Here is a 71,032-nt window from a genome sequence, read left to right on the forward strand (position 1 = left end):
AGACATTTTATTATTTCACGTAACAGAAAACTCAGAGGTAGTTAGTTCCAATATGCGGGCAGCAGCTGAGCATCAGCCAAGACCCAGAGTCTCTCACCTTTCTGCTCTTTCTCAGGTCAGTTATGTCTCCCCTTGGGGTAGTAAGATGGCTGCCACAGTTCCAAGAATCATGTCCTTACAGAACATCATCCCAAGCACAAGGGGTGAGCATGGGGAAGAGGACCCTTTCTTCTCCTCCTGCTATCTTTCATCAGACATGAAAACTTTCCCACAAGTAGCCAGTAGACTTCACCTCAGATCTCACTCTCAGTGGGCCAGTTAGGTCACATTCCCACTCATTGGCTATTTCTTGGCAAAGAGGAATGGCATTCCATAATTGGCCTAGACTAACCAGAGTTGTGCCTCTGGGGGTGAGCACATTGCCACTCCAAGTAGAACTGGGGGTGTCCTAAAACAGAAGAAGGAGAATAGCTATTGGGTTGACAACCAATGGTGTGTGTCTCAAAAACATTAGCTGCTATTTATTTTTCAGCGTGCTAACACATAAGTAGGTGGCTCTCCATTCAGAACAAAACAAGTTTTTTGTTTAGATCTGAGATACATATCAAGCTAATCTTCTCATCAATTTGGACCAGAATGATTATGGTAATATACACAGTTAGTCTAACTTTACCTAATTTTGTGTCAAAAATAAGCAAAGACATTAAAATTTGTATCCAGGGACAGATTCCTATGTGGTAATCATCCATTGTAAGCTATTTATTAAATACCTGTAATATCCCTGGCACAGGAGCTAAGCACTAGGTTTAAGATATAGTTAAGATATAGTTCCTCTCCTTGAATAATTACAATAGAGATGGTTAAGTATTATTACAGGTGCAAGTACATGGAACAAGGAGAGCCCTATGTTGGGGTTATGGAGAATGTTTGGAGGATGTGACACTTTAGAGATAACTGAAGGACAAATGGGGTTAGCCAAATGAGGCATGAGATGGGGACTAAGTTATGGGGTGAGGAGAGGATGAGGAAGTATTCCAGATGAAGGAACTAGCTGTGAAAAGACCTAGAGGTAAGACTTCTTTTTTGAAAGACTTTATTTTTGAAAATAAATATAATTCAATATGGCAGGACCAGAGTGATTGGTGGTGTGAGGAGATAGACTGGAGTCACATCATGAATTCAGACTCTCTCTCAAGGACAGTGGTGAGTTACATAATCAGATTTGCATGTTAGAAATCTAGCTGTTGGTGGGGCACCTGGGTGGCTCACCCAGTTGTGTATCCAACCTTGGCTCAGGTCATGGTCTCACAGTCCGTGAGTTTGAGCCCCATGTTGGGCTCTATGCTGACAGCTCAAAGCCTGCTTTGGATTCTGTCTCCCTCTCTCTCTGTCCACTGCCCCCTCCCAACGGCTCTCACTCTGTCTCTCTCTCAAAAAAAAAAAAAACAACAAAAAAAACCACACACATAAAAATTAAATCTAGCTTTGGTGGAAAATGGATTAGAGAGGTCCAGTGGTAGACTGTATTATTGGCCCTATTGCTTACTGCTCCCTGCATCCACACTGTTGCCATGGCCTCATAGCGAGCCAAATATATTTCTCCACCTTTTGACTTTAGGCCAGGACATGTGACTTGTTTTGGCCAATGGCATGTGGGTAGAAGCAATCATGTGCCATTTCTAAGCTGAGTCCTTAAGAAACCTTGGGTATTTCCTCTTGCCCTTTTGTACCTCTGTCTTTGCCATGAGGAGAACGTGCTGTGGCTGGTTCACTGGGTCCAGGAGGAAGAGAGGAGACAACTGGAGCAGAACCACTCCAGCTGCTACAGTCTAAAGCATAGCCGACGCAGTTGCCCCACAAACTCATAAATGTTTTTGTCTTTATGGGATGTTGAGATTCTTCACTATGCAGCATCATTGTGACAACTACTAACTAAGAGAAGGCCACACAAAAAACAGAGTGGTGTATTAGGAGACTATTGTAGCTGAAGGAGAAAGCTTATAGTCACCTGAACCAAGATAATGAGGATGGGGATGGACAAAAACAGATTCAAAAGATATGAGAAAACAGAATTGCTATGACATAGTAGGTATAGAAAGGAGTTGCTTATGAAAGTCCCCTGAGGTTGTTTCTTGGATAATTATCCACTAAGATGGGGAGCACAAAGGGAGGATGATGTGTTTTGTTATGTTGAATTTGAGGCATCTGTGAGATATCCAAGAGGAGAGGTCCAGTAGACATGGATCTAGAGCTTGGGAAAGGTCTAAGCTGAGCCATAAATGAACATGCAGGTGTTCACCACAGCCATGGGCCTAGATAAAGACCCTTGAGAAAAAGTACAGAGCAAAAATGTGGAGGATAGAATTCTAAGGAAGCTGCACTCAAGGACAAAACTACAAGAGTCTTCAAAGAAGACCAAGGAAAAGTAGCCAAAAAAGAAAAAGAAATACCCAGGGAGTGTAGTGTCTGGGAGCAAAGAATAAGAGGACTCTAAGATAAAGGAGGGTGTGGTCAATTGTGCAGAAAACTGGTGAGGAAAGTAAAGAATTTATGAGGAACCACAAAGAATCTATTTAATTTACAAAGAAAGGAAAGATATTTTTGCCCCAGAAAGTCAACATAGTCCTCACCCCAAGGTCAGACGCTGAGACTCGTTGAGATGTTCAGAAAGTGAGCAAAAGCGAGATTCAGGGCATTTTGAGACATTATCCTCTCCTGGTCCCTCTGGATGAGCGGTGCATTGGAGAAGAACTTTGCTTTCCCTGCAGCAGGTTACCATGTCATCCATGCTACTCTACCAAGAGGTCTTGGCAAGCCTGACAAGTCCAGTAGAAGCAGTGTCTGATAGGTGCCAGGGCTGTCCACAGTCCCTCTGACTCATTTCCCATTGATTCGGGTGAATTTTCTGAATGCCTTGGAAGCCTCTAATCGATCCAGCCTGGCTTCTGCTGTCGGGACCCATGGTAACGCCTGCTTTCAACGGCATAGTTGGCTCTTTCCCCTTGTGTTCTGGAGTCCGAGTTCTATAGACCAGCTGGGGGCTAAAATATCAATACCCCTCTGAGGGAGGACAGGAGGACACGCTGGAGAGGAGGTGAGAATGTGAGCATGTTGAGGAGTGAAAGCCTTGCATGGCTCACATGCAAACACACGTGGCCACAGTGCCCAACACAGGATCTGCTGGAGCTCTCAAACAATTACCACATTTATGACCTCAGTGATTGCTCAGGTTGGGGAACACCAGAAGTTTGTTTTCTTTTTCAATTGGAACTGACATTTCCCCACGATTGGATTCCTTTGAAATCAAGGAATTGCAGCCCAGATAGTTCATAAATTTATTCTGTTCCACCTTGTAGCATTTATTACAAAGACTGATCAGCCAAAGAATATGGCCTTTCTGCTTTTTATTTCCTGCTTTACTGCAGTCACTTTTAAGATATGGTGGTGTGGTTGGCAGGATGGGGGTGACTCACGGGCAGTGGTAAGGGTGTGACTGAGTAGAGAGAGGCATCCTGTTGCTCTCTGGGACTCCATCTGTTGCCTACTCCAGCCAGTCTCCTGGAGGACGGGTCTGGAAAAAGATATCAAGCGTCCTGGGGGAAGCAGGTGCAGAGGGGAAACTGCACACCACGGTGGAGGCCACCCCAGAAGAATTAGAGTAGAGCAGCCATTCTCTCCCACCTCCACCCCCTTCAGCCATCTTTGAGTCTAAAGGAAAGAATCATTGGTTAGAGTGTTCTGGAGAGGAATTCTGGGACTTTGGGCAGCTGAAGTTTGTGAGTCCTCATGTGCATATGTTGGGGGGGATGGTGTGAGACAGAAAGACTTATTTGTTATACAAACATTTACCTACTAGTGGCAGACTTTGGGTGAGAGCATGAGGACTCAACATTGAATTGTCTCTGTCCTCCAGATGCTCCCAGTCACACGGGGTCACTGAGCTGAGAGTCAGGACAGGGTGGGCCCAGGGTGCCACAAGAGCACTAGGAAGAGCTTCCCGGAGGAAGTAGAGGCTGCTGCTCGGAAGGCCCCTTTGATGTGCGATAAGTGCCCTCTAAGTTGTTAGGCCCCAGGTGCTGAATAGGAAAGAAGGTAGAGGGGCAGGACCAAAGCCCATTCCAAGAACGACAGTTGTGTATTTGGTAGGCTAGCAGGGTGGAGAAGAATTCTCCTGTGTTGATATCGTGGCTCTCTCATTAGCTGGCTCTGTGGCCATAACCTTTTTGTATCTCTATTTCTTTAGCGTATAAAGTGTGCGAAGATAACTTGCCTCATCGGGTTGCTGAGGGGACTGAGTGAGAAAATCCACGTAAAGTCCGAGGAGTGCTTTCCCACCAGGTGCTCTCGGTAAGTACCAGCTCTTACCAGGGCAGGACCTGACGCTGTATGAGTTTCAGAAAGGACAGGGAGAACAAGGAACACCAGGGTCTGCACCTCTGTTCCTTGGGCCCTATTCACACAGAATGGGTGGCCGACCCCGTCAGAATCGGCCCGAGAGTTGATGTACAATTACTTTAAATGGAAAAAGGAGAGCAAAGTTTTTCTTCATCTCTTGTATGCCTTATTTGGGGTTTAAATACCAGTCGTAATTCTCATTCATTTCCTTGTGAAATAAATGGCAAGGAGCATGGTCTACTTCTCCTAATGGGGAGAATGAAACCTCCCATTGGTTAACTAACTCATCCCCAATCCCACACTGAGATTATTGAAGAGTGGGGACCTGAACTCTGATCCTCTAAACCACAGGCTCAGGCCTCCTAATAAATCACCAGGCTTCCTGTCTGTCATTTACTACCCAGCTAGACCTGCCCTCCACCGTTGCTGAACTGCTCACACAAGGTGGAATGATTTCATCCCGCAAGTCACGGCTCAGAAACAGAAAATGTTGCCTCAGGCATTTTCTTGGATGTTTGATTTTAATATCAAAGCTGGTTCTGACCATAAGGAGCAAATACCAAGTGACTGACTCTCTTAGATTTCTCAGACAGCTGAGAATGGAGGCTAGAAGCAAACTAGCCTTAAAGGGTCAGCAGAAGGGGACAGGGGCACCAGGTGACTTTTATTGGTGTGAGTGGGAACTTGACTCTGCCGTCTAACTCTGCTCTGCTGTTCACCCAAAGGGAGACTGTGGCTTTTAATTACAGAAAATCAGTAGCTAGAATTATTAATAATAACAAAAGAAGCTGTTTGCACAGCAAGTAATTTGTGGTAATGTTTTGCAATTGATAGTCATTTCTATTATTTAAACACTAATTAATTCATGGACTCAGGAATGTATTGACTTTACTTACAGTGTTATGGCAGCCCTCCTAGCTTAAAACCATTCCTTACTGGTTCCTTTAGATAATTAAAATGCACTGTTTATTTGTTCTAGTTGTGGGTGTTTATAGGGCTTGCACCTTCTGAGAGAGCCTTATGGGCAGTTTACATAAAAATGACCACTCATAAGCTCTGGTCCTTCTAAAGAGTTAGTCTGATGCTTTTCTTACCAGTAGAATTCCCAGAACATCCCTCGGTTATTTGTTGAAAAGTCTCCTGTTGTTGTTGGTTTTCTATGGCCCATCTGCAAACTGAGAAGAGTGGATTCTGTGAATGCAGCTGTCATTTTGCAGCAATGTCCTGGCAGGTCTGGCTTTTCTGCAGACAAGTTTCACAGAAATCCTTCCACCTCCCCAGGCCCACAGGTCTGCTCTCTGGGCTGCAAAATGAGGGAGATGAAGTGGTCAGCCTTGCAAGTTTTCGAAGCTATAAATTTGAATAAGTTAAGAGAATAAGTGAATATGCTTTCTTGCAGGTACATTGAAGGTTCTCACTGATGGCAAGGGAAAAAACAGAGGAAGATTCATGGGCCAGGGTCACTAGAGGATTCACTGCTGACAGACATGAGCTGCCTGTTCCAGTTTAGTATCTCTGCATCTTCCTGAAGGCTGAGTTTTACTATTTGACTCCTATCCCTTTAAACAACAGGCTGCGCATAAAATAAAATCTACTGAATCTCAACTGAGGCTCTAGGCTGCTATTTTATAGAAGATATTCCAGAATATTTTTCCAAGTTTATTTACACGATGGGAGTCTTTACATTCCATTTATTGGACATATTAATTTTGTTTTTGTTTTTGTCTCAGGAAGACAAAGGAAGGCATTTATAAACTGTCAGGCTTCACCTCACAAGGTCAGAGCTGAAATCCCCATTTAGAAAAAGTCAACTCTAGAATGCAAATATGTTGTACTGTTACTGCTGGCTTGTGGCTGTGAAAATCAGCTGGTTTCAGTCACCTTGAGAGATCACAATCATGGATTAATGTTCTTATAATTCCATTAGCTTTGTTTTGTTTTATGGTTTCATACCATAGTCCTAACTTCACTCAGCTCTTACAAATGTGTGTTACTGGTTGTAAGAAACATTTATTCTAAACTGAAGTTTGGTACTGTGTTCTTGTTACCTGTGGATGGAATTTCTTCTCATCTTGGACCTACCAACGTTGAGCACTTTCCTGAATCACAACTGGAAAGGTCAAGTCTCTTGGTATAGGAAGGCTTGTCTGCCTGGTTGAATCCTGACTTTCATATGGCATCCCCCAGCTCAATGGCTCTCCTATCATTTTCCTAAGCAAGTCTAATGTCAGGTCAAAACCTTACCCCACACTTCTCTGCCGAGCCTTGAGTAAGCTGTTGTGAGCCTTGCCAACCCATCATGAGATGCAGCCAGGGACAGAACCTCTTAGGATATTGTACAACATTTGGAAGAGATCAAACAAGCAGGCATGGTCACATTTTAAATAAGGAAATTGTCAGAGAACCAAAGGGCTACCCAAAAAAATTGACTTTGGACTTTCCTTTTGCTGGAATTCATCAAGAAATAATGTGGATGAAAGCAACTAAGCTTTGGGGCTGCTGGGTGGCTCAGTTGGTTGAGCGTCTGACTTTGACTTAGGTTATGATCTCGCTGTTTGTGGGTTTGAGCCCTGCATCGGGCTCTGTGCTGACAGCTCAGAGCCTGGAGCCTGCTTCAGATTCTGTGTCTCCATCTCTCTCTGCTCCTCCCCCACCTGCACTCTCTCTCTCAAGAATAAATAAATATTAAAAAAATTCTTTAAAAAAAAAAGAAAGCAACTAAGCTTTTCTTTTTTAATAAAATAAAAATAATGAGGAGGGACATGCCCTAGACTTCAAAATATACTATTAAGCTGAAAAATAAAATAAGTAAACATTTTGGTATAACTAGAAAAATACACATATTAAGAAGACATAACCTAGATATAGACCTTGAGATTTATAATTGATCTATAATAAAGGAAGAATTACAAATTCAACAAATGGATTTGGGGTAATTAGATGTTTCAGGAGGAAAAGAATTAACTTCAATATTACTCCCACAGCATTTTATAAAATAATTTCAAATGAGTGAGATATATGAGAGAAGTGTATACACACACACACACACACACACATATACACATATGTACACACACACATACACACACACACACACAATGAAACTTAAAATATCATAAGAAATTGTAAAAAGATTTTTATGTGGCATCTATATGGCAAAGGATTTTTTAAACATAAAAATAATAGAAGTTCAAATAGATTTGACTAAATAAAAATTTAAAACACTGTATATATTTAAAAAAATCATTGTCAATATTCAAAGACAAACTATGAAAAAATTCTTATCAAACGAGGAAAGCAAATGACAGTGGATCAGTTTTTAAGTCTCCCAGAATTCCCACACAAAGATGAAGCGGCTAGAGAGCAAAAAATTAAAAAGCCATGGACAACGCTTCCAACAAGTCCAAGCGACAAGGTATCCCCAGAAACCCCAAAACACAAGTAGGCAGGGCACGTCACCAGTAGCTTCAAGATTTGCAAGGTACTAGCAGGTGTATCAGAGGAAGCTGAAGGAGGGAGGGGAAGCTGACAGAAGTACAGACAATTTGAGAACAGCAGCTGAATCTAGAAAGGAGTTTGCCCAATCCAATAGCGGTGAGTGAAAGGGGGTCTGGGATGAGGCCTTGAGGGGCCCCGGAGCAGTCTTTACACTGCCTACTCTCGAGAGTGACCACTCGGAGCTCTCCCCTGGGAGAATTGTCAATAATTATATATGTTGTGGCAATTTTTGTATTGTTATTCTGATAATGTTGTGTGTGTGAGATGGGCTAAAGCAAATGAGTACTTATGGAATGTTCTACCATCTCCTACATCCTTGAGAACCAGGATTTTGGCATGGAGCAAAGGAGATACACATGTACTACAGAGGAGGTTAAGTAAGTGAAAATCTTACAGCCCTGAAATTGAATTGGAAGGATGAATACGAACTCATGAGGTGTGTGCATGCAGAATATGATATACGTGGTCCTAAGAATGATCGCCGTGTGCAAAACCATTCCATAAAAGCCACAAGGCTTATGGCAGAAATGAGAATAAAGGCACAACACTCAAACACTTCATCGGTGACATTTTTTTAAGGGTAGACATTTAGCAAAGATGGTGGCGCAATTCTATACATGTTAAATGGGTAAGAAATACATAAAGAGGACAATAAATATGGCACTTTGCCTTGAACAAGACCTGAGGGTTGCTTGTGGAAGGGGGCATCAGAAGGGTGTGGCTTGTTGGTTATTGTGAAGCAGTGGGAAGGAGGCTTAGTTGAAACTGGGTAGAAAGTTGGAATACCTGCTGTGTGTGGGCGGCTGGCTCTTTATCCTCTGTTGGGCATTGGTGCTGAGATCTTTTGTAGCCTTAAATCCTGGGTCATGTTTTTCTGCCTTTGAGATGGAGGCTGTTTGAGCATTGCATTTATAATAGATACCTGTTTCATCACCATCGAGAATGTGACCCGATGCTCAGCTTCTTCAGGTAGCTTCTGTGTCGCTGCTGGAAATTCTTTTGCTGCTTTCTAGTCTGTACTTGTGGCTTCACCTGACAGCTGAAAATTCTGGAGACTGGAGATATTCCAAACCACCAAACCAGCCACTCATCGCAGCAAAAGATGCCACTTCTGCAGGATTTGGCAATTTGGGTTTAAGGCCTTTGTGTATAGCTGTGCTTTCTGTCTGTCTGTTGGAAAGATTAGTCCTGATTGTTTTTTCACTGTTTCATGTATTCTTAAGCAGCTTGGATCAGCTGGGTGCAGTTTTCTGCCTTCACCCAATATTTCTCCTGTATGAAACCACCCATAGCCAAACACAAAATTTGTGTTAGGCTCAAATTGTTCCTTAATATACCAATCATATTTGAACAAGTTTACATTTTCAAAACAAGCATTATAGCAGAACTGACTGTACATAGATATGCCCCCCCACCCATTAATTCCTTAGGTCTGTCCACTGAAAGGACTAAAAACAGTGATTAATATTGTAGCAAATTAGCAATGAGCATCACTGGCACCATATCCCAGTCTAAGAAATCAGGGCTTCTTGGAGGAAGGGCTGGTTTTGGGTCTGGGGCAAGTCTATAACCTGAACCTCATCATCCTGAATAGCAGGAAAGCTATCAAAGACTACTGGCACCATACCCAAAGGTTTCAGGAGCCAACTGAAGAAACTCCCACTTGCCAAAGATGGCAAGTTTGTATTTCAATAGGATAATAATTGCAAAAATATATTTGAATCCATCAAATATGTTTAAAGCCATAGTTTCTAGTGATTTTTTCTAGTGAAAAAAATTTAATTGATCGCTATTGAAGGATGAGAAGAATTTACTCATTATCTGGAAAACTGATACATAAAGACAAAGAATCAAGCATTTGGCTTGCCTTTGTGAATGATACCACTGGGTAACCAAATTGTAGATGAGAGGAAACATCTCTTTGTGGAAGTATCCAACAATAAATGAAAAAAAGAAATGATAGAACATCACCATTTTGCCACCCCAGTGAATGAGTGGATCCAGGCATTAGCCATCAACAGCTGCTAATATCACAAAAAGGGGACATGCAGACACGATGTGCCTCCTGATGAAAACCACACCACCATCTATAATCTTGCCAAAGGGATCAAACTTAAGCCTAATCAAGCCTTTGGATCCTGTTACTAATTTGCAGGAAATACAGTCTCATTGGAACATATTAAACTGTTCCTTGAATATGCAATCAGCTAAATCCAGACTGTGGGAAACTTGACAGGTTAAAAGGCTCAGGATCTCAAACAGAAAATTTATAAAAAATAAGAGGGAGTTTGTGGAATTTGTAGGTTAAAAATGATTTTAAAGACCTACCACAGTTTTAGAAATTGGCAGGGCTAAATTATAGTGTTTTAAGGGATGCACTTTTTAGTGAGAAAGCTATCAGGAAACACAAGGAAGTGGTTGCTGGAAGAATCAGGAGAGTCAGTAATTAAGCTAAGCTAGAGAAAATAACAGAAACTGTTCCCTGTGCAGCTGGGGGTATGGATTGAGCCTCATGTTCAGTATATGTCTCTATGGCTGTGTTTTCCCTAATCAGCCTTGTCTCAGATGGTGCATAGGTTTGCCTCTCTAGCTGGATTGGTGTCCCCTGTGGTAGCAGCCATGGGGCTTCCCACCCAACAGGGCCTGAGTGGTCCTCTCCAGGATGAGCCTTTGCCATCCTCCTGTGGTCTGAGACAGTTTCCTGGGAGGAGCAGAGCCACCACTTGATCCTCAGATCTCCTCTCTAAGGTTGCAAATTCAGCCTTTGCTTTTTTCCTCCCTCCATCCAGGAAAACAGAAAGCAAACACAAATGCTGGGCCTGTCTGAACCATTCTCCTCACCATCCTTGCAAGAGCCCATGAGTCCTATTTGGCTGTTTCAGGATAAGCCAATTATATCATGACTGTTAATCAGAGTAATGAAGGGAGAAGGAAACTGAGAAAAAGGAAGGAGGGAAGGAACACAGCAGAGGCAGTCATGGAAGACTATGAGTGCTGCCCCCCTCCCTGCTCTGATGTTTTATTCAAGCTATTTGCAAACGAGCCAGTGGAAACAGCATTAACAATAAATGAGGTGCAGGAGGCTGTGGAGAGGAGGGAGGGAGGTTTGAGTGCAGCTCCTCACCAGCCAGGCTCAGGGACACCCTGTATTACCCACCAATATGGGCCCTTCTTCCTTCTCAGGTGGCTTTACCTGTTCACCCACCTGTACGCAGGCCTTCTGAAGAGAGTTATGTCCCATTTAGCAAATAATATGAAGAAGTTCAGAGATTTTTCTAGCACACAAGAGCCAACCTAAAAGGCAAAGCCAATATGTCATTGCCTTGAGGGCGGGAAACCTTTACTCTCGGTCTCAGCATAGCATTGAAGTTGTCACAGCCCAAAGGATCTGTTCAGTAATTGCTCCACTTGATTAAAGCAGCTAATACTTGATTTGTGCTTTACAATTAACCCAGCACTTTGGCATGCATTGTCAAGTGTTTCTGTAATAACCCTGTAAAGTAGTGGTACGACCACTTGTATAAATAAAGAAACTGAGCAAGGTTCCTCAGGGCCCCAAAACCCCCACTTTAAAGGATTCAGGTGTTTTCATCATCCTTTCCCTCGGGAAGATTTCCATGAGCTCAAATCCTCCCATCTCCTAACTTACCTAGACTTGTGTAATCCCTTCCTTCTTTCCAACAAATGTGTACCGAGCATCTCTGTGGGCCAGGCGTTGAGCAGGCAGGGAAAAGGAGGTCCCAATGGCTGAACAGTCCTGCTGTTTTATTCTATAGGCTCTTAGGCTACCCATCTTCCTCTTGATATGGATTCTGATTCTACTATGATTAGTACGTCCTGTTAAAAAAAATAACAATAGCCATCATTCATTATGTACTAAGAGCCAAGCACTGTGGTAAACAGTTTACAAATTCTATTTCATTTAAACATGTAAGCCCAGAGCTCCTGCTTTTAAATGAAATGCTATAACACATAATCTTCTCTTCCAAAGGAGAAAATTTTACTTTTCCATATTAACTCCCTAACCTTGTATAGTCTCAGTGAGACCCACCTCCCAGTAGAGAGACACTATCCATCTGTCTGACCTGGAAGCATGATTCTTCCACTGCAGACATACCCCATTTCATTGTGCTTTGCTTTATTGTGCTTCATAGATATTGTGGGGGTTTTTGTTTTGTTTTGTTTTGTTTTGTTTTTATCAATTGAAGGCTTGCAGCAATCCTGCATCAAGCAAGTTTATCGGCACCATTTTCTTTTTCTTTTTTTTTTTTTTTACTAATTATGTATTTATTTCTCATCTCTATTAGAGAAACTTTACACTCATGATGTTTTTACCAGCATATTACCAATATTACTATTTCTGGCTTATGATGGCCACATGTCTTTTTTGTTGTTGTTGTTTTTTTAAATGTTTATTTATTTATTTATTTATTTATTTTAATTAATTTATTTTTTTAATATATGAAATTTACTGTCAAATTGGTTTCCATACAACACCCAGTGTTCATCCCAAAAGGTTATCGGCACCATTTTCTAACAGCATTTGTCACTCTGTGTCTCTGTGTCACATTTTGGTAATTCTCACATTTCAAACTTTTCATTATTATTATATTTGTTATATATATGTATATCTATATCTGTCTATATCTATATATATATTTGTTCAGTAAGAATCACTTATTGAAAGCTCAGATGATGGTTAGCATTTTTTAGCAAAATATTTTTAATTGAGGTATATACATTATTTTTCTAGACAATGTTGTTGCACAGCTTTAATGGACTACAGTATAGTGTAAATATAACTTTTATATGCACTGGGAAACCAAAAAGTCCATTTAATTCACTTTATTGAAATATTTGCTTTATAGTGGTGGCCTGGAACCAAACCTGTGATATATCCCAGGTGTGTCTGTATATCTTTTACACCATATTTCCTCTTCACACCCATCAGCACTCTGAGTAAGGGGCTTTTCAGAAAAGGAGGATAAAGGAAGGCCAAGTTTCCTTCTGGGATAAAAGCCTCCCTTGGCATGCAGACATTGGATTCCTGTTGGCTAGACCAATGAGACCTTGGAAACTTCAGTTAGAATGAGGTAGCCCCTCTTTCTAAGGTCATCCAAAACATCCCCTATATTCCAAGAAGGCATAAAGGGAGGAAGAGATCTCTATCAAAGAGGACCAAGGCTCAAGAAAGTGATGGCTTACCTGAGCCTTGCTTCTGAGGATGTGGTCCTCACTGTGGCAGCCTGGGCACCAAGCTCCAGTCCAACCTACTCAATCTGAGTCTAGGCTTCAACAACCACATCATTGGAATACACATGAAAATTTGCATATGAGGGGAGACAGTGTAGTGTGGCACAGTGGTTCCCAAGGTGTGGTCCCCACAGACCAACAGCATTGGCCTCACCTGGAAACTTGTTAGAAATGCAGATTCTTGGGCACCACCCTAGACTAACTGAATCAGAAATTTTGACAGTGGGGTCCAGCTATCTGTGTTTACTATGCCTTCCAAGTAATCCTGATGCATGCTCAAGTTTGAGAACCATTGGTTTAGACAATTCCCTCATCCAGCCCTGGCTCCTTTCCTTCTTATACATCACTTAGGCTGCAATCTTGGCTGACACTTGGGGAATGGAAGGAAAGGCTTGTGTGCTTGGTTTTCCCTTTGCCATTTTATTACCCTAGGGATGGTTCTGAAAACTCAAACTTCTGAACAAAACCTTTTTTGCTTGTACTTTAATCCATCATTTGCATTGCCAATAATGTGGGAGGAAAGAAGATCCTGGATACCAACTGGCTTTTAAGTGCTTTATTGTATCTGCTCAGAAGCAGGCTTGGAAGTGGAAGGCTCAGGTTTCCCAGGCCAAGAATAAGTGAGGCCTTGAGGTCACAAGGAAGAGGGGCTCTTATGGTCACAGGCTGGGGGTGTGTATGGGCATGGACACAACAACACTGGCACAAGACAGAGCCAGATTGGGGGAGTGTCTACAGACTGAAGAGGCAAGAGGATATGAATATCCCCCAAGTCAGAGAATTGCTGGCTGTCAGAGAACAATCTAGTTTACCCCCTAACTCTGATTGGTACCTTGTCTACATCTCTCCAGACCCTGGACCTACATTTCTTTGGTCTGGGGAGGTGCTGACACCACTAGCTGATATTAAAGGAAAGAGCATGATAACATCCATTAATTTTTTTCAGCAAGTCTTGTTTCAGATTGCCCCATGTGCCAGGCACAATGCCAAGTAAACAAAGACAGACACCATTCCCAGTTTCACAAGATGTACATTCTAGTGGAGGAAACGGGCACCTATCTCTCAGTTAAGTTTATAATTACAGCCTGTGAGCATGGCAGGGGAGTGTGTAACAGGGACCTGCCAAGTCTCAGGTAAGGGAAGGCTTCCCTGGGGATGGGACTGTTTGAGGCAGGGTCTAAAGGTGTTTACTAGGCAAAGGTCAGTGTTGTGGTGGTGAGGTCAGTACAGGCAAAGGCACAGGACATAAGCCGAAATGGAACATGGCAAGTTTGAGGCTCAGAAAGAAGACCCAAGGAAGGGACCCAGACCATGGCAGAGGGAGGCATGGTATCAGATGACACAGGAGGGACCCTGCAGGCTCTGTAGCTTGGCAGGTTTATAAAGCTTTTCGTCTTTATCCTCAAAGCAATGGGGAGTCTTTGAAGGATTTCAAGCAGAAAGGTATCAGGGACAGAATCACAAGTCATAACCCTCACTCTGGCTGTGCCATGGAGAGGGGAGAGCAGATGGCAGGAGGGTACACCAGTTATGAAGCCAGTAGAGTGGTCCAGGGGGTTCTGCTGAGTGCTGGTGGTGGGAGTGAGGAGAACACAGAGTACAGAGACGTAGATGAAATACACAGTCCTTGGGCATGGATAGCGCATGTGGTCAGAGCCCGAAAAAGCATCAAGGGTGTCTCTTAGGTCACTAGATAAGGGCTGCATGTGGTGTGGGAACTGGATTGGGAATGAGGTAGAGTGGATCAGCTACAACTGTAGAAGTGATGTGCCCAGAAAGGACAAGTGATATAACTGGAACAGTCTTCAGTGAATAAAACTCACCTAGTGTTTAATTAAAGCAGGTGTCCAAACTTCTCTCAGGTATTCTTGGTGATCTCATGTATTGATCAGGGTCCCTTCCTCCTAATGGGATCTCTGGGCTTTGTTCACTCATGCCTCTGCTGCAGGTGGAAGGAGAAGAGAAGGGATGGGGTGGGGCACCAGGTCACTTTGTCATGTGTATCTGGTGGAGAGATGGGCACCTATCTACTTGCAGTGCCTGTTTATTGTGACTATTTAGCTTACAGAACAGCAATCCGCTCCCTGAAGGGGAGAGTTGCCTAGAAATGCAATAATTTACATCTGTGGCAACTTTCTACAGCCATCTCTCAATGAATTAGTCAAACCATCAAGGCATCAAAATTGGTTCTTGTGATCCTTTCATCTTCCAGGTTGTTTGCCTTTAAAGTTTAAAATGGAATTGAAGAGCATTTATAGCAATGAGACATTTCTGTGACCCTAGGGGAAGGGGTCTTTGATAACTAAACACTAGAGAATTACAGAAAATGAACCCAGCTATTGAGGGGTTTTTTAGACAGGTTTGAAATAACTTGTACTGGCTCTTGGAAAAGCGTGTGGGCAGCAGGCACCACTGGGCTTGGAGATTGTGTGTGCATATGATAAAATTTTAATTGTACATTTGATCTGTTTCAGAATGAAGACTCCAGATAGATTTAGGTTTCTGCATTAGTCTGGATTGGGTTGGGGCAGGGATCAAACAGTACACTCAGAAGAGATGACTAAAGAGAAGTTAATAAAGGACTAAAGGAGACCAACCCAGGATTAGGGAAGCACCCAGGCTATCTGGAAAGCTCTAACACCCTAAGGCATGAGAGGGGAAGAAGAGAGAGTGGTTAGTTTTTCCTATAGCTGTAAGACTACCCTGAGTCTGCAGAGAAATGAAGCTGCTGCCAGCCACAGCCCAGCAGGCAGGGAGCCTGGGGAATAAATCCATAAACCTCTCTTCTTGCAGGTGCTTCTCATCAGTTCATCCAAATCAGAAACCAATGAACAAGGAACTGAGACTCAGTTTGCACAGGCAGTCTCCCCGGGCACAAGGCAGGGCCAGAAAGGTGGAGAATGGATGAGCAGGGACAACAGAGACAGCCCAGCACTGTCTCTGTGAGCTGAGAGGCTGAGTCAGATTTGCAAATTTGTATGGTTCAATACATTTATCAAAATCTATGAATTTCACCACCAAAGCTCTTCTGGGTTCATGATGATATAGTTAATCCCACCTTGGATGGTATTAAACCAAGAAACAACAGAAAACACCTGCTAGCCCAGGATGTGCCTGGGGTGAGGTGGGGTGGGAACTGTACTGAATAGCACTGCCTGTTGTTTCCTCAGTTTCCCCTCTGAAGAAGACAGGGCTTGCATTATTGATGGAATCAAAAGGATAAGTTTGGGGATTGCATGTTTCCATCCTGCTTGCTGTTTGTCCAGTAAATCACATTTCCTCTGTAGAGCTTGAGATTTCATCTCAAGTGTGTGGGCCAGACATAAGCAGACATCAAAGCTGCCCTTGGAGAAAACCCTCTGTGATCCTGGCTAACTTTGATCAGTTCTTCCCCAAATGCAGTCATAACACACAGACTATACCAGGACACTTTTCCCTGGGCCCTGTTTTATTTCCCACCATGTAGCACACTTGCAACAGACTTTGCTCCTCATCTTTTCCCTGACTAGACATATTTTCTCTTCACTGGCACTTGCTAATTTTAGAGCAGTTAAAATGTTCCCTTTGGTGAGTCAGGGAACCCTTGAGGGTCCCAATATAGGGAGGCACACTCGCTCAGACACTGTCCTCTGCTGGAAACTGTTGGGATTGCTCAAGTCTTCAGTGAGGATTGTGTGACAGTTCTGCGATGTCAGGGTCTAAACCTCCCACCTGGGTTGGGCAGCTACACCTGCTATGTAGGTAATACCTTACATACCTAGAATATTCTCATGAAGAACCTAGATGCAAAGAAATATTTTAATATGATGCAGGAAGATGTTTTTCATGACTCGGTATAGAAAAGAAAACAAGGTACAAAAACACATGAAAGACTGAAAAATTTGACTACCTCAAAAATAAGAACTTCTGTATGACAGAAGACCGCATAAACAAAATTAAAGAAAAAAAGGAGAAAATACTTACAGCAAAGGATCAGTATCCAGAATATATAAAGAACATCTACAGATCAAATAAAAACAAAATAATCCAATAAAAATATTCTAAAGATATAAAATTCTAATTCACAGAAATATAAATGCAAAATATAAGTGTAAAATTTATGAAATAAAAAAGTAAAATATAAATAAAAAGGAAATATGAATGTCTCCAAAATGTGTGACCAAAATGCTCCATATTGGTAATTAGAAAAATGGAAATTCAAACATGAGGGATTTTTTTTTTCTTACCTACTAAATTGGAAAAAGTTAAAAAGGAAAAAAAATTTTTCCATGCTGTATCAGTGGGATTGTAAGCTGGTATGATCATTTTGCAGAGTAATTTGGCAGTATCTATTAAAGTGAAAAACGTTCAAGGTGCCTGGGTGGCTCAGTGGATTAAGTGTCCAACTTCAGCTCATGTCATGATCTCACGGGTTCGTGAGTTCCAGCCCAGCATCTGGCTCTCTGCTGTCAGCGCAGAGATCACTTCAGACCCTCTGTGTCCCTCTCTCTCTGTCCCTCCTGCACTCGCACTCTCTCTCTGTCTCTCTCAAAAATAAATAAACATTTTTTTAAAGTTAAAAATGTTCGTACACTATGAGTCAGTGATTCAGCTTCTCCATATCTCCCCCAGAAAAACAATTATCCACGTACTCAGAATGCAGGTCCAAGAATTTTGTGGCAACTTTGTTTGCAATAGCAACAAGTCAGAAATAACTTAAATGACCATCAAAATGGGATTGGCTAAATAAAGTGTAGTTCATCCATACCACACACACACATACACACACACACCTGTATAGCAGTTTTTAAAAAATGTACTACATGTACTGACATGGAAGGATCTTCAAGACCTATTGTGGTGTGAATAAAAATCAAGCTGTAATATGACACTTAATATGATAACATATATAAACACACTCATGCACATTAAATGATATTATATTTTTTTCTATGGGTATAGATACCACAGGTGGTTCGATGCATGGTAAGTGTATAGAAGATGACACATCAAACTGATGGCGTGAGTCTTTCCTGGGGTGGTGGTGAGGGCTGGACATGGTGTTCAAAGAAGACATCAGCCTGACCTGTAAAGTTTAAGGTTTTTAAAAAGAGAATATATTTCTGTAATACTTGTATAATTAAAATTAATAAAATCTATTCTTATACTAAAAAGAAGAAAACCTTTCTTAATCTTTATTCATAAAACTCCTGGAAGAGCCAGGGAATCTGAGCTATAAGCAAAATGGTGCCTTGGGTGATTTGTCAGGAAACCTGCTAAGTGGAAGGCACTGTGGTTGTCATGGAGATGGCTATCCTCACCACAAACCATCCTATGCTCTAGCCACATGTCAGCGTCTCCCATTCAGTGTCATGCTTTTAAATCTCGGTTTAAAAACTCAACTGTAATAATGCAATCCCTATCACTTACTGAAGGTGTTTGACATTAAAATGTAACATCTTATTTAATCCTTTATCTTCTCCCTCTCTCTGTCTCTCTGTCTTACTCCAGCTGAGGTTATGTACCTTTAGAGATGTTAAATAGCCTGTCCCAGGTCTGCTGACCAATATGTGGTAGAGTCTGTCCTAACCCCAGGGGCTATACTTTCAGTCATGTAAACTGTGTTACAAAGTCACAAACATCTTTGTAGTTTTGTTAAATTCAGAATATCAACTTCCTGTCAGGAGTTTTCCTGGGTTTCCCTGCCACTTAAGTCATGGCCACCTGCTGCATTGCTTTGTGACAAAATGACAGCTGGTTCATTCTGGGAGAAAAATCTACCATAGCATGAGGTGTTATTCAAGCCAACGCAACGAAGAAGCTCAAAGACAACTACATACTAAAGGAATTACTAAGAGATTAGGAGTAATCCTCAATTGCAAGACTACGTCAAATATGTTTTAAGTTAATTTTAGGAACAAAACTAATCAATATTAGCAGAGGTTAAAGTGTGACAATAATGTAAGCCTTGCAAGATTCTCCTAGGATACAATGTGCTCCCTCCTCTAAATTCTGGAAATTTTTTTATATCAAAATTAAAGGTTTTCCAGTGCTTCCAGGCCTGCTCTCACAGCTGAACCATTCCTGTCAGGCAAAGAACACAACTGAACAACATCCAAGGTTACAGAGGCGTGTCTCTGGCCAGAGGTCCCCACAGCAGGCACCCTGCTGGAGATCTCCTTTGGAGAGGAGGCAGGCTTTTGCTGTGGAGAGAAGGGCTTTTGAGAGATGTTTTGGGAATAACTTCTGAGTGGAGGGGACAGTGGGTTTACAACCAGAGCTGTGATTCCTTCTCTTCCGATTTAAAAAAAATAAATAAATTAATCTCTATTTGGATTCTTGCTTGAGAACAGGTGTGTCTATGAATAATACATAGATGGGCAGGCCACACACAGATCTGAAGGCCCAGAAGCCTGAAAGTAAATGAGACCCAGAGTGTGAAGATTACACAGTAGATTTTAAGTAGCATCACGTAAGCAAGGAAAAACCTGGGAAAGCACAAAACACACTCTGCAAATAATAAGCACATCTAAGCCCCTGGCTATGTACGCAAGCACATCTCCTCTCAGATAGTGGTAATTGCAAGTCGCTAGGTTCCCATTTGAGGAGAGGGGAGATAAATCAAGAAATGCAATCTAAAAAAAGATTGAAGCATTAGGGTTTTAATGAACGATGTTTCAGGGCAGAGAATTAAGGACATTTAAATCTTCCTTTCTGGGTTAGAACTCCTTCCTGCTCCTTAAGCTCAGCAGGGACTGGCATAAGAGGAAAAATGGTTGGGGCAGCAGATGCAGGGTGGGGTGGGTGGCTGCAGAATTCCTGGGTCCATTCCAAGATTACACTCCTGGCCTCTGACAGCTTACCTCTGACTGGTCTGCCCACCGAGGCCAAGATGTGTGGTTTTCATTTGTTAAACATGACATAATGCCTTGACATCATATGGATTAGGGAGATTAAACTCCGGCAAAGCCTTGTGATACGGGATTTCTAACCAGCAGGGTCTCAGTCTAGAGCTCTCTGGGAGAAACAGGAAGAAGATCTTGAAAAATGTGCCCTCGGCCGGCCTGAAGAACATGAGGAAGGATCTCCAACTCTTTGATTTAGTCCTTTGAAGACCCACAGTGTTTCCAGATAAAAAGGAAGCCTTGAACATCACTGAGACTCCTCTTCTTTCCAGTAAGGAAGTACTGCTGGCCAAGAAGGGTAGTTTGAGATCTCAACAGCTTTAATGTGCATGCTTGCATGCGTGCACGTGCGCGCGTGCGCGCGCACACACACACACACACACACACACACACACACACACACACACACACAGTACATATGCTTCTTATCAGCTCTGTTGTGCAAAGACTTTTCGTAGGTAAAGGATTTGGGTTTTTATCTTGCCCAAATCCTTTCAGGTATTGTCTTGAGGTAGGACAAGTTCCTTTAACCTTGCCTCATTTGAAAATGTAAGAAGAGAAATATTATCCCCTGTCCACCCTGAGCCCATACGTAAAATGACCCCACATTTATGAGCAGAAGATATTTGGAGCTATAGCACAAAGCAGATTAATATGGAACTGAAAACAGACAGATCCCTTAAAAGTCTGCCCACAGTGCAGAATTGGTAATAGATGAACCTCTTTCCCATTACAGTAACAATACCACAAGGCAGGATTTGTTTGCAAGAGAATAGATTGGCAAACAAGCTGGGACTAGAAGGTGGCTCCCATCTTGCTCTCCAGCCTGAGCAGGGCTGAAGAGGAAGAGGAAACCAAGGTGGTGGCAGGCTCCCACAGGAAGCAGAACAAGGGGCTGCACAGAACACCCCAGCCTGTTCTCTCTCTCCTGATGGCTGGCCTTACAGGTGGAACCCCCCCCCCCCACCCCGCCGGGTCATTCATGGTTAGAGCCAAGGAGGGTTGGGTTGGGTTGGGTTGGCAGGTAGCTTGCCCTTTATTCTCCCCCTGATGGAATCATTTGTCATGGTGACAGAGGCATTGGAGTGGAGGGATAAAGGGCACACTGACATCTGCAACCCAACTTTGTATTCTGGTTCCACTGTGTATGAGCTGTGTGACCTTAGACAAGGCAGAATACAGTGTGGCCAGAAGGCAGATGAGAGGAGGTGAGTGGTAGGAAGGAGCCCTAGAAAGGGCTGCAGAGCCTTAGGTACCAGAGATGGGGTGGCAGCTTTATTCTGGGGCACATACCATGGGTCCTTCCTGGGAAACCCTCACTCTGGTTCCCAAGCCCCAGCTTGCCCATCTTTGTGAGTCACTTTCTAATACCTCTTTCCTGACTCTTCTCCCGGCCCTCCCACACACCCATTTAGCACTGCCTGAGGCAAGCCACCCGGTCACACAGACCTTTAATAGCGAGTGAAACAGTAGCAGGTGTCAGAGGTGAGAGAGGAAAAAAAATCTCAATCCCCACTGGAGGGCGAAGATCATTTTCTTTCTGCATTTCCATTTAAAGGGAGAAGTGAAAAGCATGAAATCACATGCCAACAGGAAGAGAGAGTTTAAACCAGAATAACCTTGACAGGAGCAGACACCAGCAGCTTCCAAGTCACAGTTGCCAAAACTGAACTCCTGGGGAGGAATGGAACATGCACGCAGGGAAACACAGGCAGAAGTCACCCAGCCTTCCAACCTAGGTGCCAACTCTCTACCCACTGGCCTGCTGGACCTTTCTACTTGGATGTGCCTCAGGCACTTAGGCTCACCCTGCCCCACACTCATCCTGTCATCTGTCTTCCAAATCTGCTCCTCCTTTGGGTCTCTTGTCACATGATGACTCCTACCCAAGCCAGAAGTCCAGGGGTCTCCCAGAACTGTTCTCTCCCTATTCCTCCTGCCTTCCTGAACCACCACCAGCTAATCAGCATCTCAGCCCAGCTAGTTCTGTCTCTGTCTCCTTCATGCACATGGCCTCTGTCTGGCTCCATCATCTCGCATGGACTCTGAGGCAGCCTCCTGCCAACCCCCATGCCACGCTTTCTCTGATCTAGCCTCTATTTTTCTCCCAAGACGACCTACCCCCTGAAATGCAAATCAAATGATGGAACTTCCCTTCCTAAATTCCTTGAGTGGTTTTCCTTTGCTATCAGGATAAATTCTAAACTCAGGCTAGTGTACCAGGCATTGCAAGCTTTGCCCCTATCTAGTGGTCCAACTTTATCTGCTTGTCTACTTACCCACCCCCAACTCCATTCTCAACTCTTTCCCTCAGTGTTCCAGGCCCTTTCACACATTATGGCTCTTTGCCTTGTCTTCCTGACGAATTCTTGCCTGTCTCTCCAGATTCCGTGCAGGTGTCTCCCCGTGGACCCTTCCCCCCATCACCTCACGCATGTCCTCTATCACACCAGTGGTTCTCAGGCACCTTTCTGCCTCCCCGACCAGTTCCCTGAGAGCAGGAACTCCATCTTGTTCATCTTTAGATCCTCAGGCCCAGGACAGAACTTGACACAAAAGCCTGAACAGGGGTCCACGGAAGGTGTGAGCCTGTGAATTGCTCCTTCTTGGGCAGAGACACACTGTGGAGAGAGACCAGGGACAACTCAGGGCACATAGTGGGCCTAGAATCTTGCCTGGACAAGTCCTGGGCCTCTAGGGCAAGTGGGAAAATTGAGTGCAGACACCAAAGTCCATCAGAATAACAGATGAAACATAAAAATACCAATACCTTGTCCCCATGGTGTCACAGGAGAGAAATCGTTGCCTGCTCCTGGGATTAGAGAGACGCCGATCTTGCATTTTGTCCTATTCTGCAGGAGGATTCTAAAGTGGATTCAGGCCCATCCAACTTCAGAATCTGTAAGAACCAGGACAGAAGGACATCTGAAACACCACTGCTTCACCACTCTATATACACAGGAGGCTGAAAGATGACTTCGCTCACTTTTCTTTTGAGATAAAATTCACAACATAAAAATTACCATTTTAACCATTTTTAAAGTATATAATTTAGTGACTTTTATGACATTCACAATGTTGTGTAACCATCACCACTGTCCACTTCCAAGATATGTCCATTACCCCCAAGGAAACCCCTACCCATTACGTCGTCACTCCCCATTCATCCCGTCCCAACCCTTGGCGGCCGCTAACCTACTTACCGTCTGTAGATTCACCTGTTCTGACCATTTCATAGAAATGCAGTAACATAATATGTGGTCTTTTGTGTCTGGCTTCATTCACTTTGCGTGGTGCTTTGCTGGCCGTCCATCTTAAAGCGTGCGTTAGCACCTCCTTCTAGTTTTATGGCTGAATGATATCCTTTTGTACGACGATCCGATTTGTTTATCCATTCATCAGTCAATGGACGTTAGGTCGCTACCACTTTTTAGCAATTACGAATATTTGGCTGCTATGAAATTTGTGTACAAGTCTTTGTGTGAACATATGGTTTCGCTTCTCTTGGGTATATAGCTGGGAGTGAAATTGCTTCATCAAATGTTTAACATTTTTTGAGGAACTGCCAATATGCTTTCCTCAGCAACTGCACTAAATTTTACAATCCCACCAGCAATGTCTAAGGGTTCCAATTCACTCACTTTCTGAAATCTTAGCTATCTAAGCCAGAAGTCCAGGGGTCTTAACTCCTCATATTGGTATCTTCCTTATAGACCTTCCAGAAATACAACCAATTGGATAGCGACAGAGTCCAAATCTAACATCTGAAATGGGGAAATGGCCTCCAGCCGAACCTGAGCTGATAGCCAACACCTCATCACACATCCTGAGAGACACTCTCCCTGCAGCTGCCCCTGAAGCAGGGCTTCTGAACAGCTCAGAATTGCAAGGACACCTTATGCCCCGTCCCCTAGATCTGTTAGGTATGAACGTGCAAGCATGGTGCCCCCAGGGCCCCCACTTGCAAATCAGATGAGGAAAGAAAAGGGGAGTCTAGATCTCATTGGGAAGTAGAAGGAGCGGAAACAGGCCAGATTCCGGGGAACCATTTTATTAGCCAGAAATTAGTGCTGCTTTCTGCAGAAGCCAGAAGACCGGGAACCCCCTGGGGCAGGGCAGGTGGACCAGCAGCAGGGCACAGAGTGGCAGGCTGCCGGGCAGGCAAAGAGCAGCATCTGCCCCGTCCCGTGGGAGGTGATTCACTGAGGTCTAGGCAGACGTCTTGGCACAGCCTCAAGGCATGGGCATGAGGAGCGGGGCCAGGACCTTGGGCGACAGATGAGAACGAGGCAGGGTCCTGGCAGGTCTGAGAGGCTGAGCCACAGGACTTCACGCTGCCCCTGTCTGCTGGTTTCACCTCTAGTGAGACACTGTCCCTCCTCAAATTGCATCCCAGTGGTTGAAAACAACACTTCTCTCTAGATCCCTGAACACAGGATGCCCCCGCCATCATTTACACCATTTGCTCCCTGAAAACTTACACCACCCCCCCTAGAAAACTCAGGTCTCAGCTCAAGCACATGGCTTCTATGACACTCCCCCACATACACATGTCTATGCTCTCCGGTGGCTTGGGGGGCTCCAACCCCCGCACCCTCTGCCTTGTGGCACTGTGCAACAATGGCCTTTCTCTTACTGTCCTGATTTGTGGCTGTCTCCCCACAGTGGTGAGCAATGCCAGGGCAGGGACAGACACTTCTCCCATGTATGCCCAATCCAGAGCCCTAGGCAATCAAAGGTACTTTTGTGGTAAGTCTGCTCCTGGGGACTGGACAGAGAATGACCAGAACTGGTGACAGAGAACCAGACTAGGGGTTCAGCATGAGAATAGCCACAGGCTGAGTGGTTTGGCAAACTATGGCCCGCAGTCCAAATCTAGCTCACCTCCTGTTTTTGTATGGCCTGGGAGTACAGATTGGATTTCATATTCTTAAGTGTAAAAAAAAATCAAAAGAATAGTATTTCACGATGTGAAAATTATATCAAATTCAAATTTGATTATGTAAATAAGATTTTTAATTTTCTTAAAAGTTTATGGCAATTTGTTTTTCCTCTTGTTCTCTGATTACCTACATAATATTCCTGATTTTGCTTCTTGGCCCATGAAGAGTAAATTATTTACTATGTGGCCTTTTACAGAAACAGTTTGCTGACCTCTGCTCTGAATGGCTTGGCATGATTCAGTCCTAACATCCACCCCCACCCCCACAATCCACCCAAGACCAAGCCTGTGACTCCCCTTCCTTGAATGGCAGCATTGTCTGTGGAGAAGGACTCACTCCCTGTCAGTGCTTAACTCCATGCTCCCAACCACACACACCTCTTATTTGGTATCAAAAGGCTTCAGGAAAATACAAAGCAATTACAGCTCACAGAAAGATTAACAACCCTCCCTACAATCAGTGATGAAGGTGGGATAGTCCTGAAGTCTCTTTGTTTATTGACCACCTACTACATGCCAGGCACTGCATGAGATATTTTAAAGACACCATTTTGAGTTTCGGGAACCTCTTTAGAAGTTCTCATCTTTATTCCCCTCTCCTTCCCCTCCCCTTCCCATATATGTGGAAGAACAGAGATAATGGTCCCCTTTTCCCCTTTTATTCTCTTCTATCTTCACTCTGAGTGGAAAAGGAATCTTTAGCATAAAACATCAAGTCACAATAACTTATATAGCACTTGTCATGAGCAAGGCATTGTTTTGAGGAGTTCTCAACCATGTCACTACTGACATTTGGCCTGGATAATTCTTTGTGTGGGGGGTTGTCCTGTGCATTGTAGGATGTTCTGCAGCATCCCTGACCTCTATCCACTAGGTAAATGCAACTCTTCCTCCAGTTATGACCACCAAAAATGTCTCCAGACATTGCCAAATGCCCTTTGGGGGTGAAGGTGGAGACAAAGTTGTCCCCAGTTGAGAACAACTATCCTGCATGTTTTACATATAAACTCACAAAAACTAAATGAAATAGGTCTTGTTATTATCTTCATTTTAGAGATAAGTAATCTAAGGCACAGAAAGGCTAAGTAACTTCTTCAGGGTCACACAGCTGGTAAGTGATAGAATGGGACAACAATCCATATTGTCTAGTTCCTGTATCCATGCTTTTGCTACTGTCGATTTTATTAAGTCTCAGAACCCACCAAGCTGACCCCACCTAGAAAACTGTAGGGGATACCCCTTTTGCCCTTGTAAGATAGAATCGAAGGCCTCCTTGGCTTGACCACAGGAAGCACCATTAAGATAAAACAGAGACTGGGAGAGGGCTAGAAAAGAGGGAGTAAAGACAAGGCCCCAGAAACACAAAACCACTAGGCATCCATTGAGGCTGACTCTGTGTGGCCTGATGGGAATGAAGCAAGTCCTATTTTGCACCACACTCTGCGCTATGGGTATTCATGACCAGCTGGGAGAAATTTCTTTCCTGTTGCTCTCCTCCCTTCATCCCTCCTTCCTACTGTTCTCCCCCTGCTCCTTCTCTTTCTCTTTTCTTCCCTCTCTCCCTCTCTCCTCCTTTCCTCACTTTCTCTTCCTTTCTTTGATGCTGTTAATGGCTGTGCACCTGCCTTTCCAGATATTATGAGATACAACAGGAGACATGAGAGTAAATAAATAAACTGAGGCTCAGAGCTTAATGAAGTCAAACACAGACATGCATACACACCTCCCTCACCTGACAGACCTACTAGTACAGCTGGGGTTTTATATCAGTTATGATTGCTGTGGGCTCCAGGTAAGAGAAAGAAACCAGACTTAGAATAGCTTCACTAAAAGGGGGACAATTATTCTCTTTCCCAGAAGGGTCAGATGTAAGCCCTCCAGGACTTCTGGGTGGTTTTGCAATGCTATTGACATCCCAGGCTCCCTCTGTCTTTCTGCTTCTCTATACTGCCATATGGCTTTCATCCCTTTGCTCACAAGAAGGCTATTGAACTTCTAGGAGTCACAACTGTAATTGGGCAGTAAAAGCAGAGAGGGGACAAGATGGAAAGGTGAGGGCCAGCTGAGTCTGTCCCTTTGGCTTACGTCTCATTGGTCAGACTGGGTCACACGACCACTCTACCTACAAGAAAGTCTGTGGAGGTGCTTATCTTTATTTTTATTTTTTAGGTTTATTTATTTATTTTTGAGAGAGAGAGAGAGGGAGAGAGAGAATGCACTATCAGGGGAGAGGCAGAGAGAGAGAGAGAGAGAGAGAGAGAGAGAGAGAGAGAATCCCAAGCAGGCTCCACACTGGCAGTGCAGAGCCTGAAACGGGGCCTGACCTCAGGAAAGAACTTGTGCAAGATCATGACCTGGCCTGAAATTAAAAGTCCAAGGCTTAACCAACTGAGTCACCGAGGTACCCCCGTAGGTAGTTTTAATTGGGCATGTTATACCACACTGCAAAAAATATTTGGGTTCAGTGAGTAAGGAAGTAAGGAAGAATGAATATTGAGGGGGTGTCTAGCAGTGTCTGCCCCAGATTCCAAAGGCAGTGTCCATTCCACCAGGGAACACTGTTTGCTGAGAGCCAGTGGGCTGGAAAGGAGATACAAACTCTGGAGATGGTGGCTAACCTTGAATCTTGGTCGTTTCCTTTACTGTCTGTGCGACCTTGGGCCAATTGCTTTATATTTTCCTTCCTCACTTTCCTCATTTATAAAATTTGGCGGGGGGGGGGGGGATCCCACCCAACTCACAGTATTTCATGGGGATAAAATCAGTTAGCACATGTAAAATACTTAGAATAGTGTCTGGTGCATAATAAGCCCTCAATAAATATTAGCTATTTTTAAGCTGTAACTATTTACTGAATATCTATTATATGCCAAATGCACCAAATTATCTTTTCTAATCCTCACAACAAATGCACAAGGGAAATAAATATCCCCCCACATGGTATGAGTTCAGGAGGGGTCCCAGGCCCCGGTACCTGTCATTTTGCCTTTTCATTGAAGACTTCTAATCCTTAAGAAATTCTTTAATGAAAACACCTCTGTGAAAGGTCTCTATGCACTTTTCAGCAAGCATCTTAACATCTGACACCAAGGCAGAGATTTGTAGCATCAGCACACTAGGATGTCAGACAAAGCCTTTCCCTGGCACTTTCGAGTAGGTCTTGCCCTGGGTTTAGCTCCAAGTTTTGAGGGAAGATTTAATCTAATTTCTGTTCTTTTTTGCTTGATCTGCAAATTGACTCACCCATCCCAGATACTTAAAGATATGTGATAATGGTGCTCTGGGAATCAAGCAGGGGCTGACGTACTCAGAGCTTTCACGGTCAATTAGGACAGGGTGGAATCTATAGAAATGTTCGAGTATAGGAGCATAGGGGAGAGAGGAGACTGAGGGTCACAGATTTCAGCAGTTGGCCCCTGGGTAGGGTCAGACTAAGCTGGAGAACAATCAAGTTCCAGCCTCACACTCTTACTTTAGGGAGACGCCAGGTGCTGACTGAAGAGCAGTGATGTCTAAGGCAGCCAGCAGGAGAGAAGGCATCGGTTCTGCTATGGAGGTGAAAATAGACATGACTCCCACCAAGCAGCCCCTTTGTGCTTGCCACGCCCCCAACTCAACCATCAGATTGGGGCTGACTCCTAGAAGTTCAGTCTAAATAAAATCACATGTTCCTGGAAGTGCTCTGAAAAATTCAAAGACTCCCATCTTAGAATAAATTCTACTCCTAGGAATATTTTCTATAGAGAACATGTGCAAAATGATTTTTCACTATGGCATTATTTTTAATAGTGACAAAACTGGGAACAACCAAAGCATTCATGAATAGGGGGCTAGTTAATTTATCAAATACATATTTTTAAAAACACAGATGGGCATCAGACTTTATTAACCTGAAAAGTTATAGCTGGTATGTAGTTAAGTAGGAAAAAACACAATATGAAGCAGCATGTAAGGTAAGGACCATACACGTGAAAATCAAAAAATTGAATAAATATATATATTTAAAAAAATATTAGCAGAAAGGCAAGAACATGAACTGAGATGAATACTGAGATGTTTGGAAAAATTTCACCCAAATGTTAGCATTGTTTATCTGCATAAAAAATTTCCTGCAGAACCAGGTTTCTCGCTGTTGGAGTTGAAATTTACAAATAGGCAAGGGGAGGAAGCTGGAATAATCCATATGTTAATGGATTAGAGTTTGAGGCAGCAGTATGAACTCATGTTTAGCTTAGTATAGACACAGATGGTGGCATATAGAATATTTATAGATATGTGTACACACGCAGGTTAATATATGCACACATATTTCTTTGTTTTGTCAGCTGAGAGGGCCTAGAAGAAATGACATACCAGTACCAAGGAGCATACCTCATGCCCACATCTTTATTTCTAATACCATTCTCCAATAAAAGGAACCAGGGCTCCTTAAAGAAATGGCTGATTCTAGGACTAGGGTGTAAAACATACAAGATGAGCCTAGAGCATCTTCTAATGCCATAAAGTAAAAAAGGACTAAAAAAAATTAACATGAAGTAACCCATATGGATGTGTATGTCAAAACAGCACAGAATTCCCTATGGCCAACATTGGAACAATGTGGGCAACAATGTAAATAAAGTAGTATTGGACTATAATCCAAATATAAAATAGATACCTATGAGCCCACACTAATATAAATAAATTATAAATGGTAGGGAGAGGAGACAAAATAAATCTCGTGCAAAAGAATTCCAAATAATTTCTGTAGATGCTCAGCCCTAAGAGAGGGAGGGCATAATTTCCCACTCCTGTAATGTGGCTGTGCACAGTGGCCTCCTCGCAAAGAGGACAGCAGGGAAAGAGGGAAAAAGAATAGCTTCACAGTGGAGAAGACAGACAAGCTCATCTCAGTCTGGTGGTCAAGGTCAACATCAACAGTCATAAATCATGCTAATAGTATGTAACCTTGGTATCATGTGATAAAGATGACACTTTGCCCCTGGGATCTTCCTCCTCAAAATTCACAACCCCAGCCTCGTCATGAAAAAAATCATTAGATAGATTCTAGTAGAGGGGCATTCTCCAAAATGCCTGACTAAGGTCCTTAAAAACGAGGAGAAGCTGACAAACTGTCACAGCCAAGAGAAGTCGAAGGAGATGGGTAAATCTAAAACTGTTTAAAAAAAATAACGTTTTTCCTTTTTAAAGTTCCCACAGAATGATTTTTCCCTAAACAAAAGGATCAAAGTGAATTTTGATCTCAGCCTTTAACAATGCAGAAAGTCAGTAAGGGCTTTGAAAATAAAGCTTTTCTTTAAAGGTTTTCCAACATCCTGGATCAAATTCTTACACGGGGCCTTAAGGTCAAAGTTCTTGGGCTTTCTCCAGGAAATTAAAAGATTTTCCCAAATATATCAGAGGCAGGCACCGCCCTCACTAAGGGGAGGGCCTGAAGAAGGTTGAGGTTTCCTTTCCTGGGCTCTCAGTGTTTTTCTCATCACACATACCTGTAGGTTGCACATGTACATCTCAGCACAGCCATTGTGACATGACAAAGCCTACTGTTTCCGGGGACATTTACAACACTTTTATGAGATGGTGTTGACCACTATCTGTCCCTAGAACAGACGCAGAGGAGCTCTTCAGAGAGGCCGTGGAGTCTCCAAATAGAAGTGCACAGGTGATGGCCAAATACTGGCAGTCCCATAGCCTCAGGCCCCTGAATCCGTGGGGATGGTCTGAGACTTTGCCATGAGCACATCTGGAGGACAGACTGATTTATGAGATATCCCCAAGATTCTCCCAGCTCCCACTTTAAATGAGAAAGAAGAATCCTCAAGCTGAAAGGGGCAAGTCATGGAATTGTTTTATTTCTTATTGATTTTGTACATATGCAACTCAGCTAAGTAGAATTATAGCAAATTGTGTTCCTGATGACCCAGGAAATATGCTAAAAAAGTAATTCTTCTGAATAGTCAGAAAAGTTCCAGAAGTTAGCCCTAGGACTTAGAAACAAGGTCAGAAAATGACATCTTTGAAAACTGGAAATGATAAAAATCAACATACAACGAATGGGATTAGTCCCCTGTAGTTATTCATCCCCTGTAAATCATCCACCTCAGAGATGCTCAGCAAACACATCTTAGAGAAGACTGGAGTGCCTCCCAAAACCAGTCAAGGGCCCCAGGAGACTTCTGCATTGCCACCGGAAACTACTAATCTCAAATGGACCTTATCTTATTGAGATAAACTATAATTTTGAAAATTGTAACATGCTAATGACAAATACAATGGAAAACTCTCCTTGGAATCTAGAGATAGGAGACAAATAGAAAAGTCCTGGTCAGGGTTTTAAAAATAAATCTAAAGGAATAAAAGTCACAATATAGGGAATATAGTAATATAGTAATACTATAATAATGTCACATGGTGATAGATGGTAGCTACATTTGTGGTGTGCATAGCATAATGTATAGAGCTGTTGAATCAATATGTTGTACACTTGAAACTAATGTAACATAGCATGTCAACTGTACTCAAAGAAAATAATTGTTAAAAATGGAAAATAAGTCTAACCGAGAGTGACCTATTTATGGCTTTGGTTGTTGGAAAAGTGTCCTCCCCTGAAAAAATTGGGACAATTCTTCAGGTTCTGGAAGAGCTAGTCCTGTGAGACTAGGTAAACCCTCTCTTTGATTTCAGTTCTCCAAGGAACCTTAGGATCTCCAGGGAAGACACTGTGAAGGAGGCGATCCAGATAAGTGGACATGAGTATCCAGTTAGTAGGAGTCCTACAATATTGTGTCTCTAAATCAGTGTCTCATGAATTTGGAAAGTGGCCCTCCATACTTCAGAGCTAGCACATACTGGAGTGCTCCTTGGAGGCAAGGGAGTTCCCAAATTGCAAGGCTAAGGACTCACATGCTGGACTAAGTTGTCCTCCTAGTGGTCACTTCATGAGGCCCGCATGGGCCACCAGCCGGCCTCATTAAAAAAATCATATCCTACATCTTCCATTCTATAAGATAGCCTATTTACTGAAGATGTTTCTTAGAGTCTTCTCTTTTGGGGACTGGCTAATGTTACAGTAGATGGATGGGTCTGACCTACCCAGATCTTCCTCTAACTGTTGATTTTTCAAATTCATCAAAGAACAAGAGAGTTGGGTACTTTCTTAAGTGCATCGAACCACTTGGTGGCCCCTATCTAGTAGTTGGGTATCAATGAAGAAACCATGACAAGACATGTTTGGACACGAGCAAGAATCCTTCATTCATGCTGCACACACAGGCTTTACCATCCATTTGTATCAGTATCATCCATGACCTGAAAACAGCATTACTTCACGGACGCCACAATTTTTCAGTTATAATTTAAAAATCAACACTCACAAGAGGGGAAATTCTGTTAGTCTCTCATATGCAGAGAATAAGCCATAATATTTTTGAAGTTTTACCCATGGGTTACAGAGAATGTAGGTTTAAAAATATTTGCCTGTATCTGAGTAGAAACAATCTTACTCCTCAGTGTATGCTCTTAAAAAAAACCAAAAATAACCTTATTTGGACTCTATTCTGCCTTCTAAGACAACAACTATCACTTCTCCTTCCCTACTTTGCCCTCTTCTCTCTGTCAAATGTCTTTTATCACAAAGAAATTGCAAGGCTTCGGGTCATACTCAGCTTTCCCCTTGGTTTCTGTAGGGCTCCTTGGTGAACACATACCCTGTTATGATTAAAAACATTTGCCAGCTCAAAATGTCTTCTCCAAGCCCCTCTATAAAAGAATATTAAAATCAGGGCTCGTGCTGTTATGAGTTTCTGGAACAAAAGTCCCAGAGGCAACAGCTGCTCTTTCTTATTGTTGTAACAGCAACTCTCTTGGCAGCACTGAGATGGGCTTTTATAACTTCCCTGGAGGGAACCCACTGAAGTTCAAAAGTGATCCCCACCAATTCCTGACCTCTGTGTGATCCAGAAGACGCCCTGCCAGCCACCAGCTAGCTATGCAAGGTGGGGCCCATGAGCCCCTCCTCCAATGAACTACACAAGAAGGAAATGAAAAAGAGAGAGAAAGAGAGCTCTCCAAGAGCCTGGACAGCATTCCTCTGTATCTAATGGCCCTCCTCTGAGGCAGCTGCTTCCTTCAGGCATGACTTCCCATCTGGATACTGGGAAGGCCTTAGGTCAGGCGTCAGCACTTTGCACCAGAGATACTCATGAGTTTTGACCTCCAAAGGAACAAGGCAAGGATCCTCTTTGCTGAAGAGACTCCAAAGGAGAACAAAAATGGAGCTTTTGGGGAAGAAGCCTGACCTGACAGGTCTCTGGCTTGCTAAGGAGACAGCAGCACCACTTGCAGGTAAGAACACAGAGAAGGAATGGGACTCCTGCAGCTTGAGAGGCTCAGAAATTAAAAATTGGGGGTAGTGCAGCATCGGACCCCTGCTTTTTGACTCGGCTCTAGATGCAGAGATGAGCGTAGTTCACCTCTCGAATGAGTGCAAGATTATTTTTTTCCCACTACTTCTGTCATCCTTGGGAGCCCAGTAGATAAGCCATTTTAATACATAGCGATATTAGGTATCATTTATGTTTTATATACATTATATTATTAAATCCTCACAATGAGCCAATGAGATGAGTATTATTATTTTTATTTTGTATGTGAATATCTTGAAAATATTAGGGGATAAATAGCTTATTTGAGAATATGCAGCAAGTCAATGGCTGAGGAGGGATTTGAACCAGGCCCCAAAGCACATGTTCTTTGTCAGGCTATCTTCCCTCTCTACCTTCCATGCCCTCCCTGCCCAGAGTGACTGCACCTCAAGTCTTGGGCCTGTGACCTTGTGTATGCCAAACCATCAGAAGAAAATGATCTCTATAACACTCCTTGAGGTCTGTCATCTGAATATTTTATGCACTATTTGCTGAAATTAAAACCTACATTGGTCTATCTCCTATGAATGAAAGTCCTTTTTATTTTTTATTAATTTTATACATTACCATTTATTTATTTGTTTATTTATTTATTTATTTATTTATTTATTTATTTATTTTGTTTTTGAGAGAGAGAGAGAAAGTGACCAGGAGAGGGGAAGAGGGAGGGAGGGAGGGAGGGAGGGGGAGAGAGAGAGAGAGAGAGAGAGAGAGAGAGAGAGAGAGAGAGAGAAGAGAGAATCCCAAGCAGGCTACATGCCCAGTGCAGAGCCCCATGCAGGGCTTGATCTCATGACCATGAGATCATGACCTGAGTCGAAATCAAGAGTTGCATGCTAAAATAACTGAGCCACCCAGGTGCCCCTGGAAGTCCTTTTTAAATGCCAACACCTCAGGGATGCAAGTCCCCAACAGAGGCATCTAATTTTCATATACATCTCAGGAGTTCTGCAGGTTACAGTGTTGGCCTTTTCTGCAGGAGGGTCAGATAGACCTGTTCAGAGAAATGGTACAAAATATGGGGAGGACTTCTAGTAAAGCCTGGATATTGAAAACATGTAATTAGCTTTGCTTCCCATGGAACGATCTCAAAAATGACAGTACAGAAATGTAAAGGAGGGGTGCTTGACCAGCTCATTTGGAAGAACATATGACTCTTGATCTTGGGGTTGTAAGTTCAAGCCCCACATTAGGTGTAGAGATTACTTAAAAATAATCTCTACTTAAAAATAACTTTTTAAAAAAGAAATATAATGAAAGAAAGTACATGGTCAAAGAGAATGGATGGCAAGATGATGGGAATCAAGACAATGGAAAGTGAATGGATGAGTGATACCTGCAGGTCAGAGAAAGTTCAAACCCAACTGCCTTCAGAGAGATGGCCAATGACAAGAAAGCAGGTGTGTTCCATGGAGCCCCTACAAGGCTTTGGCTTTGAAGGCACCAAGTACCTCTAAAGGCAAGGATGGGGAGTGGGTCTGGAAACAACCTGAGAGGCAAAAGCCTTCATGAGGAGCATTTACACCTCAGCCTTGTCCTTTCCCATACCACATGCAATCAAATGGCCAGTGTTCCTCTACCTCTCATGGTCAACAAGAGACATATTCCCTGGAGAAACTGAACTGACACGTTTTCAGGCCTGGAGACACCAGGTTCAATAAAGGGTAAAGTACTAAATGCATGAATGTTTACATACTGGACAGTCAGGCTCCAAGCCCTGTCTCAACCCCTCCCCGAAGGCTGGCATACAGGTGCTTTGGAGAAAATAAACAACACTAGAGAAAGACTTACCTATGATGACATTTCAGGGCTGCTAGTAGAAAGACACAGCATCTGACAATTATTTCACTAAAAATTTTTAAGCTTTTCATTTTGAAATAATCTGACTTACCAAAAAGTTGCAAATACAGTACATAGAGTTACCACAGAACCTTCATTCACCTTTCCCAAACGTTAATGTTTTACGTAACTACAGTAAAGTGATCAAAATCGGGAAATTAACACTGATACCATACTATTAATTAATATAGAGACCTTATTCAAACTTCACCAACTTTTCTTCTCTGGTCCGGGATCTAACCCGGGACCATGCATTGCACTTAGTTGTCATGTATCCTTAGACTCCTCCTATAATTTAGAACAAATGCTCATTATTTCTCTGTCTTAGATGACTTTGACATTTTTTAAAAGGATTGGTCAGCTACATTCCAGAATGTTTATTCTAAGTGCATCATATTAGGAAGCATATGATATCAATATATCTCATTACTGGCTATGTTAACTTCAATCACTTGGTTAGGTGATATCTGCCAGGATTCTCCACTCCATTGTTTCTTTTCTAATTAATAACTATATTGTGGGGAACAAAATATCCTGTTTCCCACACACTTTAATTTGCTAATTTTATCATCCACTAATGTTCTTGATTATAACAATTATTACTGAGTTGTTTGCCAAATAGTGATTTTTTAAGATTTCCACCATTCCTTCTACAACTTTATTTTTGTTGTTGTTGCTGTTTTAATAACTTATTTTCATGTTAGCGAATATACAGTGTATACAGTGTAGTCTTGGCTTTGAGAGTAGATTCCTGTGATTCATCACTTACGCACAGCACCCAGTGCTCATCCCAACAAGTGCCCTCCTCAATGCCCATCTCCCATTTTCCCTGCCCCTTCCAACCTGCCACCCCCACCAACCCTCAGTTTGTCCTCTGTATTTAAGAGTCTGTCATGGTTTGCCTCCCTCTCTGTTTGTAACTTATTTTTCCTTCCCTTCCTCTATGGTCTTCTGTTAAGTTTCCCAAATTCCATATATGAGTGAAAACATTTGACATCTGTCTTTTTCTAACTGACTTCTTTCACTTAGCATAATACCCTCCAGTTCCATCCACATTGTTGCAAATGGCAAGATTTCGTTCTTTTGTATATATATGTGTGTGTATGTATACACACACACACACACACACACACACATACACACACACACACCACATCTTATTTATCCATTCATCAGTTGATGGGCATTTGGGCTCTGTCCACAATTTGGCTATTGTTGATAGCACTGCTATAAACATTGGGGTGCATGTGCCCCTATGAATCAGCACTCCTGTATCCTTCTACATTTTTAATTGAAATTCTGTAGTTAGAGCTTTATCTTCTCCCCTAACAATTTATTTATCTACTAAATCATTTATTTATATCAGCATAGACTCACAGATATTTATCTTATTCTATTCTATCTTATCTTTTTTTTAGATGGAAGTATAGTTGCTACGCAATGTTATATTAATTTCAGGTATACAACATAGTGATTCATCAAGTTTATAGGTTATGCTATGCTTACCACAAGGGTAGCTACCATCTTCTACCTTACCTTATTCTACTCTTATTACTTATTTCATTGCTCAAATTGTCCCAGATTTGGCCAGTGAAAGCTGTTTTTAGTTGGCTCCTCTGTCCTTTCAACATGTCCCCACCATTTTTTGAGCACTTTCTCACTTTCTGACACCATAAGATTTCCATGCTTATCCCATCCTTTTTCTAATTTAACCTAGAATGAGCCATTTCTCCAAGGAATGGCAGTTGCTTTTACTAGAGAATGATATATAAAAACAAGGGTGGGCCCTATGTGTGATTATTGCTATTGGGTTGCATCTCTTTTAGACCCTCTCAGAAGACAGAGCTAGAAAATAAGTGCATGGGCTCATAAACACACACACACATCTATATTCTGTAGTTGTATTAAAAATAGAGACTCAAATCTTAGATTAAGATTGACATACACTAAAGTCTGCTTCCAGGAGGAAGAATGGAGAAGCAGAATACAACAATGGCTCAACTCCTCAGCCTTCTCAATTCCATGAAGTTGTAAGTGTTCTTTCATATACCTTCACATGAAACAATTATGCAAAAATAGATTAGTAACATGAGCAAGCTGCCAAGGGTTTCTTCCTGAAAGCTATTTTTCTTTATAGTTTCTATTTACACTATTTACATAGTTTACAGAATATTTACATGGGTTCAAAATTCCTTCCCATAAAATACTTATTAATTACAAGGCGAAAGGCAAGCTTTACAGAGAAGCCTGGAAGATACATCCTTCATCAAATAAAGATAACATCACCAGTAATAGGACAAGTCAAAATCATGCAGTGGATATAGTAAGAAGCACCAGTACCCCTCTGTGATATTCCTACCAACGATGCAAGACCAGACTACTCAAGAGGAAACATCAGACAAACCCAAGTTGGGGGAAAGTCTACAATGTAACTGAACTGTACTATTCAAAAGTATCAAGGTCACAAAGGAAAGACTGAGAAATTGTTCTAGATTGAGAGACTCTAAAGAAAAACACATAAATGCAATATGTGAATCCAAGTTGGATCTTTTTGCTATCAAGGGTCTTCTTAATGAAACTGGAAAATCTTGACTGAGGTTTGAGAATTAGATGGTAAAAATGTACCAATGTTAATTTTTCTGAGTTTTATTGTAGTATTGTGGTTATGTGGGAGAATATCCTTTTTTGTGGGAAATACCCACTAAAGCATTTGGAGTTCATGGAATTATGTCCACAGTTTGCTTTCAAATGCTTTAGGAAAAGAACAGTTCTTTCTAGTATATCTGCAATTTTTTTATGGTTGAGATTTGCTTTAATTTTTAAAATTAAGTAAGTAACCAAGAGAAAAATCATGAGAGAAAAGATTTTTGAAAAGTTATACGTTTAGCCCAGGAAATCCAACATCCAAATACTACAAGCTCCAGAAAGACTAAACAGAGTAAACAGAGGGGGACAAAATTATCAAAGAAGTGTAATAGGAGAAAATGTCTGAGGTGTTTTTCCTACAGGATACCATTTCTCAGATTAAAGGCCCCACCAAGCACTTAGTACAATAAATGGAAAAAACCAAGGCATATCATCATGAGATTTTAGACATAAAAGAAGATGCAAAGAATTTCTGGGAGTGGGGGGGAAAAGTCACATACTCTTTACGAAGCCATTTTTGAAAAGTAGAGCATTCCCCTTTGCCAAGCCGCAAATCAATAAAATTCTTTTTATAAGACAGTGAATGAAATGTTCAGAGCTAGAAGAGACACACATCAGTCAAAAGGGGCTTTTCAACAAAATCCTTCCATTTTCTACTCAAGATAATGTTAAATTATAATCAGAAAATACTCAAACTAGTTTCTCAGCCCTTTCCTTTAATGAGATTGCCTCTTGAATGGTGCCAAATGTTAGAGCAGAGATTTGAGACCCACCTGCTGCTTGTCCTGGGAAGGCTGAATGAAAGAGGGTAAGGCCATCCTACATAGAACATAAGAGGATACAGCAAATAAAGGTCCAAGGATAAGGTGCGTGGACACCAGTTGCTCACTGCTGCTCTCCTAGAGGTGAACAGCCTCGTTCATTTCCACCCAAAGATGTCTAACAAGGATGCCATCCAATCACAACTTGTTCTTTGCACAACATGTCCAACATACACAGCAGCTCTGGGCATTTGGCCTAACCTGGTCTTCAGCTGGTATGCTGAACCAGAAGCAGGTCAGGTGGCCCTTCTGGCTTCTTCCCTGAGACTTACATCCTGACTGAAGCCTCAAATTCTGGCTGCTCTGCTGGTGAGAAGAAGCACAAGACACACAAGAAAAGAGGGCATTTCTCTCTCAGGCTTTGGACAGCTGGTCCAAGCCTGTTCATGCTTTCCTCTTGCCTCCTGCCCCACTTTTGTTCCTGCTTGCAGTACATGAGCAGGGGGCTGGCCTTCCAACCAAGAGGTTGTCCCAGGCCCACAGCTTCTGGAAAGAAGGTCATAGGAACTTTCTCTTAAATTAATCCAGCGGGGAGGAAGAAGATGACAGCAGGAATAAGGGAGCCCAAAAGTATAACTAAGGAAAATATTACAAAAGAAGGACAATTCCCTAGAAAACAGAATTTTTAACTTCTTTCCTTCTCCCCCAAATCCTACCCACTCTTTAAGCCAAATCAGTGGTCCTCAAGCCAGTCAAAACCAGGGTGTAGGACTGACTGTGGAGACTTTGCCTTCCCTAGAGGCTGGAATGTGATGCCACAGCCATCAAGAGCCAAGCTATGCATTGGTGGCCATCGGAGGAACTGAATGGTGCCAAGTAGAACAGAGGCCACCAGCAACTGTGTCAGGGAAGAGGGACACTTGGGGTCCCAGCAGTCCCATTGTCTGAGAACTCATTGTCAAACATGGTTTCTGTTATCATTCTAATTGTTACACTTTTTGAATGTCCTTCTTAAAGTTAGTGTGGCCCGGGGAAGCAGAGGTTACAATGCAGAAGGCTCCAGACACATCAGTCCCATCTGGATGACAATCTTTTGAGACACAGCCCCCGTAGCTTCCCATTGCCATGAGAAGTGCATAAGACTTGTCAACAGCGTGTCAGTCCCTTTGGACAGCTCCAGGGTCTTCTCCTCATCATTGTGACACAGAACATCCATTAAATTTATCTGTACACCAAGAGAATTTAGACTCAGCATTCATGAAGCCTCTGCTCTTTCTATCTGCCCTCAAGCAATCCGCATCATTGAAAAGAAATCATTCCTGATTCCAGCAAGTAGATTTTGAAATTTTCTATCCATCTTCAGTTATTGTTAACTATTCTCCTTCTTGCCCTGTGACCTGACTGGGAGCAGCCTTGAGGGCCCACACCCCCATATAACCCATCAGCCATCAGGAATGCATTAAGTTTTGTCTTGAGCTAATTTCAGTCCAAATTTGAGAGCCTTTGGTATCTTAGAAAGTTCTGAGTCACTTGTCAGGAGTCTCAAGTTTAGGCTCCCATTGCAGAGACATTACTGCTTCCTTAGTTACAATAAAACTCTTCCAATTGGCCAGTGTCTAATTAGGCACTAATTAGAGTGAATTCTCACCTACCAAGTATAGGACTCAGTCAGGTCTCCTTCCTTCCCTGTGCCTGTGAGCTATGGAGCCAGACTGCCCATTCAAATCTTGACTCTGCTACTTCTTAGCTCTCCCTTTGAACAAACCTCTGAGCAAATGCCTCAGTTTCCACATCTGAGAGATGTAAGTAATAATGGTTTATTACCTGTGATGTTATTGTGAGGAGTAAATGAGTTACTATATGCAGAACAGATAGCACACTATGTGGCATCATTAAGTATTCTATGAATAATAGCTGCTATTACTATTATTACATAGCTTTGGCCCAATTTGGGAAAAAGTGTTCATCTCAAAGTGCTATATGAGTACTTACATCATCCCTAAAAGACAATAAAAAGAAATCACATTTACCCCCCAAAACCAGAACAATAGCTTACTTTCCAATATGGATACTTTGTAAGCAAATTATTTTGATAAACCACTGCCACAGTGCTTATGGGCCTTTAAGCCCAGTGAAGCTTCTGAGTTAACTGTAACATTCAGAAACAAAGACATTTTTTCACTTCTCTAGACCTGTTTCTCCAATTCCATACCCTCTCTGACATCTCCATCTGAGTTTAGCCTCCAGGGAAACAAGCTTAGTCTGACCTGGTCAGAGCTGATGGCAGGAAACAGCCCTGATGTGCAGGAAGAATCACATGGGGTTTTAGTCCTGGATGCTGGTATATCCGTCCCTAGAAGACTAAGTCCAATGCCATCTAAGCTCCCCTTGGTGCTGCTGGATGTTTGCAGCTCTTAAAGAGACAGTTGGTTACAAAGGAGCTTCTGACTGAATGTGAGGTTCTTTGTGGCCTTTGTTTCCAGGGGTTTGGGAACATGTGGCGAGAAGCAGAATTAGGCTTTATTCTCAAAGAAAGGATTAACTTCAGATCCAGTTTTAGCACTGGTTTGAGACAGGGCTAGCTTCACTGTCCTGCTAAACCAGGATGAGAGGGATCAAGAAAATGGCTCTCTAGGAAGGCTAATCTTCCATTTCTGTGCAAGGTGGACTAGAGAACATAGATCCAAAGATGGGGAAATGGTCCAGGAGGGAGACAAAGAGGACTGGGCCAGGTAACATCAGCCATAAGCATGTAAAGGAAAGAATGGTTTTCAGTCCATTCAGTCTTCTATAACAAAATACCACAGACTTGGTAGCTTATAAACAAGAAACATTTATTGCTCATAGTACTGGAGGCAGGAAGTCCATTACTCCGCATACTGACGATGTGTAGCTTTGTGTGTCACATAGGAGGCCACAGATGTGCTACCAGGTGAATAATTCGGATGCTGGTGCTTGCTCAAAAGAGTCAAATAAAGTTTAATTTAAACACAAAATAAGTGTAGTTGACACTTTATAATACTGAAACAGGTTCCCTTGTTTGTGAGCTCTCTAAGCCTTTCCATACTCTCTCTGTCTCTTCTCTTTCTGGTCATTTTCCAGTTTATTTATTTTCCTCTTCTGTTTGAAGAACATAAGACAAAATTACCAAGAGGAAGATGTTTGCTTTTGGGAGAGGGCTGAGGTCTTCGCTAGGTTAGACATTTGGTGAATCCATTGGCTCTGTGTTCTTCATTAGGGTTGGATAAATGAGAATTGGCTTCAGGCAGGGGTGGAAGAGGGAAGCTATCAGAGTACCTGGTGAGAAATTGAATTCAGAGAGAGGGAATGAAGTGGAATATGTTCCTTTCAGTCCCATTGATCTTTCTTTCCATCAAAGCATCTCCTGCAGGCTTCAGTTAAGGATATAGAATTATAGGAATTAGATATGTTACCCTATCTACAATGATGGCAGGATCATTTGTCAATGAAAAAAATTCAATTGGAGAGTTTCTGGAACACTCTTTATGCTTGACTTGTTTCTGAGACCTTTTTAATTGGATTTGAGTCTTTTGTTTCTTTGGACAAAGTCATTAACCCCTGTTTCACTGGGCTGAAAGAAGAAATGAAAGGTAGTTGACCGTCTAGGAGCCCTGACATACATAGATGCTGAATCTGGGTCAAGGCCTTGAGACCATTTGTGAGATCACAAATGATGGTTTCACAAATGATGAAACCATAGCATGTTCCACTAATCCTCCTGTCCTAAGTCTTTTGTGGAGAGTGGTTGGCAACACCTTGAAGTCCTTGTGACAAATGGGACTTAACGCAGAAATCACTAAATCTGCACAGGGCAAGGCAGTACTAGTCCTTGCGTCTTGCCTCACTTCTTCCTGGCCCACATCCCCTACTGCCATTGCCATGGTAACCAGCTTTGCACAGGGATAAGCTGAGAGCATTGTGCCTCAGTTGTGCTGTGTCTCTGGGTTTCTTGGACACAACAGCATGCAGTCCAGCCAGGATCTGCAAGGAAGTTAACTCACAGCGCAATACCGAAGTACTCGATGGATGTTCCTCCCTTCTGTCACTTAAACAGACAATTCTGGGCACATTCTGCATGACTCCTCAGAGCAGCCCAGTGGGGCTGAGTCCCAGTAGCCTGCAGGAGTGACTCAGTCAAGAACACCACCTCTAGTGCCCTTCCCACCTTCTCTGTTGCAAGCTTTCCAGTCTCCACCCCTGTGCCCCAGAAATCATTTCCCCAAATTGGCTGCCCACACTAAAGGTCTTGACTCAGCCTTTCTCTGAGAAAACGCAGGCTAAAACATACACCTGGGGGAGGTGGAGGAGGAGCTGCAGACAACCACAGAGAGGAATATGCAGGTAAATAGAGACTGCAAAAAATCACAAAGGAGAAAGGTCAGAGGAGAGAAGCTTCATATTCCAAGACCAATCAAATCCTAGGACACTTTCTGGCTCAGGGAGGCAGCATTGAGTTTGAAGTGGGAAGGAGAGGCCAGTGAGGAATGTGGGTGGGGAGGGAAAACCGTCCAGAAAACCGTTACAATCCACACCACTCACCACCCCTACCTTCCCTCCACCCAGATTGCACAGCCATATCTCCAAGCATCTCTGCTGCAGAAAGGACCACACATGGCAGAGCCGAGGACCCCTCCAGGGTAAGGCATCCTCCTAGAGGAGGCAGTCTGAAGGGCCAGGGCATAGATGTGGATGGGCTGAGCCACCCACTTCAGGGAGGACTGAAATCCAAGCTTGGGAGACAAGGCCAGCTTCCAGGGGCAGGAGCAGAGTCATAAATAAGAGACCAAGTCAGGGATTCTAGGCCAAGCAGAAACAGGAGTAGAATGGGAACAGGAGGGAAATATCTGTGCACCAGCAGGGACAACTCCTATCTATGACTCTCCTTGGCTGCATGTGACTCCCTCAAGGGTACAGAGAAGGATGGCTCAGGGTCAGTGACACAAAGGAAAAGCAGTCAGTCTTGCCAGGGTGGTAAGGACTGATAACAGCTCAGTGCACTGTTCCAAAGGTATTTGCACCTTAATGCAGTATCCCTTGAAGACCTTTTATCCAACCAATATTTATTGAGTACCTATCATTTATCCAACCAATATTTATTGAGTGCTGGGTGCTGTTGTAGGCACAACAGCGAACAGAACTAATGGAGCACAGTCTCGTAGGGGAGACATGATGACTTAGTGTAAATAAATGATGCTGAAAGAATTCCAAGCAGAGGCAGGAACATGGCAGGGGGAGGGGGGGGTGCTGTCCTTGTGTCCCTCAAACCATACCCCAACAATCACTGTTTAGCTACTGGTAAAACTGGCCCAACTTTAAGCCCTGTAAATAGAAACTAAACCTACAGCATCACTGAATCATCATGATGAAAAGTGAAGTGTCTCAGAAATAGCACAAGGGGAGGGGTGGGTCCTGAGACAGGATGACAAAAGTAGGCCCACCCATGAGCTAACAGAGAGTAGGTGTTAGTCAGAGTCCAAAGGCCTACTCATGAAGTCTGCACCTGGCCCTCCCTGTGGTTGAAGGGGAGTTCCTTTGACATGGATGAGTCAGGATTCACAGATAAGGAGACTCTGGTGAGCCTTATTCCCTTTGGTTCAGGTTAAGCTCCTTTCCCTACACCATGAGTCTTCACCTATGGCAGGCGTAGGTGGGAGGAAATGAGGAGAAGTAGGTACAGCCTCAGAATGCGCCCCCAGAATTCTGCTGAGGCTCCAAGCCCAATCCCTCCTTTGGGACAGGTCAGTCCCTGCCTTCCCTGTGTCTTCTTGGCTCTAGCATTGACACCCATCCTGCATATTTGGTCTCATTTTTCCTAAGTCACACAGTGCACAGGCTCTATAGAGGGCTCTGTGCCTACCCTGGTCACAGAGTGGCTGTATTCGCTTGCTGCCCTGAGCCGGTGTCCCAGGGATGAGTGCCAGGTGACCCCTGAACTATAGCCTTTCCCTCAGCCTCCTCCATGTTTACCTGCTCCCTAATCTGGTCTTGTTTCTAGTTGCTCTGGTTCCAGCAACCAGCTCCCTTAGCTGCATGAGGAAACCTTACCTGTCCCCTGTTTTTCATTACCCCCTGGAGTCCTCTTCCAAAGAGAGGAATCACTCGTAACCACAATGTTGCCACTGCAGACGCCAGGTACCATTCAAGGTACCTGGCTACTCCTGATGCCACACCTCATCCCTCAAAGTCACCCTGAGTGAGCAGTCTGAGTGGCTAGGCTAGTTCAGATGATGTCGTTTCAGTGACCTTTTCCTGGTTCTTCCTTCTGCTCAGCTCATTCCCAGCCTGACTCATGCTGAGCAGCATGGATTTAGATAGCAATGACACTTCTGGCCAGGAAACGGATATATTTATTTGTATATTATATACACACATATATATAATATGAGATATAGATATAGATATAAACAAGTGAAACCTTTTCCTAATATAAAGATCGAAGGCTTTGCAATGGTTTTAAATTACCTTATTTTCCGTAGCAAAGTTACACACACACACACACACACACACACACACACACACACACACCATATCCTAAATATAAGTTCAGAGGGTGTGAAACTGCATCTCATTTACTATATAATGAAACACTTTAATGATACTCTTAGAAATAATGCCTTTTCTCTGCACCACTTTTCTTTTTAGTATGTAATGTACGTTATCACCACAATTTTCATCTGTTTTTCAGAAATACTCTGCAAAATCCATTTTTCTTGTTGTGAAACTAAACCCAAAGAGCAGGGATTCCTGTCTACATTGTTAACAAGTATTTTGAGATTTCTTTAGAAATGCGTAACTCCACAGAACTGAGCATACAGACCTACAACAAGATGTTGAAAAGGTGTCACATCAGTAAGGATGCCTTCCGGGCTTTAAATGGGCAGGGGTTCCTACCCTCAGAAATCTTTGCTTTGCTGGTTACCTGAGACCAAAAAAGTTATAAAGGCAAAACCATTAACAAAGCAAACAACCAACAAATAATTTTTACATCGATCAGGACTTGCCTTTCAGTTGAAGTGACCAAAATACAACTCAAAATAACTCAAGCAGAGAAAACCTGGGGAGAGTGGACAGTGGGGGATCAGGTTCCAACACACCCAAGTTTAGGAACTCACCGGGAAGTTCTCTCCCTCAGCTCTACTTCTTTCAGTGTGATAGCTTCATTCTCTCTGACTAAAGAAAAATCTTAGTTGTAGGAAATTCTAACCATCATCCCAATACATTCCAAAAAGCCCAGAGAATGACTCTGCATGGTCCTGCTTCAGACACATGCCCACACATGTCCAATAACTTTGACCTGAGGGTGGGGCACTGATTGACCAGACTTGGGTCACATGCCCACACCCATGGCTCAATGGAGCAGAGCATCATGAATAATTGTCCCACGAGCATCACACAATATAGAAAAATGGGCATTTCCCTAAGGAAAAGGAGTGTTGGACAATAGATACCTACTTCAAAATTTAATGAGTTGGTTTTCCTCAACTTAGACTTAACCTCTTAACAGTTTCTCCTGGTCTCATAAAAGTGGAAAAGAGAATTTATCTATATTCATCTATATATACAGACAGAAGAATGAAAAGAGACCCAGAGAATGCTCAAAAATCTACCAGTTGGCATTAGACAGAGAAATCTCTGCTTCTGGAGAATGAGCCAGGTCAGAGGTGATGGATTCAAGCAGGAAAACTCATGTCCTGCAGGACCATTCAGGGGCAAGTGGAAGAAGTGTTTGTCAACACTGTGAAACCACAGCAGAGTCAGGCAGAGTTCAGGGGGAAAGCTGTCATTACCACCCCACCGTGACCAATCCAATGCAAACAACTACCTCACGCAGCCCAGCATGACCACATCTACCCACCTCCACTGAGCACTTTGAGCCCAGCACAGACTGTAGCTCCCTTGGCCCATCTTCTTCCCATTCTCTGCTAACCAGGATTTAACTATCCTTTTGGATTCTGCTTTCTTGCTTCTGTTCCACCAGGCTTGGATTTCATAATTTGGCTGACACTTGCAAAAATAGTTTTAAGGAAACTTCCCATCCTACTAAAGTAATTATGTGCTTCTAGCTCCTTCTTAAACTCCCCAAATTCTTATTCTGGAAAAACAGAACTTAATCACCATTTCCAGTCTTATCCCTACTATTTTCTTCATAAATACTTCTTTCAAAGCACTACACTTTAAATTATGGTTCTTCAACTAGTTTTTTACATCTTAGTCTTTGGGCTTTTGCCTGTGTTATTCTTGTTTCTTGGTGGTTATTTCTCCATCAAAATTCCAGTCATTCTTCAAATTTACCTCAAAAACAACTTTCCTCATGGAGACTCCTACTGCTCCCTCAGTGGGAAATGATTGCCATCACTGGTATTAGAATCTGGTGTTGGAATCAAGCTATTTTAAATAGCTTTCAAGTATGAGATTCTTCTACTTGTCTGATACTCTGTCACCACTTTTTGAAAGTGATTTCATTAAACTCTGGCCAGAAAAATCAAAACATGGTCTGGGTCTAAAGAAAGTATTACTTTTTGGATTTTTTTTTTTTGTGAGAATTTAGGATTTAGAGGGGACTGTGAATGTGCCATGCAAAATATGAGCCTTCGTCTCATGAGCTTAGGGTAGCAAATTTATGTGAATCTATGAATCTCAGAACATATAAAATCCGTGAGGATCTGATACTACAAGGGTTCCTCATTTGAAATTTGGAGATTTTGCTGTCAGACTTCAAAAACTACAGTACCTATTGATAACTATCTTCATTAGAAGTTTAGCCAGAAAAAGACATAAACTATGTTCCAAGGGAATCCAATATACAAATAAGTTCCTAGAAATTATAAGTCTTGTGATAGAGCGAGCACACTAGCAGCCAGAGCTTATGGAACACGTAAACAGCTTCTAAAATATGCTTCTCCTTTATAAAATTGCCCTAACTTAACATAGATTCATTTTCGAAATTGTCTCTACACCAGAGCTTCCTACTTGTTAGTATTCTGTTCTTTATCACAGCAAGCCATTCCAGAGATTTCCCTGTTGGGCACTTTAGATTTATAGATATCTTTTAAAAACATATTTCAAAAAAATCCAGTAATTTCCCCTTGCAATCAGATTTCTAAAAGTTGTTCTTGCCTAGTTTTCACCTTGTCACCCACTGCAGTCTGGCTGCTGGTCTCACACCTAAAAACCTCTCACCAAGTTTATAAACACTACCTGCTGAAAAACCTAATGAGAAATGTTGGGGTCCTCTGTTACTTCACTCTGCTGTGGTGTTGACTTGGGGGACATTTTCTTGCTTTCAAAATGTATCCCCTAGAGCTCGGCCTTTGCCTCTCTTTCCTCTACAGTCTCCAGAGGAACCTTGACTGCCAATGAATTCAACTCCCCACTGAACATCTTCACTTTAACACCCACCTCACTGATCCTCCCCCAACTTTCTCGTCTTAGGAATGGCACCACCTCATCTGCCCTGTTGTTGGGAGTCGTTCAAGTTTCTTCTTCTCTCAGCCCTCACATCGGATCAGCTCTTACTAGTTCTGCCTCCGCAAATCCCTCAGTTGGTTCCCTCTCTCCTGGCCTTTGCTGGTGCCTCAGCACACTCATCATCATCTCTTGCCAGTGCCTGGGAGTCTTCTGGTTGGTCTCTCTGCTTCTATTTCTTTCCTTCTCCTCTTATCCTCCCAATGCTGCCCGGTGATCTGAGAGCATTTTTGTGTCATCCCTGATCAGAATCACTCAATGACTTTAAATTCCCCACAGGACAGATCTCAAACCCCATCATGGTATATAAATGGGTCCCTGTTTCCCTGCCCTTTCTCCTCCCCAGCCTCTCCCCCACCATACTCTCTGACATGACATTCCAAACCACAACTGGTGTCGCAAATACACCACCTCCCCCATGCCTCTTTGCTCTCACCTATGTTGTCTTCTTTGTCTGGAATGCCCTCACTTGGCTAGTCTTCCTGGCAATCCACTGCTTCCTCTTCAAGTCTTGACCCACATGCTACCTTCTCTGAAACATTTCTGACTCCCTGGACAGTATTAGGTTCTCTTTCACCTCTGTTTTCACTGTATTCAATACATGATGACACTAATTTTCATTCAATATACATTGAATAATCAATCAATCAATCAATCAATAAACTTTACTGAGCGCATATAATGTATGAGGCATCATTAAAGCACTTTTACAATTTAAATGATCACATAATAAAATATTTTAAAATTTAAAAGAATCCTATTTTATAGGAATAATATTTATTCCTATTTATAATGAGGAAACTGAGGTACACAGTGATTAAATAACTCGCCCAAGCTCACCTGAGTAGTGACCATGTCAAGATATGAAGCCGGTAGCCTGTGCTCAAGAATATTTGCATTCTCCGGCCTTCATTAGACCAATCACATTCTTAGATGGCAACCATTCCTTGGCATGTACGTGTTTCCTGTCAATGCCTTTATTATCTTTGTTTTCTCAGGAACTACACAAGTCCAGGCACACAGGACTTGATGCGTGTTTGGTAAAGGAATGCATGAATGAATATGGGACTGACTGAATGAAAGAAGAAGTGAGACAAGTGTCCACAGTACCTCTTCTGGGCATTTCTAATTAGTGCCTCCCAAGTGTCTGATCTGTTCTTTCTTCAGCATGAGTGTATCCTGCAAAACCTGATAGTACATTCAGTGCAAACAGCCTTTAATGAATAGCAAGAGGCAAAAATCATTAATCAAGCCCTACCTGCACAAGAATCAGCTGTGGAGAGTTCTGCTGAGATATGTCACAGCCACTGCAGCTCAAGTGTACAAAACAGTGACCACACAGATCAGAGGCAGCAGCAGACACATCTTCCAGGGACAAGAGTGGACCGAGCTGAAAGACTCACAGTGTGGGCATTTGCTCTGGGGTTTTGTTGCTTTCTCCTTTGCGTGTTGTTGTTGTTGTTGTTGTTGTTGTTGTTGTTGTTTACCCTAGAGAAGAATGGAGAAAAGAGGACATCCAGGGAAGAGTTCATTTGTACAGTTCTCAGCTTTCCTGATTCTACTTCAGGTTCTTTCCATAGGAGCTCCATACCCTTTTCCCCTACCTGCCTCATTCCTGCCCTGCAGAAAGCCCTAGAGCACACTAGAAATGAGGTCACCGGGGCTTGATCCTTTCTCCAGGGTTTTGGCTAATGGTTATGGTTAATGGTTACCAAAACCACCCAGGGTTTTAAAGCTGACTACAGTCTTAAAAGTTGTCCAAGCACATGAAATTGTATGTCTAAACAGTTACACACCGAAACTCCAGAGCCCAGCTATGAATCTCAGTGCCACTGCTTACTAATTCTGTGTGCAAGCTTTTTAGACTCCTGATGCCCCAGTTCCCAAATCTGTAAAATATAGATGTCATAGTACACGTTTCATAGGTGGTTGAGGGATTAGAACAATATGATAGATATAAAATGCTTAGATAATTGCCTGACACATAATAAGTGCTCAATAAATTCTCATTTTTATGATTATCATTAATAATAAGTACTGAGTCCTTAGGGAGTCGTGTATCCAGTGTTGTGGGGAGATACAAAAAAAAATGAAGGGACCACAGGAGTTCATTTTTGTCCCCACAAAAGGGGGAACAAGAACAAGAGTTCGTGAACAAAAAAGAAGACAAAACATAAAAGCAAGAACTTTCCCAAGGCTATAGAAGCAAATGACATTTCTGCCAACAGGAACATTATATTTTTTTCAGTAGCTTAGCACATACTTAGAATACAACTCTCTTCAAGGGAACTCAGAAAACTTGGGAGACATTTTTCACTCATCTTTGGCAAAGTTACTTTTGGGTCTATTGCAGTTCCTCAAGTTTGGCACTGTTGACGTTTTTGGCAAGATAATTCTTTGTTGTGGGGGCTGTTCTGTGGATTGCAGAATGTTGGGGTTTTTTTAATTTTTTTTTTTAACGTTTATTTATTTTTAAGACAGAGAGAGACAGCGCATGAACGGGGGAGGGGCAGAGAGAGAGGGAGACACAGAATCAGAAGCAGGCTCCAGGCTCTGAGCCTCAGCCCAGAGCCCGACGCGGGGCTCGAACTCACGGACCGTGAGATCGTGACCTGAGCTGAAGTCAGACGCTTAACTGACTGAGCCACCCAGGCGCCCCGAATTGCAGAATGTTTAGAGGCATCCCTGACTTCTCTCCACTAGATACCAAGAGCACTTCACCCTGCAGTGTGACAACTATAAATATCTCTGGGTAATTGCAAATGACACCCAGGTGACACTGCAGCTGGGGTTCGCACCCCAGTTGAGAACCACTGGTCTATTAGGATTTTAAGAACAATACTCAGTGTGAGTTTGCTATAGCAATAGGGTCCCATTTCACTACCCTCAACAGGAGACATTGGTCTTACCATTTCATCTTGCCCAGGCTACCTTTCTTTGTTGATAGAATCAAGTTATGGACAGCCTCTCAGGGTTGGGTAGGGATAGGGATTAACCAGATTTTGTTTGTGAGGCCACTTTAACCATAAACCATCATTCCATGTAAAAAAATATCATTTTAATCACCCAGAGGACTACTGTTCCGCTGTGATTGTGTCTCTGTGTGGACAAGTAAATTCAAATAAAAACATTGTCACATTACAGTCTAAGATTTCAAACACAGATTATTCTGAAGTTAATTCATAAATAGTTACCTAGGGCCTCCTCAATGGTAGGCACCATGCTGTGCCTTCTAGAGAACTATAGATGGATTAGGCACAGACTTTCCCTCAGGGTGCTTTGATCAGCAAGTATGTTCTCTGTTCTATCATCACCCGTGCCCAGGATTGGACAAATCAGCCCTTCAATGTTCACAACACCAAAAAAGATAAAATTTGAGTTGCAAGGTCCTATCTAGTTCTACTGCCCTGTGCGATTATCTGGCATTGGGATTTCATGGGGACTCTAACTTAGACCTTAAAAATCTCTCAGAGAACAGGAAATGAATATTTATTGAGTCTGTATCATGTTCCAGATTCTTCTCAGGTTCACTCAGGACTGTGAGGAAAGTATTATTGCCCTGTTTTTTACTGATGAGGACATTGTATATCATAAAGAAGAAAGTCATTTTCCCAGAGTCGCAAGATAAGTGGTAAAACTGGAACTTGAACCAACCACATTGATCTTAATTCAAAGCTTTTGTTACCACACCATACAAACAGAGGTATATGTGGAAATGACACTATAGATAGTAGGACAAGGTGCATGCATTTCTCAGACCATCTATCCTAGGGATGTGGATGTCAGAGGAAGACATTCTGCTCTCCCATGCTAGTTAAATGGCTTTCACAGTGGCCTGCAATTCCTCTGTTGAAGAAATATCTTCTAGGCTGAGCCAGTAGAATCTGGATACAGAGTATCCAAAAGAAGCAATAACAATGGATGTTCCAGTCTGTGGCTTCTTAGAGCCCAGTTCAGCCCAGTCTACATACAGGGCATGAGGAATACAGCATCTCTCTAAAGCCAGCTCTCCAGAAATCAATCAGGTGAGAACAAACCAGTACAGCCAATGCAAAGGCATGGAGTGGAAGACATGTTGGCCACAAGGCCAGACCCATAGGAATCATGCTCATGTCACCCTTGACAAGTAACAATAGTGTTGTGATTGTGCAACACTGTAATTTCTATTACAATACATGATATGCTTGGGGACCAAAGAAAGACAGATTGATAACTTCATTTAGAGCAAATAAACTGGATTCCACTGACAGATTCATGAATCATCCAGGAGATATAGGAGGGGTATCAAGGAACACTGAGTCTTCTCTCCCGGTGATTTTTACAAGCCTCATCAATTTCTGTCAAAAAAAAAACACTCCCTTTGGGTTATTAATATAAAAGTTCTAGAATTCATGAAGTTAAATCTTACCTAAAATTCTGACACCTTTGCCAGCAAAACATTGCTGTCACACCTTTGATTTAATTGACATGAGTAAAGGAAAACTATGACTATACAAATGTGGGCTGGTTATCCATGACACTTAGAAAAAAAAAAGCCATAAAGGCAAACATTGTCAGTGTCCATAAAACCAGTGTCCTAGAAAAAGTAAGACTTAAGTGGTCCAGATGCCCTTTTCAAAAGATCTTAGCCTTATACCTTTATACACTTAAGCAAACATTTCTTACTCTTATCCCATGTGGATTGCTTGAGTTGGAACTGGCTGAGTTCGGTTATGCCACCTTCTCCAATATATCCATGTGTATTCCATGATTTACATAAAGGGTGAAAAGTTGCTGTGGTGAAGTCTCAAATTCTGGGGTTCAGTTATAAACAACACAGCTGGTGAACATAGACAATAATGAGGCTTGGTACAGTGGTAAAGGGATACAAAGTGTCCAAGGTAACCTTCATATTGTTTTCCATATTGGTTGGGTCAATTTACATTCCACCAAAGATCTATCATATGATCTAGATTCCATTTCTTGGTATATACCCATAGGAAATGAAAACAGGATTTTGAAGAGATATGCGCACCCTCATATTTACTGCAGCATTATTCACAATAGTCAAGATATTAAAACAACCTAAATGCCCATCAGTGCATGAAGGGATTACAAAGACGTGGTAAATAGATACAATGGAATATCGTTCAACCATGAAAAAGGAAGGTATCTTGCCGCTTGCGGCAACATGGATAGACCTTGAGCACATTGTGAAATAATGTCAGATAAGTCAGAAAGAGAAAGACAAGTACTATATGATACCAGTTTTGTGTGGAATCTAAGAAAGTCAAATTCAGGAAAAAACAGAGAGCAAAATGATAGTTACCAGGGGAGGGGGGTGGGGGAATAAAATTGATATTGTTGAAGGGTACAAACTTGCAATGAATAGTAAATTAGCCATAGAGATCTAATGGACAGTATAATGAATACAGATAACGATATGGTATTATAATTATGTAATGTGATAAATATTGCTATAACAAGAATCATATTACCGCACCCAGGGCTGGCTCCGCTTCTCCCCAGGTGCGTGAACAGGGAGCTAGCCCCAGTCTGAAAAAAGCCCTGCAGGAAAAAACCCCTCTGACCTCAGCCGCAGCAATTTCTTACTTGACACATCTCCAAAGGTAAGGGAATTAAAAGCAAAAATGAACTACTGGGACCTCATCAAGATAAAAAGCTTCTGCACTGCAAAGGAAACAATCAACAAAATGAAAAGGCAACTGATGGAATGGGAAAAGGTATTTGCAAATGACATATTGGACAAAGGGTTAGTATCCAAAATCTATAAAGAACTCACCAAACTCCACACACGAAAAACAAATAATCCAGTGAAGAAATGGGCAGAAGACTTGAGTAGACATTTCTCTAAAGAAGACATCCAGATGGCCAACAGACACATGAAAAGATGCTCAATGTCATTTCCTTGTCAGGGAAATACAAATCAAAACCACACTGAGATATCAACTCACACCAGTCAGAGTGGCTAAAATGAACATCTCAGGAAACAACAGATGCTGGAGAAAATGTGGAGAAATGGGAACCCTCTTGCACTGTTGGTGGGAATGCAAACTGGTGCAGCCATTCTGAAAACAGTGTGGAGATTCCTCAAAAAGTTAAAAATAGATCTACCCTATGACCCAGCAATAGCACTGCTAGGAATTTACCCAAGGGATAGAGGACTGCTGATGCATAGGGGCACTTGTACTCCAATGTTTATAGCAGCACTTTCAACAATAGCCAAATTATGGAAAGAGCCTAAATGTCTATCAACTGATGAATGCATAAAGAAGTTGTGGTTTATATATACAATGGAATACTACACGGCAATGAGAAAGAATAAAATATGGCCTTTTGTAGCAACGTGGATGGAACTGGAGAGTGTGATGCTAAGTGAAATAAGTCAGGCAGAGAAAGACAGATACCGTATGTTTTCACTCTTATGTGGATCTGGAGAAACTTAACAGAAGACCATGGGGGAGGGGAAGGGGAAAAAGAAAAAAGTTACAGAGAGGGGAGGAGGCAAACCATAAGAGACTCTTAAAAACTGAGAATAAACTGAGGGTTGATGGGGGGTGGGAGGGAAAGGAGGGTGGGTGATGGGCATTGAGGAGGGCACCTGTTGGGATGAGCACTGAGTGTTGTATGGAAACCAACTTAACAATAAATTTCATATTAAAAAAAAAGAATCATATTAAAATATAGAAATAAAGTAAACGTTGTACACCTTAAATTTATACAATGGTATATGTCAAATTATGAAAGAAAGAAAGAAAGAAAGAAAGAAAGAAAGAAAGAAAGAAAGAAAGAAAGAAGAAAGAAAGAGAATGAAGGAAAGAATGAAAGAAAGAATGAAAGCAAGCAAGCCTTTTTCAAAAAAACAATGCCCAGGTACAATGTACTATGTGTGTGTGTGTGTGTGTGTGTGTGTGTGTGTGTGTGTGTGTGTGTGTGCTTCCTCTCTATACTCTGCTGACACAACACTGAAGTTAGCAGTTAGTGAGTTTCTGGTGCCCACATAGGTGGGTGTCTGGAAACATTGGTCTTTCTTTGCCCCTTGCCACTTCTTTGTCATTTGGTGGGGAGCAGGGAACTAGTAAAATCTAGCTTAATGGAGGCAATAATGGGAGTGTTGAGAACAAACTCACCATAACTGAGGGAGAATTATGCACTAATGAGCTAAACTCAATGCTGGGGCCTGATGTCAGAAGGGGTAGTGGTTCTTGGTGATGTACAACAATTACCATGAGAATCTGTCCTGAATCACGTGCCTGCCTTGTGATAGAGAGGCTGTATAAGTGAACCTACTCTGAGGAATCTGCATAACTAAGAAAAAATATTTCTCCAGAGAAAGGATAAAAGATCCTTGGCCTTGAATCCTGTAGAACTATCGGAGTTTGAATGTGTAGTATTTATATTCATCCAGCCCTGGTAGCTATTAATAAATGGGAGCCAGATATGTACAAATGTAAGGAGCAACTCTGGGTTTCTAAACCTATTTGAGGAAAATAAATTTGGAAAATATTGAGATTCCAGCAGCAAGAAGAGGGACTCAGAGCCATGAAGATTTGGATCTTACTGTGACTACATCTGTATTCTCAAGCTGACAAAGCCAGAGATACCTGGGATATGCAGGCTTGCCACTCTTGCCCACCACAACAAATATTTTCTCTCTGTAAGGTATTGATTTCTCATGTCTTTGTTGATTTCTTTTTCCTATCTAAAGTCAATCCTTCTACATGTGACTACTAGAGACTAGATCCCAAACTCTTCATTTACCCAAAGATTTTGCTACAGCAATTCTCTTCCTTCTCTTACATCATCAGTTTTTCTTCTCCCATTGTGTCATCACCATGAGCGTACAAGCATGCTATTATTTCTGTTACCTTTAAAACAAACAAACAAACAAACAAACAAACAAACATTCTTTTAATCTTACTTTCCCCACTAGCTCCAGCCCCATTTCTTTGCTCTCCTTTACATCAAACTCCTCAAAAGTGTTATGTATACTAGTTAAGCACTCTCCTCCCATTCTCTCTTGAATAATCAGGTTCTTGCTCCCCAAATTGCTCTTATCAAGGTTACTGGTTACTTACACATTCCTAAGTCTAATGACTTTTAGCTCTTATCTCACTTATCTACCAGCAGCACTTGGCATGATTTGTCATGCCTTCCTTCAGGACTCACTGTTCACTGGCTTCCTGGAAAAAACACTGTCTCTTTCTTACTCCTCCTACCTCAGTGGCTTCACTTACAACTTCCTTTGCTCTTTTTTCTTTTCCCCCAACCTTTTAATGTTGGTATCAGTCTTTTCTCTATGACTCTCATTCCCTTGATGATCTGATCCAATCATTGTTTTAGACCCCAAGCTTTATGTCTTCAAACAGACCTTTCTTCTTTAGTCTAGGCTCATATATCCAACTGTCCGCTGGAAACCACTAAATTTTTGCTTGACATATCCAAAGCTTAACCCCCAAACTTTACCCCCGAACCTATTTCATGTGCATCCTTTCCTATCTCAGTTGATGGCAACTCTATTTTTCCAGTTACCCAACACAAAAACTTTGAGTTCATTATTGGATCCAGTGTTTTCCTCACACTCTTCATATAAAATATGTCTGAAATTCCTATATTTCAACATATATGTAGAATTTGACCACTCCTTACTACTTCCTTTTCTACCACACTGGTCTGGACCACCATTCTCTTTCTTCTAGATGACCATAACAATCCCTTAGCAGCTCTCCCTGTTTCTATTTGTGGCCTCTCTCAGTCTGTTTTCAACCTAATAGAGTAATCCTTTTTAAAAGTGAGAAAGTTGTTTAACATTTGAAAATCCATCAATGTAATTTATCAGTTTAACAGAATGAGAAAAACCACAGGATATTTTCAATAGATGGCAAAAAAAGCATTTGATAAAATTCAAAACCAGTTTTTGATTTAAAAAAATGTCTCAGTAACCTAGGAATAGAAAGGAACTTCCTTAAAATATCTATAAAACCAAGAGTATCTTCAAAAACAAACAAAAAACCCTGCAACTAACACCATACTCGATGGTGTTATACTGAAATTTTTTCTCCCCTGAAGTCAGAAACAAGATAAGGATGCCCACTATCACCATTTCTTTCCAGCACAGTACTGGAGGCCCTAGCCAGTGCACTGAGGCAAGAATAAGATATATAAGGTTTACTGATTAGAAAGGAATAAGTAAAACTCTTTAATTCAAGGATGACATAATAGTATGTTAAAATTACAGAAGAATCTATAAACTATTAGAATTAATAAATGAATTGGCAAGATTTCATTCCTTTTTATGACTCAATAACATATACATATACATACTCTTAACTATAGAGAACAAACTGATAGTTACCAGAGGGGGATGTAGGTGAGGGGTTGGGTGACAATGGTCAAGGAGATTAAGAGTACACATGATGAGCACTGAGTAGTATATGGAATTATTGAATCACTATATTGTACATCTACAACTGATATAACACTGCTTATTAACTATACTGGAATTAAAATAAAATAAGAATAATTTAAAAATAGTCAAAGTCATAGAAAAAAAGAATTAATAAGTGAATTGAACAAGGTTGCTAGTTACAAAGTGAATATACAAACAATTAATTATATTTCTGTATACTTGCAAAAAACAATTGGACAAGTAAGTGAAAAAATACCATTTATAACAGTATCAAAATGATCGAACACCTAATAAAAATATAACAAACGATATGCAAGATCTCTGCACTAAATACCACTGAATATTGCTGAAAGAAATCAAAGATCTAAATCAAGAGATAAATATTACATGTATATTAATGGAAGACTCAGTATTGTTACGATGCCAGTTTTTGCCAAATTGATCTATAGGTTGAATTCATTCCCAATCAAAATCATAGCGAGATTGTTTTCTGGAAACTGAAAAAGTCATTCTAAAATTTATGAAAATACAAAGAACCTAAAAAGCAAAGATAATGTTGAAGAACAATAACCAAGTTGGAAAATTGCACACTATTAAATTTTAAGACTTATGAAGGTACAGCAATTAGGGCAGTGTGGAATGAGTGTAAATGTAGACAAATAGATGAACAGAAAAAGATCAGAAAAGACCCACATCTATGTGGTGATTACTTAATTTACCGAAGGGAAAAAAAAACCAGTGCAATTCAATGGAAAAATAATTGTCTTTCCAAAAACGGATGCTGCAGCCCCCAGATACCTGGTGAAAAAAAATTAACTCTAACATCTACCTCACACCATACACATAAAATAATTCAAAGTAGATCACATACCTAAAAGTGAAATCCAGACCATAGTGTAAAAGGAAAAACACGATGAATTAGATTTTAGTAAAATTAAGAATGTTTGCTGATCAAATCTCATTCACTAAGAAAGTTTACAGGCAAGGGGCGCCTGAGTGCCTCAGTAGGTTCAGTGTCCGACTTCCGCTCAGGTCATGATCTCATGGTTTGTGGGTTCCAGCCCTGAGTCGGGCTCTGCGCTGACAGCTTCTAGCCTGGAGACTGCTTCTGATTCTGTATCTTCCTCTCTCACTGCCCCTCCCCTGCTCACGCTCTATCTCTCTCTGTCTCTCAAAAATAAATAAATATTAAAAAAAAATTTTTTAAAAAGAAAGTTTACAGGCAAGCTACAGACTGGAAGGAGATATTGACAATACAAATACCTAAGGTCTTGTATTCAAACTATATAAAAGAATTCTAAAAAACAATAAGAAAACAAACTGTTTTTTTTAATGAATAAAATGCTCAGGGGGTGCCTGGGTGGCTCGGTTGATCAAGCGTCTGACTTCGGCTTGAGTCATGATCTCACGGTTCATGGATTTGAGCCTTGTGTCGGGTTCACTGCTGTCAGTACAGAGCCCACTTCAGATTCTCTGCCCCTCCCACCCAAACTCTTTTGCTCAGAAATAAATAAACATTAAAGAATAAATAAATAATTAAATAAGTGAATAAGTAAGTATGTAATAAATAAATAAATAAAATGCTCTAACAGGCACTTTATAAAAGGTGAATTCAAATGGACAGTAAGTATAGGAAAAAGATACTCAATAATAGTACTCATTAGGAAATTGGACACTCCCATGCCCACCAGAATGGTTAAAATTTTAAAACTGACAGTGAAAGTTTTGGTGAGTATGTGGAGCGATTGGAACTCTTACACATTACAGGGGAGAGTGAAATCATTTCAACGGTATCGGAGATATCTGCTAAAGTTAAATACTTGCCTACCCCATGCAATTGTACTCCCGGATGCAATAACTCTTAGATATGTATCTAAGAGATATAAGTGTATGTGTCTACATACAGAAGAATGTTGACAGTAACCAAAAATTAAAAACAAAGCAAATGTGAACAGGAGAATTGATAAATTGTGTTATATCCATATAATGAAATACATCAATTAAAAATAACAAACTTCTACTACTCCCAACCCATCAATGAATCTCACAAACAAAATGGTAAACGAAAATAGCCAGACACAGAGACTACATACATAAGATTCTATTATAGGAAATTCAAGAACAGGCAAAATAAATCTGTGCTAATAGAGGTCAGAATAGTGGCTACCTTAAATGGTGGCGGGGGGCGGCGTTTATGGATTTGGAAGTTGACAAAAGAACTTGAGTACTAGAAATATTTTGTATCTTGATCTGGATGGTTGTTACAAAACTATATATACATGAAAATATTCATGTAGCTGCACTTTACTATAAATTATACCTCAAAAATACATTATGTAACTGAAATATTTACTAGTTAAATGATATTATATCTGGATTTAGAAAGGAAGGGAAGTGAATAGAGGTATTTATTATTTTTTAATGTAATTTATTGTCAAGCTAGCTAACATACAGTGTATACAGTGTGCTTTTGGATTCATCACTTACATACAACACTCAGTGCTCCTCCCAACAAGTGCCCTCCTCAATACCCATCACCCATTTTCCTCTCTCCCCTGCCCCCCTCATCAACCCTCAGTTTGTTCTCTGTATTTAAGAGCTTTTTATGGTTTGCCTCCTTGGTCAAAACTATTTGTCCCCTTCCCTTCCCCCATGGTCTTCGTTAAGTTTCTCAAGTTCCGAGTGAGAACATATGATATCCATCTTTCTCTGATTGACTTATTTCACTTAGCATAACACTCTCTAGTTCCATTCACATTGCTATAAAAGGCCATATTTCATTCTTTCTCATTGCCAAGTAGTATTCCATTGTATATATAAACCACAACTTCTTTATCCATTCGTCAGTTGATGGACATTTAGGCTCTTTCCATAATTTGGTTATTGTTGAAAGTGCTGCTATAAACATTGGGGTACAAGTGCCCCTATGCATCAGCACTCCAGTATCCCTTGGGTAAATTCCTAGCGGTGCTATTGCTGGGTCATAGGGTAGATCTATTTTTAACTTTTTGAGGAACCTCCACACTGTTTTCCAGAGCGTCTGCACCAGTTTGCATTCCCACCAACAGTGCAAAAGGGTTCCCATTTCTCCACATCCTCTCCAGAATCTAGTCTCCTGAGTTGTTCATTTTAGCCACTCTGACTGGTGTGAGGTGATATCTCAGTGTGGTTTTGATTTGTATTTCCCTGATGAGGAGTGACATTGAGCATCTTTTCATGTGTCTGTTGGTCATCCGGATGTCTTCTTTAGAGAAGTGTCTATTCATGCCCATTTCTTTTAAAAAAATTTTTTTTAATGTTTTATTTATTTTTGAGACAGAGAGAGACAAAGCATGAGCAGGGGAGGGGCAGAGAGAGAGGGAGATATAGAATCTGAAGCAGGCTACAGGCTCTGAGCTGTCAGCACAGAGCCCAACCCAGGGCTCGAACCCACAAACTGTGAGATCATGACCTGAGCCGAAGTTGGACACTTAACCAACTGAGCCACCCAGGTGCCCCTCTTCTTCCCATTTCTTCACTGGATTATTTGTTTTTTGGGTGTTGAGTTTAATAAGTTATTTACAGATTTTGGATACTAACCCTTTACCTGATATGTCATTTGCAAATATCTTCTCCCAGTGAATGGGGGTATTTAAAAGATTGACAAGTTGGTAATTTTATAATTGAGTGATGGCTACAGAGGGTTTATTATACTATTCTGCCTGCTTTTGTTTAAATTTCCATAATAAAAAGTTTAAAACAAACAAAAGATCAATGAAAAAATAAGTCAGATCATGTCATCTCTCCCCTTATAATCTTGCCTTGATTTCCATCTTATGCAGAGTAAAATGCCAATGTCTTCATAAATGGCTACAAGGCCCACCCATATGCTTGTTGTCCTTATAGCCTCTGCTACTACTGTGACCTCATTCACTCATCCCATTAACACTGGCATCTCTCAGGGCCTTTGCTTAGACTGTGCTCTCTGCCTAGAATGCTCTTTCTCCACACATCTAAAACTCCTTCAACCTTTGCTCAAATGTCATCTCAGTTAGACCATACTAACCACCATATTTAAAATTGTAACCCACTTCCTTGGTATTCTGTACCTTCTTTACTCTGACATATGTTCCCCCTTTCCCTTTAAAGAACTAATACCTTTCCAACACACTGCATAATTTACTTATTTATTTTATTATTCCATACCTACCTTCCTCTCTATCCTAAAATACTCTCTATCCTAAAATACTAGCTCCTCAAAAACATGTATCTTTGCCTGTTTTACTCACCAAAGTATCCCAAGCATTTAAAATAGTAACAAAGCCCCCAAAGAGTACCTGGTACATAATATGTGCTCAATAAATGCTTGTTTAATGAATCAACGAATGAAAAACAGTGCAATAAAAGAAGGCTGATTCTGTCTTGACTTCCCATGCATCCTAATTACAGAAAAAGAAGGTGCTACCCATGCCACCATAATTGCTTCTGGACCATGTAAGAGTTGTGTTTTTGTTAAAATGACAGATGTCAATCTTTGGTGGTATAATAAATGCTAAGCAATGTACCTGTTATTCTCATTGTCCTGCTTATTTTAATGTGGAAGATCTTCAGAGCCCTCGACGGGGAAGATCTAGGAGCCTGTCTTAGTTAGTTTGGGCTGCTATCACAAAGTAGCACTGACTGAATGGCTTATAAACAATTTATTTCTCACAGTTCTAGAGGCTGGAAGTCCAAGATCAGGGTGCCAGCATGGTCAGCTAAGCCTCTCTTCTGGGTCATCCTCACATCATGGAAGGAGCAAGGGATCTCTCTGGGGTCTCTCTTAGAAGGGCACTAATTCCACTCATGAGGCTCCATTCTGATAACCTAATCACCTCCCAAAGCCCCATCTCCTAATACCATCATCTTGGGGGGGTAGGATTTCAACATATGAATTTGGGGGGACATATTCTGACCATAGCTGAACCTGGCTGACTTGGCTTCCTCAGCTCCAGTCAGTTTGACTGGACACAGTCACAGGACACAGGAGAAGCCATGCCACTGGCAGACCAGGACAAATCTGACCAGTCACCTTTCATCTTTCAAGAATTGGGACCATGAAACAAGAAACCAGTCAGTGCAGTAGATACTTGACCTGAATAGATTGGGTCCTGCACAGGCAGAGAGTATGGCATTTGAGGAACAAGAGAACAGACTCTGTCCTGACTCTAGTCCCACTTAGAGTCCCTGTTCCCACATGGTCCAACAGGACTCTCTCCTGGCCTTGGATGCCTTGCTAATTTCTTAAAATAAACCCTCTTTACTCAAGTTTCAGTGATTCTGTGTTCATTGAAAAGGCATCCTCAGACCAAGGTACCCAAGCTCTGATATGCCTGATCCTTGGGGGCATTCAAATGAAGGCAGATCCAGCCAGCCTCCCCTTCCATCAGTGCATCCCGGAACACTGGTCCAACATGACTAGTACAGACTCCTGGGCTGAATTCTCAGAAATATGGATTCACATGTAAATGGTAGGATATAAGGACTGATAATATGTGTTGTTAAGACCTCCCTAAAATATTCTAATTTGCAAAACAGTTGAGAAATCACTAGAGGCTGCCAATTCCACATACAGACCCTTAACTCATTTCTACAGTGTGCATGTAGTTCTTTTTATAATTTTGGACAAAGTTTGCACTGCAAATACAATAAGGCAGATCTTAGTACATACACCTGTATCATCTCCTACCCTCATTTAAGATATATTAAAGGTACAAAACCCAATCCTGATAACCCTTAGGTTTCCCTGAGAAGTGAGCTCCCTTTTCTGGCAGCATTACCATATACAAGTTCACATAAATGAAAAAGAGTGAAGCTCCTCCCCCAGTAAGCAGCCACCCCGGTTCTTGTTTCCCAGAGGTCGCTGAGTCCTACATCAGGGTCACACTGACAGAGGGGTGGATGGGGTGGGACACAAGTAAATTTTATGACCTGTAATAACAGTCCCAGTGATGCAGCAGAGATAAAAGCGCTAATCAAATTTCATGCTTCAAGGGGTGAGCTGATTACTGCTGGGCAAAGAGGGGATTTATTCCCAGTGGTTCTGACAGGCACAGGGGGCCAGGTGCACTCTGAGATGCTTCAGAAACTACTGACCACTTCCAAAAAGGAGGACCCATGAGTCAGGCAGTCTAATGCCGACTGGCTGGGTTTCTGTGGTTTCACAGATCCATCACAGAGGGATGCCATAAGAGAATCTTCACAAGCAAAAAAATTTACAGAGAAAAAGGGACAGAAAGAACTGCAGTGTGAAATGCACCTGGAGAAAACCTAAAGAACTTGTATACCAGGTTATGGTACAACCTAGGAAGAAGGGAGAATCCCGATGACCTCTGTCTTTTCTGTTTGGTGTCTTAACTTCTGTAAGAATCAGTTTCACCCTCTGTGCCATCCAGATAATGATAGTACCATCTCTTGAGGTGGTTGTGAGAATGAAGGTGGGAAAGATTGGATTATGGGATAGGATTACAGGTAGTACCCCAAAACTATTAAGCTGACAACTGGGAGACACCAGAGCACAGGCCATGGCTGCAAGACAGCATTTCTTCTGCCCAAGAGTTCTGTGTAGTTAAGATCTTTGGCTCTGGAACAGAGGCATACAGACAGACTAAAAGTCTAATGTTTTTGGTAAAGCCAAAGAAACCATAAACCCAGTAATTATTCAACTCCTAGGGCAATTCTCAGGCCTCAGAACTGGCACCAACAGAATGGAGGCTATCGACACTGTTTAACATCCAAAACCTTTGTGCTTATCTAGAATACGGTCACAGACGACAACCAACTAGGAAGATCCTTCCAGGAGCAAACCTTGGCATTGAGTGGTGACCCAAGCACTGGGATAACAGTCATAATTCTTTCCTGTTCTCAGGACTTTTGCAGCCCTTAAGGAACCTCTCAGTTGGAACTGAGATGAGGCTAAGCTACACTTCCAAATGCACCCTGCAAGTCCACTCCAGGATGCTGGATATCAAACCAGTCCCCTCGCAGATAGGCTGGTCTCTCTTTCCTCTTCCAAATTCCTTCCACTTGTTCTTCAGATCTTAGATAAAATCAGTCCACCTCTACCCAGAGTATTCTTTAACCATTCATGCCACAGAACTTTCCTTCTTTCAGGATTCCTTATAACTCTTTTTACTAAGCATCAGTTTCATGCATAGCGATAATCTCTATCCTAACTAAAACAAACAAATATAAAGGTAATATATTTCAAAAGAAAGAACTCTGGCTTTGGGGACAGGCCCTGGTTTCATCTTTGTTAACTGAGTGAGTTGTGGAAAGTTCCTTGCCTTCTCTGACTCAGGGTTCTCATCAGTTAAATGCAGATAATCATACTTTGTAGGGTAATTTCAAAGAGTATAGTATACTTTGTAGGGTAATTTCAAAAGACATATGTAAATCACCTGGCATACAGTGGGCATTTAGTACTTGTATCACTTACTTCTATTAATTAAGTAATTATTATTATTATCATTTACTTTTTCATGTGTTCCAGGTTCATATATATAATTAAAATTTAAGCTATTTAAGGATAGAGTTGAGCCTTGCACATTTTCATATTCTTCATAGGTTGATGTCCACAATAAGTGTCATGAAATATTTCTTATAAGGACTAAAGTAACTTTTGAAGTAAGGCCATTTTCTTCCCTTTGGTGTTTGCAAAGTACTAGCCTACAGAGATAGAAGCTAAGTTTGTGTCCATAGCAAATGCAGTGTCCTTTTTCTAATAGTTTTGGAAGCAGATGATCAGTGGAGCAACTGGAGATTTCAGTTGAGGATCCAGACCCAAACATCCAGATATTGAGAATCCAGGGATAGAGTTTACGTGGCAAGAAGAAAAATGTAGTAAAAATAGAAATATGGGATAGAAGTCCTGCTATTTCCCAATGGAAGTGATATGAAAGTGGGTGGAATCTGGATAATAGGTTCAAGAATCAGAGACCCAGGGCGCCTGGGTGGCTCAGTCAGTTAAGTGTCCGACTTCGGCTCAGATCATGACCTCATGCCTCGTGAGTTCGTCAGGCTCTGTGCTAACAATTCAGAGCCTGGAGCCTGCTTCGGATTCTGTGTCTCCCTTTCTCTCTGCCCCTCCCCTGCTCACACTCTGTGTGTGTCTCTCTCTCTCAAAAATAAATAAACATTAAAAAAATTAAAAAAAAAAAAAGAATCAGAGACCCATAAGAAGGCCTTTATAACAGAATCAGGTCTTCTAACTCAGGCTCCAAGTTTTACGTGTTATCTGTAGAGTCAGGCATCAATTCTGGTCTGATTCTAGGCTATGCAGGAACCAGGAGCCACCTGACTGAGATGTGTTCCCAAAGCTCCCTTCAGGCAGATAATAACACACCTCTCTCTTTAAAACTAAACAAGAAAAAATGTTTTCCAAAGAATATACTCTGATTTATTTTTTATATTCTCCAAGAGCAATCATGTTCTCTTTATATATTCCTTAAAAAAGGCAGAGAAAATCTTCTAGAACATAAACATAAAGAAAGGGACTGCCACTAGTGGGTGGTGGCTAGAAATCAGGCAACTTGATCATTCCACATTTGCATCCCAGAAAAAAAAATACAACCACCTTCCATTCACCATCAACTTCCACGTGATCCTTGCATCATTCCCTTCTTGCTCTCTCAGTGGCTTAATGATCTTTCTTGAAAGACTTCTGTGTGTTCCACGGGAAAACATGCCTTTCCAGGTCAAGTCTAGCTCTCCCATGTCTGGGGTGGTCTCCCTGATTCACCACTGGAGCTCCTCACATTTCCCCACCTTGACTTCCTCCTTTGCCATCAGGCATTGCACCACCATCTGCCTTGGAAAAGCTTCATAACTCAGGATGACAATATAAAAACCATTAAGCCTACATACATCAGCAAAACTGCCTCACTGCTGTCTCTGCTGCAGGTTATAAAGATATGTCACAACACACACAGGCCCCTCGAGCACTGGACTTGATGTGTTGTGCTCAGAAGGCCACTTCTAAGACCAAAGCCATTTTTCACTCAAGGACTCTGTCAAAGGGAGGCTCCAAATGCTGCACAAATGCTGATAGTGATAGCTCTGGGGTATTACCCAGGCATGGCCCATTACTCAGATATCAAAACTGGTGATCAGATCAAAATATATACTCATTCATACACATTACACTGAAACATGAATATCAATTCCTCTTACTCCTGACTAGGGAAAAGCCACCACCTACTGTTTAAGAATCCACTCACTGGGTGAATGAAAGAAATAATCAGGGTGGTAAAAATCCAAGATCTCTAAATCAAGTCTAATAATCCCCCAATTTCTATAGCTAGGAAAAATTTCTGCACCCTCGTAGAGAAGAGATTTTTCCTTAGTGCCCATAAAATATGAGCTCTACTGAGACTACCAAATTTCAATGGCCCTTGGCCTAGAAGCTGCCTTCTGAGACTCCTCAGCTTCCCCTTCTCGGTCCCACATCCCAACTTTGACCTCTAGGCAGATTAGCAAAAGTCGATGGGTGACAGTGTCAAAAACCCAGCGATGATTTAAAAGCAAGTGACAAAGTCAAAAACACACATATCAACCTTCACAAATGTGTATGACATTTGCCCAGAAATCTGTTTTCTGTGGCACTATGACTGAAGGCTATAAGATGGTGCAATCTTGTCTCTTGTCCCTCTCTAGAGGCTTCATAACATCTTGATTGTGAAATGTTATATAGCTGTACAAACTCAACTTCAAGACCTTAATTTCATGTACACTAGAGTTTGTTTAGAATTAGGGCTCTCCTTCATTTTCATATCAGATCCTTACCAGTTTACTTATTTTTTATAGCATTCCCATTTTTTTTATTTTATTTTTATTTTTTATCTAATTATATAATTCATATAATTTTGTATAATTTATATAATTGGCTAACATACAGTGAGTAAAGTGTGCTCTTGGTTTTGGGGGTAGATTCCCATGATTCATCGCTTACATACAACACCCAGTGCTCATCCTAACAAGTGCCCTCCTCAATGCCCATCACCCATTTTCCCCTCTCCTCCATCCCTCCATCCACCTTCAGTTTGTTCTCTTTATTTAAGAGTCTCTTATGGTTTGCCTCCCTCCCTCTCTGTTTGTAACTATTTTTTCCCCTTCCCTTCCCCCATTGTCTTCTGTTAAGTTTCTCAAGTTCCACATGTGAGTGAAAACAAGATATCTGTCTTTCTCTGACTGACTTATTTCACTTAGCATAGTACCTTCCAGCTCCATCCACGTTGCTGCAAATGGCATGATTTCATTCTTTCTCATTGCCAAGTAGTATTCCATTGTATATATAAACCACATCTTCTTTATCCATTCATCAGTCGATGGACATTTAGGCTCTTGCAGCTGCTCTGGAAAACAGTGGGAGGTTCCTCAAAAAATTAAAAATAGAACTACCCTACAACCCGGCAATAGCACTACTAGGAATTTACCCAAAGGATACAGGAGTGCTGATTCATAGGGGCACATGTACCCCACTGTTTATAGCAGCGCTTTCAACAATAGCCAAATTATAGATCCCTACCAGTTTAAACTTCTCACAGCACCATCCATCCAAATCAACACTGTCTGATGCAACTTTTGCAATGATGGAAATGTTTTGTCCAATAAAGAAGCAACTAGCCACATGTGGCTATGGAGTACCTGAGTGTAAATACTCTCACTATGGCCAATTTCCAGTTACCAGTCTGGAGTCCCTGAACATACAGTCAGGAATGGATATGCACAATTAGCTTCATGAGGTGGTATGGGCCAGCTCCAGAACACCATGGGGCGGAACACCAGTGAGCCAGGGGCTACTGGGATGTGGCTTGCCCAGGGAATGGAGGGCACTCTCCACAGTGTAAGACGTGTGTGTGAGAGGTCCCCAGTGATGACCATGTCTACAGAGCCCAGGAGAAAGAAGGAGTTTGACTATTTTCCATACAGAGAGCAAAAATTACCCAGTCAAGGCAGAGCTTACCTTTCCTCTTACATCTGTTTTCTCCTCTCTATCCCTTCACCCTTGCAGGGTATAAAAGCAGTTGGGGAGGCTGTGAGCTTAAATTTAAACCTTTATGATATCTCTTGGCCCTAAAGAAACTGTCTCATTGTCATCAAAATCCAGCCTGATGACCAGGGGAGAGTTTCATAACTTTCACATCAAAGTCAACAACTGTTCCTCTTGAAAACCCCTTCCTTCAATGTCTTTGCATGAAGCTTTTCCTTCCAGATCTCCTATGGTGAAACAAATAAAGGAAACAAGAATGTAGGTATCTCCTGCTATGACATGAGATAAACATGAATCCATATCCATTCTTTTCCTCCAGTCACAGATGCTTACTCTAGACATTTTTCCTTATCTGCCAGCTATGTACATTTAGGGCATGCATGTTGTCTCGTCTAAATCCTGTGCAGAAGACAATCACCAAGTTGAGGACTTAGGAAGAAGAGCAAGATTTGCTAATGTTTGGTGAGCACCCAAAGGTGCCAATCTGGAGATAATGGCACAATTTGGTCTGAAAAGCAGCCTTTTTCTCCCTGCCTGAAGGCAGAGGCAACAGAAGGTGCCATGCAGAATGCTGCTGCTTCCTCCTGCGCGTTCATGGCAGGTACCACCTTGAACCCTCTACTTTCTCCCTCTAGCTTTCTGATTTTAAGCAGAAACTCAAATGATTCTTCACCCTTTCTGGGTCTTGGAACTATTTAAGAATTGCCAAAGTACTGGGATCGCCAGAATCAGAGTCAGTAGACCCGATTCTAGGGATTTGAGGCTCAGAAGCCCTGTTTGAAGGCAGGTACTCTGGCGCTTGTGCCCTCCGAGAGCACCACTCTGAGTGATCCTCATCCCCCCAGCTCCTTCCCACTTTCTCCAGCTGGCCAGGTTTCAGCATAAGACTGCTTGCCCATTGAACTGGCACCATGAACTTCTCAACAGTAGTTTCCTGGGTCTAGAGAAAACAGCCAGATTCCTTTAAGCAAATCGTGTCTTTGTTATTGATTTTCTCAACTTGAAGTTCTTGAGAATCCCTGATTAGATCATAAACTGCTGCATCAGCCATCCGCTGCTTCAGTCTCTTGAACACAACTTCAATTTCTCTAGGGCACTTCAGCTCAAATGCAGCAAGTTCTGGATGTATATACATTGTGTTTTCACTCATTTAAACACTAACATTTATTGAGCATATATTAAGAGCCAGGCACTAGTCTAGGGACGGGATATAGCATGAACAAAACAGGTCTCATCTTAATTTATCCTTTTCCCAAAGGGCAATTCTAACTATTGTTTCTTTCAAAACAATGTGAAAACTGAACCAAAATTCAACTAAGTATTTTGCCCAAGCAAGGAGAGGCAAAGACAAGATGTAACAACATACAGTTTGACTAAACTACTTTAGATTCAACATCTAAAAACAAAATTAGACCATGCAACACCACTGAATTGTGAACAGATGTCTCACAAAAAAATTATTCTGGAAATGTGCATATATTTAAGTAGACCTGGAGGTTAACTGTGGTGGCCAAAAGGCTTGAAGTCAGCATGAATATAATCAGAGGGTGCTGACGACTTGGTTAACCAGAGATGGTTTGGCGATCCTAGAAAAATGTAGAATGTGTGTAGTTGGCAATGCAGGGCTAAAGCTTACTAGAGTTGAATAGGCAGCCAAAGGACAGACAAGCTAAAAGTTATTTAAAAGTATGTTTTATATATATATCTATATATCTATATCTATATCTATAGATATATATAAAACATAGATATAGATATATAGATATCTCTCTCTATATATAGATATAGATATAGATATATAGATATAGATATAGATATATAGATATATATATCACACATATGATATTTAAACTCATTATGGACAGAAGAGATTATAGTCCTAAGGGAATAGCTGGAGAAAGTACAGAGTGAGTACTAAAAGGACATACTATTCTTTTTTTTTTTTTTAATTTTTTTTAACGTTTATTTATTTTTGAGACAGAGAGAGAGACAGAGCATGAACGGGGGAGGGGCAGAGAGAGAGGGAGACACAGAATCGGAAGCAGGCTCCAGGCTCTGAGCTGTAGCACAGAGCCCGACGCGGGGCTCGAACCCACGGACCGCGAGGTCATGACCTGAGCTGAGGTCAGACGGTTAACCGACTGAGCCACCCAAGCGCCCCAAGGACATACTATTCTTAAGAAAATATTTTCAAATAGCAGTTTACTATATCCATAGCTTCCAAAGATCCCAGTTAGTGCTAATAGACATTCAAATGAAATTTGAGACTGGGAATATATGAGACCAGTAGTCTCTACACAGGGGCGAGTCCATATTTTGCAGCGTCTGATGGTTCTACAATTTGGGTGATCGTAAAAAAAAATTTCTAATACCAAATTAGGTCCAGAGCCCTGGAAACGACCCTAAGGCTTCAACCACATTAACTTCACAGCAAATCCATCTCTACCCAAGTGAATATGAGAAACACATACTTCCTTAGTGTTAGGAT

The 71,032-nt window shown here is 41.8% G+C and overlaps 3 long non-coding RNA genes across 6 annotated transcripts; 1 reads left to right on the forward strand and 2 right to left on the reverse strand.

The window, feature by feature from the left end:
• Nucleotides 1–8,757: 8,757 nt before the first annotated feature.
• LOC122239634 lies at nt 8,758–15,083 on the reverse strand. Its single transcript, XR_006218929.1, has 4 exons — nt 14,970–15,083; nt 11,543–11,730; nt 11,099–11,187; nt 8,758–9,165 (listed from the first exon to the last, which is right to left on the reverse strand). It is a non-coding gene; the product is annotated as an uncharacterized LOC122239634 (long non-coding RNA).
• A 3,014-nt stretch (nt 15,084–18,097) lies between these two features.
• LOC122239635 lies at nt 18,098–49,608 on the reverse strand. Its single transcript, XR_006218930.1, has 4 exons — nt 49,386–49,608; nt 22,801–22,929; nt 22,498–22,651; nt 18,098–18,211 (listed from the first exon to the last, which is right to left on the reverse strand). It is a non-coding gene; the product is annotated as an uncharacterized LOC122239635 (long non-coding RNA).
• On the forward strand, nt 24,702–39,888 carry LOC122239633. Of its 4 annotated transcripts, none has more exons than XR_006218926.1 (4): nt 24,702–24,779; nt 31,657–31,732; nt 32,827–33,315; nt 33,731–33,890. It is a non-coding gene; the product is annotated as an uncharacterized LOC122239633 (long non-coding RNA). The 4 variants fall into 4 exon arrangements; XR_006218928.1 differs by lacking the exons at nt 24,702–24,779; nt 33,731–33,890 and adding exons at nt 30,560–30,634; nt 39,659–39,888; XR_006218925.1 differs by lacking the exon at nt 24,702–24,779 and adding an exon at nt 30,560–30,634.
• Nucleotides 49,609–71,032: the final 21,424 nt, after the last annotated feature.

The sequence above is a fragment of the Panthera tigris genome, chromosome B3 (genome assembly GCF_018350195.1).
Source record: "Panthera tigris isolate Pti1 chromosome B3, P.tigris_Pti1_mat1.1, whole genome shotgun sequence".
In the NCBI taxonomy this organism is placed as follows: Eukaryota; Metazoa; Chordata; class Mammalia; order Carnivora; family Felidae; genus Panthera; species Panthera tigris.